The sequence below is a fragment of the Brachyhypopomus gauderio genome, chromosome 2, assembly GCF_052324685.1.
Source record: "Brachyhypopomus gauderio isolate BG-103 chromosome 2, BGAUD_0.2, whole genome shotgun sequence".
Classification (NCBI taxonomy): Eukaryota; Metazoa; Chordata; class Actinopteri; order Gymnotiformes; family Hypopomidae; genus Brachyhypopomus; species Brachyhypopomus gauderio.
In genome coordinates this window covers 39,404,935-39,463,420 of record NC_135212.1, presented here as the reverse complement: position 1 = coordinate 39,463,420, position 58,486 = coordinate 39,404,935, and the positions used below count along the sequence as shown (strand labels likewise).

General features: G+C 46.1%; 2 protein-coding genes across 7 annotated transcripts in view; one reads left to right on the top strand and one right to left on the bottom strand.

Annotated features, from left to right (window-relative positions):
* Window positions 1-2,501, top strand: part of asic2 (acid-sensing (proton-gated) ion channel 2) — a 332,386-nt gene extending 329,885 nt beyond the window's left edge. For all 3 annotated transcript variants that reach the window (XM_076995766.1, XM_076995763.1, XM_076995756.1), the window contains exon 11: window positions 1-2,501. This exon is cut by the window's left edge and continues 235 nt beyond it. The gene's annotated coding sequence lies outside the window, so the exon portion shown is untranslated.
* A 24,634-nt stretch (window positions 2,502-27,135) lies between these two features.
* mpp3a (MAGUK p55 scaffold protein 3a) lies at window positions 27,136-56,456 on the bottom strand. 4 transcript variants are annotated; one of them, XM_076995739.1, is made up of 20 exons: window positions 56,328-56,439; window positions 55,926-56,192; window positions 48,258-48,304; window positions 44,561-44,679; window positions 44,322-44,399; window positions 43,941-44,021; window positions 43,527-43,664; window positions 41,999-42,080; window positions 41,540-41,625; window positions 41,371-41,445; window positions 40,979-41,175; window positions 40,625-40,689; window positions 40,233-40,253; window positions 39,161-39,202; window positions 36,006-36,167; window positions 35,358-35,438; window positions 34,677-34,770; window positions 34,014-34,122; window positions 30,302-30,430; window positions 27,136-29,921 (listed from the first exon to the last, which is right to left on the bottom strand). In XM_076995739.1, the coding sequence occupies exons 3-20, from the start codon at window positions 48,280-48,282 to the stop codon at window positions 29,742-29,744; spliced, it is 1,764 nt and encodes a 587-aa protein (XP_076851854.1). In that variant the 5' UTR covers window positions 48,283-48,304; window positions 55,926-56,192; window positions 56,328-56,439; the 3' UTR covers window positions 27,136-29,741. The 4 variants fall into 4 exon arrangements, with proteins under 4 accessions (XP_076851854.1, XP_076851851.1, XP_076851859.1 ...); XM_076995736.1 differs by lacking the exon at window positions 55,926-56,192 and adding an exon at window positions 53,040-53,115; XM_076995744.1 differs by lacking the exon at window positions 55,926-56,192 and adding an exon at window positions 53,040-53,115 and having other exon boundaries at window positions 43,527-43,595.
* Between the last annotated feature and the right edge of the window lie 2,030 nt (window positions 56,457-58,486).

Below are 58,486 nucleotides of genomic sequence, written 5' to 3'. Positions count from 1 at the left end.
CACTACAGTGGACCTGAGTGCTCCAGCAAACAGCATGAGGACAACAAGCACACACACACTCACACACTCACACATACACACACACACACACACTTACACACTCACACACATACACATGCTTACACACACACACACACGTACACACTCACACACATACAAACCACACACACATACACATGCTTACACACACACACACACACACACACACACACTCACACACACTCACAGACACACTTACACACTCACACACACACTTACACACACACATTCCTGTGGCTCCCTTTGCTCCAAGCCAAAGCTGCAGGAGTAGAGTTGAGATGTTAAAGACGATTCCAAACCAATCCTGCGTTTGTGAATATGCCCTTTCCTCTGGACCTCGGAACGCCATGTCACGCCTCTCCTCTGCTTAATGAAGTCTGCTGCCAGAACACAGAGACCTGTGACCATGGACAACATGACCGACCTCTCCTGACCTCTCTTGACCTCTCCTGACCTCTCCTGACCTCTCCTGCATGTGTGTGTGTTTCCGGCTAAGGCGTTCCCTCTCGCTTTTATCTCACTGAGTGCTATGCTGCTTCTGTCGTGCCGTTTATCTGTTGCCGTGTGTGTTTGTGTGTGATTGGTCAGTTTGATGCCTCTAGGGGTGTGTCTCACCCCCTATACATCAGTCTGGCCCCTTTTCCTCCTTCACTCGTTTTTTAATATGATCCCGTGTGTGTGTGTTTATTTAACAGAATCCAAAAACTACTGGACATCAGACTATCAGCTCTGCCATTGTAACGCCATCTGTAGTGACCTTAACGTATTGCAAGGGGAGTTATCGTATCGTGAGGGGAATTATTATATCATGAGGGGAAGTATCATATCATAATGCGGGTTATTACATCGTGAGGGGAGTTATCTCATCGTGAGGGGAGTTATACCATGAGAGCAGTTTTCTTGAGGAGTGTTATCATGAGGGGAGTAACACATCATAAGGGAAGTTATCATATCATGTGGGAGTTATCACATGCTGAATGGAGTTATCATATCATGTGGGGGTTATCACATGCTGAATGGAGTTATCATATCATGTGGGAGTTATCACATGCTGAATGGAGTTATCATATCATGTGGGGGTTATCACATCCTGAATAGAGTTATCATATCATGTGGGGGTTATCACATGCTGAATGGAGTTATCGTATCATGAGGGGGTTATCACATGCTGAATGGAGTTATCATATCATGTGGGGGTTATCACATGCTGAATGGAGTTATCATATCATGTGGGAGTTATCACATGCTGAATGGAGTTATCATATCATGTGGGGGTTATCACATCCTGAATAGAGTTATCATATCATGTGGGGGTTATCACATGCTGAATGGAGTTATCATATAATGAGGGGAGTTATACCATGAGGGGAGATATCACATCGAGTTGTGTGGTTTGATTTAGTCGACAATAAAATGTGAGGTTTCTTTTCCCTTTAGGTAATTTCTGTATGTTTTTTTCACTTCACCTTTTTTATTCTAATTGGGAAAAGCATTAATATCACACTCTAGACTAGACTGGAGTAAACAGGTCAAACAGAAATTTCCCTGTAGTCATAAATACTTTGTTCTACCCAGCAGAATTAGAAGTCTTACTCAGAATGTTTTAAATTGTAATAGGGTCCAAAATTATTTGCCTCATCATTAACTATATATTTTGCTCATTGCATATATCGAGTAGTATTAAGAAGAGATTAGAAGAGATTATGAAAACAGTGTACAAACTCAAGAACCGAATACATATTCTCTAGTGGCTATTAGAGTCAAATCTAATGGGACGTCAATTACAGTAGTGTACCACTATACCTCTGAGGCCGTCGTCCCAGGGAGACAATGAGACTTCACACCGTTTCCTGCGCACTACTGTATATGTGTGTATTCAGCAGTTCCAGCTCCGCCCACTTCCCTGCCCCAGCCAATCCTGCGCACACCGTCTCTGCTGCTTGTTGTGTTATTGTACGTGAGACATTACAGATAAATTTGCCACATCATTCTTACATTTTTCAGACATACTTTTGAACGTGCAGCTGTTCTATCTTGTCACTGCATCAAATGTTTTTGGATCAATAAATGTTAATCAGTTTAATTGCCAGTTCGTTTTTTTTTTTATCACTGACATATTTATCATCTCATGAAGTGACTCCAAGTCTGTCTGTACAGAATGGATGTTTGCCCAAAGGCCAAATGCATAACATTTTCAGAAAATCCATTGAATACACCAGGACTACACAGCCTATCGGCAAACAAACAGAGTGAAAGCATAAAGCATGCTGTCATGAACCCAGCTGGGACTTCACTGCTCTCTACACACATCTCAGCTCCTTGGAACACACAGCACTGCTACCAGCCACAGGCTTCCTGAACAAACAACGTCACCAGGCGAAACTGACAACTCTGTGATGCCTGCACATGCCCGGGAGGCCTCTCTCTCCACCTATCCACTCCTCCGCTCCTATCCCCTATCCCCGCCCCTATCCCCGCCCCTATTCCCGCCCCTATTCTCGCCCCTATCCCCCACCCCTATCCTCGCCCCTATCCCCGCCCCTATCCCCGCCCCTATCCCCCACCTCTATCCTCGCCCCTATCCCCACCGCCTATCCTCGGCCCTATCCCCGCCCCTATCCCCCACCCCTATCCTCGCCCCTATCCCCGCCCCTATCCCCCACCCCTATCCTCGCCCCTATCCCCCGCCCCTATCCCCCACCCCTATCCTCGCCCCTATCCCCGCCCCTATCCCCCACCTCTATCCTCGCCCCTATCCCCACTGCCTATCCCCACCGCCTATCCTCGCCCCTATCCCCGCCCCTATCCCCCACCCCTATCCTCGCCCCTATCCCCGCCCCTATCCCCCACCCCTATCCTCGCACCCAATCCCCACTGCCTATCCCCACCGCCTATCCCCGCCCCTATCATTGCCCCTATCCCCGCCCCTATCATTGCCCCTATCCCCGCCCCTATCATTGCCCCAATCCCCGCCCCTATCATTGCCCCTATCCCCGCCCCTATCCCCCACTCCTATCCCCGCCCCATCCCCGCCTCTATCCCCGCCCCTATCCCCCACTCCTATCCCCACCCCATCCCCACCCCATCCCCGCCTCTATCCCTGCCCCTATCCCCTATACCCCACCCCTATCCCCACCTATACCCAACTCCCTCCCTCTCTCTCTCTCCCATCTCTCCCTCTCCTCTCTCCCTCTCCTCTCTCCCTCTCCTCTCTATCTCTCTCCCTCCCTCTTTCTCTCCCTCTGCCTCTCTCTCTCTCCTCTTTCATTCTAATACACCTCATGTTCTCTTTCAGCCCACTGAGGTGAGGAACTGTCAGACACTTCTAGAAATGGTATTATTTATATTTTGAATTTATTTTCTTTTCAGCAGTTACTGTGGGAGTCCTTTTCATTAAATGATATGCATCTGTGTTTTTAATGTGATTAAATCAAGATCTTTTTTCTTTCATTGTTTACTGTGTCTTCTCTTTATTTATTTTTAATTCTATTGTCTCTAAGAGAGAGAGGCAGAGAAAGAGAGAGAGAGAGACAAAGAGAGAAAGATAGAGATTTTTGACACCTGGACAAAAGCAGTTTGGATATATGAATGAATGGTCAACTATCCCACCAGCATACAGCTCTACAGATAACCCAATAATGCAGATTAACCTGATCATTCAGATTAACCCAATAATTCAGATTAATCTGATCATTCAGATTAACCGAATAATTTAGATGAATCTGATCATCCAGATTAACCTGATCATTCAGATTAACCCGATAATTCACATCCGAGGACTCACTGTATCATGCTGGTACCGTCATACATGATTCAGGTCATTCATCATGTCATACATGATTCTTAACACATGGATGGGAAATTTGGAACATGCTGAGAAGTTACGTTTAGTACTTCACAACTGTATGTAAAGAAATTTATGAAGATTGCAATGAGTGCTTATATTATTCAGGGTTTTCAGGATGCACAGATCCTCCACAGAGAGTCAGGGAACATCAGGCATGCTGCTCGTGTTCAGTGCTTAATGAGAAGTATCGGGCATAGCCAAGAAATCATCGATAAAGTGGCTGTGTTTACCCAAAAGCACAAGGTCTGTGAAGGCAATTCGATAATAAGTGTTCAACTGTAAGACTAAAGATCCTGGATCATAAAACAGTTCAATAATAAGTGTTCGACTATCAGATTAAATGCTTTCATCTTAATAACGAAGGTGTTTGTATGTTTGTTAGCTTGTCTGCTAATTAGCATCTTGCTATTCACATTTATAGCAATTATTAAGCCTGTAAATTGTTGTTGTTGTTGTTGATGATGATGATGCTGTTTGTGATTAGTTGAAATTAGCATGTTCTAACTTAATACTAATTACAGCGGTCCAGCCCTGTGGTTCTGAAGAGTTTCTCTATGGCAGCTCTTAGTGTATGTGAGCCACATGAAGTCACAAACTGTTAAAAAGGAACTCCAGGCTGGTTGAGGTCAAAGGTCTGTTCAAACCAGATTCAAATCATGATCAGACGCAAACCCTATCCCAGTCCACCCCACTATCCCCAACACACCCCACTATCCCCAACACACTCCACTATCCCAACACACCCCACTATCCCAGTACACCCCACTATCCCCAACACACCCCACTATCCCAGTACACCCCACTACCCCAGTACACCCCACTATCCCAACACACCCCACTATCCCTGTACACCCCACTATCCCCAACACACCCCACTATCCCAATACACCCCACTATCACCAACAAACCCCACTATCCCAATACACCCCACTATCCCCAACAAACCCCACTATCCCAGTACACCCCACTATCCCCAACACACCCCACTATCCCAATACACCCCACTATCCCTAACAAACCCCACTATCCCAGTACACTCCACTATCCCAACACACCCCACTATCCCCAACAAACCCACTATCCCAGTACACCCCACTATCCCCAACACACCCCACTATCCCAATACACCCCACTATCCCCAACAAACCCCACTATCCCAGTACACTCCACTATCCCAACACACCCCACTATCCCAGTACACCCCACTATCCCCAACAAACCCCACTATCCCCAACACACCCCACTATCCCCAACACACCCCACTATTCCAGTCCACCCCACTATCCCAGTACACCCCACTATCCCAGTACACCCCACTACCCCAGTACACCCCACTATCCCAGTCCACCCCACTATCCCCAACACACCTCACTATCTCAGTACACTCCACTATCCCGAACAAACCCCACTATCCCAATACACCCCAATATCCCCAATACACCCCACTATCCCAGTACACCCCACTACCCCAGTCCACCCCACTATCCCCAACACACCCCACAATCCCAGTTCACCCCACTATCCCAACACACCTCACTACCCCAGTATACCCCACTATCCCAACACACCCCACTATCCCAGTACACCCCACTATCCCAACACACCCCACTATCCCAACACACCCCACTATCCCCAACACCCCACTATCCCAGTACACCCCACTATCCCAGTACACCCCACTACCCCAGTACACCCTACTATCCCAGTACACCCCACTACACCCCACTATCCCAGTACACCCCAATATCCCCAACACACCCCACTATCCCAGTACACCCCACTACCCCAGTACACCCTACTATCCCAGTACACCCCACTACCCCAGTACACCCCACTATCACAAGTACACCCCACTACCCCAGTACACCCCACTATCCCAGTACACCCCACTACCCCAGTACACCCTACTATCCCAGTACACCCCACTACCCCAGTACACCCCAATATCCCCAACACACCCCACTACCCCAGTACACCCCATTATCCCAGTAGATGTACAACATTTACAAATTGCAAATAGTAATGCTCATAAATCTGGGGCAGCTGAGAGGGTTTTTGCTTCTTCATTTTATAAGGATGCATGTAGTCTTCAAGGATTTGGCAGAGTGAGTTCAAATGAATTATTCATTTTAAATGTACAGCATGCTTAAATTGCAGATATGAAACATTTCAAGCTACGGCCATGCGTTTTTCATTTATTTAATTTTGTTACTTGTTTTTTTCTTTCAAAGATAAATTTATGTATGAAGCACCAAGCATCTGTAATTGAATGTGTTGTTCCTACTCTTCCATTCAGCATGCTTTCTTGCATCAAAAACCATACAAGTCACAGTAAAACACTTCCAGTAGGAAGAGTGGTTAAAGGAAGCATAGAATACCATTAGGCATTTCTTGTGTCCTGTTAAGTCAGGATGCCGTTACACTTCCCTGTGGGAAATAACTGCATAAGAAATACAAAGGGCCTAGTTTAACCAAAACAAGCAGGCAAGCCCAGTTTAACCAGACTGCCACATACTACTGTGCGTCTTTCATGCAAGTGTCACCAGCACATGTGAAGCCCCTGGGAGTCTGTGACAGAAACGCACTCTGAGGGCTTTTCTTACAGCTGAGAAACCTGGATCATCCAATGACCCTTGACCCAATAACCCTTGCTATCTTCATGACTCATCTTCTGCCTTGTGTATAAACATTGTGAACAATAAATATTAGCCAAATATTAGAGCATTTGTTTTTGCATTTTGCCTGTAAAGAATTGTCTCTCAGGGAATAGCAGACAGGGCACATCTCAATCGGGGACCTTCCAGCCTCAATGAGGACCTTCCAGCCTTAACGAGGACCTTCCAGCCTCAATGAGGACCTTCCAGCCTTAACGAGGGCCTTCCAGTCTTAACAAGGACCTTCCAGCCTCAATGAGGACCTTCCAGCCTTAACGAGGGCCTTCCAGCCTCAATGAGGACCTTCCAGTCTTAACAAGGACCTTCCAGCCTTAACGAGGACCTTCCAGTCTCAACAAGGACCTTCCAGCCTCAATGAGGACCTTCCAGCCTTAACGAGGGCCTTCCAGTCTTAACAAGGACCTTCCAGCCTCAATGAGGACCTTCCAGCCTTAACGAGGGCCTTCCATCCTCAATGAGGACCTTCCAGCCTCAATGAGGACCTTGCAGCCTTAACGAGGACCTTCCAGTCTCAACAAGGACCTTCCAGCCTCAATGAGGACCTTCCAGCCTTAACGAGGGCCTTCCAGTCTCATCAAGGACCTTCCAGCCTCAATGAGGACCTTCCAGTCTTAACAAGGACCTTCCAGCCTTAACGAGGACCTTCCAGCATTCAGAACAGAACTGGAGAGTCATGCAGCCTACATGCTGATGCAGGAAAATCAGTCCTCTACCAGTGTTATGGTTCCAGTAAGTGGTGTGAAATGTATGTGTATGTGTGTGTGTGTGTGTGTGTGTGTGTGTGTGTGTGTGTGTGTGTGTGTGTGTGTGTGTGTGTGTGTGTGTGTGTGTTTAGGGAAATCAATAGGCAAGAGCGAACCTGCACAGGCTGCTTAATTTTCTAAGCAGGTTTTGACAATAGTCCCCCTAAGCTAAATATCAGACATGGCTGTTTATGCTAGCACCCCAGCAGAAGCCACAAAACACCACAGTTCACTTCACTTCATGCTTATTGTCATTAATCAGTAACATCGTAATGGAAAGTGTAGTCAACAGCCTAATGCTACAAACAATGACAGGCGTGGTAGAAACAGCAGACCAGACCGCGCTACACCACGCAAAATGTGCGAAAGGGTGTTTCATTCTTATTCATGGTTACCATGGTGATAATCAGCGCATGGGTGCCTACTTACCTCTGTGCTAAATTCACCTGTGCCATAGGTGACAGCCAATCAACAAGTAAAAGAGACCATACGTTACAAACCCTCACCAGGAGACCAACATTATGCTGAAAACTGCCAGTTATATAAAATGTAATGCATTTGTCACTTTCACCAGACAGGGAGGTTCACAATAGCCTGCTGTATATTGGTAGCACTTTACATTAAGTGTTGACTAACATGAAGTTAACATGAAGAACACATGAAGTAACAATAATTAACTAATGTTAAGTAAACATGTAACAGTTGCATTAGTTAACACAGTTTTTATTTGAAGTGCAGAGTAATGAACACTGAGGGATGCGTTTGATTACATGATGATGAACTGCAGTACTTCATTAATAATAATTAACCAATATTAAGTAAATATGTAACAGTACTTCATTAATAATAATTAACCAATATTAAGTAAACATGTAACAGTACTTCATTAATAATAATTAACCAATATTAAGTAAACATGTAACAGTACTTCATTAATAATAATTAACCAATATTAAGTAAACATGTAACAGCCCCATTAGTTTGTGTTCTTGCCTTTTACTCATGTGACAGTGATTCTCATACACACATAAAAGCTTAATGGGCTGTAATGACACTTAAGCAGTGGTAGCTACTAACTTGTTTTATTTACACACATCCATTGACTGATGTAATGTTTTGTCCACTGTATTTTTAAGCAATAGCACATTTACTTCTGCCTGCTGCTTCTCCCCAGTTCCAGTCAGTCATTGGTGGTTTGTTGCGTGTTGGGGTTTTATTGTGTGATCTCACTGAGGTGGATCGGCTCCGTTTTGGCTCCTTGTTGCTCGCACCTCCCATTTTGGAGCTTTAGTGTTTTAGTTTGGAGCAAAAGCTAAAAAAATAAAAAGCTAAAAAAAAAAAAAGTATGGACGCACTTCAGGTCCTATGCTGATAGATTCTGGATATTACTTATGTATGTAAATCAGTACAATGTAATATATTCCTTTACGCGCACACCGATATGTTACATTCTGATGTATAAACCGGATTCCAAAAAATTTGGGACACTAAACAAATTGTGAATAAAAACTGAATGCAATGATATGGAGGTGCCAACATTTAATATTTTATTCAGAATAGAACACAAATCACATATTTGAAATTTAAACTGAGTGAATGTATAATTTTAAGGGAAAAATATGTTGTTTCAAAATTTCATGGCGTCAACAAATCCCAAAAAAGTTGGGACAAGGCCATTTTTACCACTGTGTGGCATCCCCCCTTCTTCTTACAACACTCAACAGACATCTGGGGACAGAGGAGACCAGTTTCTCAAGTTTAGAAATAGGAATGCCCTCCCATTCATGTCTAATACAGGCCTCTAACTGTTCAATCGTCTTGGGCCTTCTTTGTAGCACCTTGCTCTTTATGATGCGCCAAATGTTCTCTATAGGTGAAAGATCTGGACTGCAGGCTGGTCATTTCAGTAGCCGAATCCTTCTCCTACGTAGCCATGATGTTGTGATTGCTGCAGAATGTGGTCTGGCATTATCTTGTTGAAAAATGCAGGGTCTTCCCTGAAAGAGATGACATCCAGATGGGAGCATATGTTGTTCTAGAACCTGAACATAGTTCTCTGCATTAATGGTGCCTTTCCAGACATGCTGTCACGTGCGGCTACGCCCCCTCTCGTAGCTGTCACTCTGGGTTCCCTCATGTCCGTGTTCCCTGCCTGTTTGTCCCGCCCTGCTCGTTTGTCTTCGTGTTTCCTTGTTTGTTGCCACGCCCCTGTGTCATTGTCATCACCTGTCCCTAGTTTAGTCCTGTGTATAAAAGCCCCTGTGTCTCCCTTGTCCCTTGTCGAGTATTTTTGATTCCTTGTTTGATTGTGTCTGTGTTGATCACTATACCTGACCGTTGATTGTTCCTGCCTTTTTGATCCAGTGTCTGTACTCGTGTCCCCTGTCTTGGTAATGCCTGTTTTTGCGTGTTATTCGGACTGCCCTCCCGTTATCGACCCGGACTGGTTATCTGACGACGAGTATGGAATGTTCTGCAATAAATCTCGCTCCTCTCAGCGGTTGTGTCCGTCTCCTCGCTCCGTGGCGCAAGCCACGTTACAGAATACTCGACCATACAAGGACACAGCGAGAGAGCGAGACTCTGGTAAGTTCAATCGCTGTAATGAGATGTTGGCTGGTTTAATTCGGTTCGACTCTCCGGTATTACAGCGTGAACAAACCAGAGACAGGAATTCCCCTTGCGCTGTGGGTACAGGGGAGTCTCGTCACTATAAAAACAAAGCGAAATCACTTTCGGTTTCCAGCTTTTGCGACGAGCTCCCTGATAAGCGCTATGTGTCTGCCCAACTCCAACCTGTAGCGCGAGATTCGGGTAGACGGAATGAATGTGCAGACGAGCGTTGGCTTGGCTCTCGGTTGGCTTCCAAAAGCCATTGTGAACTCCCGATACCTCCGACGAGGCGGAGTCACAATGAAAGCCACCGAGAAGCAGTTGTGTCTGTATGTTCTTCCAGGCGCAGACCAGACCGGGGAAGGAAGAAGACCACGGCCCCGGTTCAGAGCCCCGCTGCCACAACGCTTGAGGTCGTCACTTACCCTGAGGAGCTCCTCCCTCCTCTGATCCTGCCAGCTTCTCCCCTTAAAACGGCAAAGAATTTTTTGGGGGGGAGTAGTGGACACTCACGGCAGGAGTGGCCGACTCCGCCCCCCGGTGACGTCAGTATGGCGGTTCCGCCCCCCGGTGACGTCAGTATGGCGGTTCCGCCCCCCGGTGACGTCAGTATGGCGGTTCCGCCCCCCGGTGACGTCTGCCCGGTGGTTCCGCCCCTCGAGGACGTCTGCCCGGTGGTTCCGCCCCCCGAGGACGTCAGCCCGGTGGTTCCGCCCCCCGAGGACGTCAGCCCGGTGGTTCCGCCCCCCGAGGACGTCAGCCCGGTGGTTCCGCCCCCCGAGGACGTCAGCCCGGTGGTTCCGCCCCCCGAGGACGTCAGCCCGGCGGACACAGCCCCCGAGGACGTCACTATGGCTGTCACGCCCCCCGAGGGCGTCTCACCCACGCCGGTTCCTGTCTCCGCGACCCAGGAGGGGTCGTCCACGCCGGTTCCTGTCTCCGCGACCCAGGAGGGGTCGTCCACGCCGGTTCCTGTCTCCGCGACCCAGGAGGGGTCGTCCACGCCGGTTCCTGTCTCCGCGACCCAGGAGGGATCGTCCACGCCGGTTCCTGTTCCCGCTGCCTGTCTGCCGGTTCCTGTTCCCGCTGCCTGTCTGCCGGCTCCTGTTCCCGCTGCCTGTCTGCCGGCTCCTGTCCCCGCTGCCTGTCTGCCGGCTCCTGTTCCCGCTGCCTGTCTGCCGGCTCCTGTCCCCGCTGCCCGCCAGCGGGCCCCGCCTGTCCCCGCTGCCCGCCAGCGGGCCCCGCCTGTCCCCGCTGCCCGCCAGCGGACCCCGCCTGTTGCCCCTGAGACTGTGCTGCCCCCTGTTGGGCATGGACTTTGTGTTCCCCCTGCTCCGTCATGTGCCTCCTATGTTCCGTTGCCTGTGTTCCCCTTGCTCCCTGGTCCCATCCCTGGTTTTGTTTTGGTCCCTGTCCCCGTGGTTGTGTCTGTCAGGGTCTGTGTTCCTGTTCCCGTGTCTGGTTCTTGTGGTGTCGTCTCTGTCCCGGTCCCCATGTCGGTCCCCCAAGTCCTGACCCACTTTGTTCCTGTGCCGGTCTCAGTCGTCCACGCCGTGTTTGCCTCTGTCTTTGTCTCTGCCCTGTCCCCTGGCCCCACTCCTGTGTCTGTTCCCAGTCCTGTCCCGTCCGGCCCTGCTCCCGTGCCTCGCCCGGTCCCTGCCTGTGTTGCCATGCCCCAGCCCAGCTCCTGGCCAGTCTCTGTTTCCCCTGTCTCTGTCCTGCCTCAGGCTCCTTGTCCTGCCTTGCCCGGTCTTGTCTGTCCCGTAGCGTCCTGTCCCGTGTCCCCTATCCCTCGCCGTGTACCGTGGTTCCCCGTCCTGTCCGAGTCTGGTTCCTGTCTTGTCTGCCCTTGCGTGCCCCGGAGTGGCACGCTTTGAGGGGGGGTTCTGTCACGTGCGGCTACGCCCCCTCTCGTAGCTGTCACTCTGGGTTCCCTCATGTCCGTGTTCCCTGCCTGTTTGTCCCGCCCTGCTCGTTTGTCTTCGTGTTTCCTTGTTTGTTGCCACGCCCCTGTGTCATTGTCATCACCTGTCCCTAGTTTAGTCCTGTGTATAAAAGCCCCTGTGTCTCCCTTGTCCCTTGTCGAGTATTTTTGATTCTTTGTTTGATTGTGTCTGTGTTGATCACTATACCTGACCGTTGATTGTTCCTGCCTTTTTGATCCAGTGTCTGTACTCGTGTCCCCTGTCTTGGTAATGCCTGTTTTTGCATGTTATTCGGACTGCCCTCCCGTTATCGACCCGGACTGGTTATCTGACGACGAGTATGGAATATCCTGCAATAAATCTCGCTCCTCTCAGCGGTTGTGTCCGTCTCCTCGCTCCGTGGCGCAAGCCACGTTACACATGCAAGCTGCCCATGCTCATGCAACCCCATACAATCAGTGATGCAGGCTTCTGAATGGAGCGTTGATAACTTGGGTTATTCTTGCCCTCTCTGGTCTAGATGACATGGTGTCTATGGAGCTTTTTTAGTGTCACCAGAACCTGAACCTGAAACCATTATTACTTGAAAATAAAGTCTGTGAAATTCATTCAGGTATGCAAGTTAAATTTCAAGTTAAAATTCAGGTTCAGGTCGAAATTCAGGGTCAGGTTGAAATTCAGGGTCAGGTTGAAATTCGGGTCAGGAAATTTCAGGAAAGCATCCGGGATACTTAGGATGAGCAAACAAACTCAGAGCTAGTGGTCCATATTTAACTTCAAATCGTGACTTATCTGACCACAGAACAGTCTTCCATTTTGCCACACTCCATTTTAAATGACCTCTGGTCCAGTGCAAACGTCTGAGCTTGTGGAGCTTGCTTAGAAATGGCCGCCTCTTTGCACTGTAGAGTTTCAGCTGGAAATGGCAGATGGCACAGTGAATTGTGTTCACCGAACGTACTCCCGGACAAAAAAATACCGTAACACTCGTTGAACGGTTTTCCGAACTCCTAAATGTCCAGCGCACGGGTGATCATGAGCTAAACCCAGGACTTGTGGCCGTAAATCAACTGGAACCACGATTTGACAAACAGTTGCCGTTTTCTCCGTGGAACCAGGGGGAGACCACTGCCTCATCAACACGTCATGAGACATGACATAGCAAGGACATTTATCGTCGATAGAATTCGCGTTGTTAATGCTATCAAAACACCCTGCTAACGAAGGATCTGCTCGTTGGGCTACGAGCAGTTGAGCGTGATCAACAGACGGAAGGGGAAAAGAAAGTTTTACAGCTGTAGCACTATGCAAAGACTTGACGTCGCTCTGAACATCTTGTGCTTGCGAAGTAACAGACAGAGGATCGGCTTTCGCCATAAACGAGTCCCCCAACTCAAGTACATCATTAAATTTTTTTCTCTGAGCACGAGTCATCACACACACTGGGAAGATTGTAGCTTCCTCAGGACCAACAGCCTCCACCACTGGAGGACTGTCCACAACTTCGGGAACAGGAAAAACAGCACCAGCTGCCAAATCATTCCCCATGATCAAGGAAACCCCGTTAATCGGCAGCTCCGAACAAATCGCAATCCTAACAGGACCCGTATATAAATCAGTGCATAAAAACACGCTATGCAATTGAAGCCTCCGTACACCCAATTCCACTCCTTGAACTAAGACATCACTTCCACAGTATGTATCAGCAGAAAACGGTAACACGCTATCCAACAATATAGATACGGCTGCTCCAGTGTCTCTGAGCCCAGTTATAGACTGCTTTTTGTCTGACCCATTAAATGAAACAGACCCGGAAAACATGAAGGGCTGGAAAGTAGGCTCGATCTCAGCTCTCTGTTCAGAAGACACAACACTGACAGCACTCACCGTCTTTGCTGCCCTACCAGCTTTTTGTTGCAACTTCGGACAGTTAGCGATGATATGTCCTCTCTCGTGACAGTAAAAACAGTCACGTTTGTCCACCGAGGGTACAGTAGACGTTGCTGGGGAGGGATTCGATGTCTTCCCTGCTCGCACTGGAACACGATTCCGAGACATGGAGGAGTTAAACACAATCTTGTGCGTTAAAACAAATTCATCTGCCAACACAGCAGCGGTAGCCAAACTACCTGCCTTCTGCTCATTTAGGTAGACTACCACCTTCTCATTAACACACTTCTTAAACTCCTCTACCAGGATCAATTCTTTAAGCTGCTCAAACGTAGTGGTGTCGCTAGCTGCACACCACTTCTCAAACAAAACAGACTTCTCCCTTGCGAATTCCACATATGTTTGGTTGTCCTTTTTCTCAAGGTTTCTAAATTTCTGTCTGTATGCTTCGGGAACTAACTCGTATGCCCGTAGGACAGTAGCTTTAACAGTATCATAATCAATGCTCGACTCAGGATCAAGGGAAGAGCATACTTCCTGAGCCGTGCCAACTAGTTTACATTGCACCATGAAAGCCCAGTGGTCTTTTGGCCATTTCAAGGTGGTGGCAACACGTTCAAATAAAGGAAAATAGGCATCTACTTTGGACTCAGTAAAAGTAGGTACCATACCAATTTGCCGACACATATCAAAATCTATTTCAACAGAAGTAGAGCGTACTGGAGTAATGGGTGTAGAGGATGTGCGAGGGGTGCGAGGCACCGGAATCGGCGCATTACTTCGAGAAGGGCTTTGCAAAGATAGTTTCCGAGGGAGAGGTACGGGGCGTTCAGATTCCATACTCAGCCTCTTTAACGCAATCTCTTTATCAGCCTCTATTTGTAATGCCCGTACCCGCAGCAACTCCTTTTCACGTTCCTGCTTCACTATTTCCAACTCCAACTCCTTTAGCTTAATTTCCATGAGGGGATATGCCCTAGGGGAGCAAACCGCTCCAGGATCTATGCGGCGTCCAACCGGTGAGCCCTCGACGGCCTCGGCCCTCGGCGAGCGCACAGTCGGACAAGCTGCAACAGCAAGATCGACGCTCCTTTCTGGCAATATCCCATTCTCAACAAGGCGAGCCTCTAATACCTCCTTAATTTCCCTCTTTGGGGCAGAACGAGGCACCGTTATATCAAAGAAATCGGCAATCTGTAATAAATCCACTTTCCGACACTTATCAAACTGTTCAATGAACGGGTAAACTGTAAACTCCAAAAAGTCAAACTCAGCCATGACGTCAGAATCGCTAGTACCCCAAACAGCCACCACAACAACCACAGCACAACCACCCCCACCCACAAAAAGAAACCCCCAACCAGAAAGAAAAGGACAACAAAAGGAGGACGAGCCCCCAATTCTGTTACATACCCCGTCTAGGTAGGGACTAGTAACAGAGAAAATGATACTGATGAACCGGTATATGATGAACGGTGACGGCCGAATGCCAAAAACACCCACAGAGACAGCCCGAATTGAATAGTTGAAAGATGTTTTATGTGGTATGTAAATATATAGGATGTACTGTATATTGAATGACATGAACAATAACACCAGGTAAACTTCAGGGTGACCCTCACTGAAAACAAAAACGAACAACAAAAGAAAACCCACTTGAAACAAAAACACAATGTCTCTCCTAACTCCCTGACTAATCAAACACACAGAACCAATCCCATAAACCAGAAACAAAACAGCCAGTCACCCTTACTACTGGTGCAATAGGTTATATATACAGATATATACAAATATACAAATGTAGATAGCAACTAGAACGAACCAACAATCGAATTATCAAATCTCAGAACTCTCAGAACAAGCACAAAACCGAGGCGTAGCCTGCTTCATCCATGTCCACATCCCCTTTTATGCTTCCTTTTCCACCTTCCTCCGTCGTCACGGTAAGCCGCATCAGGTGTGGAAGGCGAAAAACGGACGGCCCCTGCAAACAGTCTTAAACTGGTAGACTCACAATAGACACAGGCATAGCAGACAATGACAAAATGCACAACACACAATATGACTGAGGTCATAACACAATGCTTTCTGGAAGTATTCCTGAGCACATTCTGTTTTTCCTTGACAGTGGCGTTCCTGTTTGAGGTGCAGTGACGTTTAAGGGCTCGAAGATCATGAGCAACCAGTAGAGTTTTACGGCCTTGACCCTTACGCACAGAGATTGTTGCAGATTCTCTGAATCTTTTGATGATGTTATGTACGGTTGATGATGATGACTTAAAAGTATTTGCTATTTTACGCTGGGTAACACCATTCTGGTATTGCTATCACACTATCTTTCTGCGCAACAATGGTGGAATTAGTGGTCCTCTTACCATCTTGACTTCAGAGAGACACTGAAACTCTGAGCTCTTTTTATACCCAACCATGTTGATAGTTAATGTTACGTCCAGCTCCGCCCTCTTTCCCAGTCCTGTGTTCGTCTACCCTAGCCCCGCCTAGTTTTCCCGTTTCCTAGGTTTCCCTTTTGTCTGTCACGCCCCATTATATTCTACTCACATGTTTTGTGTTATTCCTTAGTGTTTCCATGTATTTATCCCCCGTCATTTCATTTGTTCCCTGTCGGTCATTGTCCTGGGTGTTAGTGTTTTGTGTCTTCCATGAGGTCTACTCTCTCCTTGTGAGCTCCCTCTAAAGATGTTCTATAGTGTTTAGATCTGGAGACTGGCTAGACCACTCCAGAACTGTTATATGCTTCTTATGGGGCCACTCCTTGGTTATCCTGGCTGTGTGCTTTGGGTCATTGTCATGTTGAAAGACCCAGACATCTTCAATGCTCTGACTGAGGGAAGGAGGTTGTTCCACAAAATCTCTCAATACATGGCCCTGGTCATCCTCTCCTTAATACAGTGCAGTCGTCCTGTCCCATGTGCAGAAAAACACCCCCAAAGCATGATGCTTCTAGCCCCATGCTTCACAGTAGGGACGGTGTTTTTGGGATGGAGCTCATCATTCTTTGTCCCCCAAACATGGCGAGTGGAGTTAAGACCTCAAGTTCTATTTTGGTCTCATCTGACCACAGAACTTTCTCCCATGGCTCCTCTGGATAATTCAAATGGTCATGGACAAACTTAAGACGGGCCTGGACGTGTGCTGATTTAAGCAGGGGAACCTTCTGTGCCATGCATGACTTTAAACTATGACGTCTTAGAGCATTACCCACAGTAACCTTGGAAACAGTGGTGCCAGCTCTCTTCAGGTCCTCTCGTGTAGTTCTGGGTTGATTCCTCACCTTTCTTAGGATCATTGCAATGCCACGAGGTGAGATCTTGCATGGAGCCCCAGTCTGAGAAAGATTCACAGTCACGTGTTTAGCTTCTTCCATTTTCTAATAATTGCTCCAACAGTTGATCTTTTTTCACCAAGCTGTTTGGCAATTGCCCCGTAGCTCTTTCCAGCCCTGTGGAGGTCTACAATATTGTCTCTGGTGTCTTTAGACAGCTCTTTGGTCTTAGCCATGTTAGTAGTTGGAGTCTTACTGATTACTTACTTACTCACTGTGTGGGGTGGACAGGTGTCTTTATGCAACTAACAACCTGCATAGAGTGGAGGTGGACTTTTTAGAGGCGGACTAACAGGTCTATGAGGGCCAGAATTTTTGCTGATTGGCAGGTGTTATTTGTTTTAGATTATGTCTATCACAGCAGACATGCACCTAAGATGAAAATTTCAGATCCCTCCATAATTTCTAAGTGGAAGAACTTGCAAAGTCGCAGGGTATTCAAATACTTATTTTCCTCAGTGTGTGTGTGTGTGTGTGTGTGTGTGTGTCTGTGTGTGTGTCTGTGTGGAGTGTGTATGAGAGATGTATGTATGTATGTATGTATGTATGTGTCTGTCTGTCTGTGTAGTGGGTATGAGAGAGATGTATGTATGTGTGTGTCTGTGTGGTGTATATTTGAAATGTGAAATGAAATGTGTGTGTGTGTTTGCATGACTATGTGGTGTATATTTGCATGGCTGTGTGGTGTGGGTATGAGAGAGATGTATGTGTGTGTGTGTGTGTGCATGTGTGTGTCGGGGAGGGGGGGGAGAAATTCTCACTCTGTTACTGTTTCTCTTACTGGAAACCCCTTGTTTTACTCTGATTTGCACCATCCGAAATAATTAGTCATAGTTCGGGACATATTTAACCTATCTGTTAACCGAAGAGACTGTCAGAGAGACCCTTGCTGATCATTTTGGTGTAATTGTGTGTAGTTTGACCCAATACTGTCAGATTTATGACAAGTTAAACACAGAGGCAAATTGTGAAAAAGGCAATTCTGATTTTGAGAAATTTGCATGGGAGCCAATGGGGCAGTTTTCTGTGCCTAGGGCCAAACAAATGTTCATAACTCTAAAACTAATTGATCAAATGATTAAATATTTAGTCCTGCCAGAAATTACATGTTTTTCTGCCATCTAAAATTTTAATGGAGCTTCTCTGTAAAGGTTTAAGGATTTTCACTCCATGACAACCGCAAAGTTTTTGGAGTATGCCGTCATGGCAACTGGCAGAAGTCATGCCAAGATCAGTGTAAACACAGCACATGAACTCTCAGGGCAGTGTAAACATGGCACCTGAACTCACAAGTCCATGTAAACACAGCACCTGAAGTGTCTGTTTCAGTGCCGTCAGCTTCTGTGAAGCAGAGCAGAGTGGAAGGGTGGAAGGTCAGCTCTGGTGGAAGGTCAGCTCTGGTGGAAGGTCACTTCCTGTTGGAAGGTCAGTTCTGGTGGAAGGTCAGTTCTGGTGGAAGGTCAGTTCTAGTGGAAGGTCAGTTCTGGTGGAAGGTCAGCTCTGGTGGAAGGTCAGTTCTGGTGGAAGGTCAGCTCTGGTGGAAGGTCAGTTCTGGTGGAAGGTCAGCTCTGGTGGAAGGTCAGTTCTGGTGGAAGGTCAGCTCTGGTGGAAGGTCAGCTCTGGTGGAAGGTCAGTTCTGGTGGAAGGTCAGCTCTGGTGCATTGTCAGCTCTGGTGGAAGGTCAGCTCTGGTGCATTGTCAGCTCTGGTGGAAGGTCAGTTCTGGTGGAAGGTCAGCTCTGTTGGAAGGTCAGTTCTGGTGGAAGGTCAGCTCTGGTGCATTGTCAGCTCTGGTGGAAGGTCAGCTCTGGTGCATTGTCAGCTCTGGTGGAAGGTCAGCTCTGGTGCATTGTCAGCTCTGGTGGAAGGTCAGTTCTGGTGGAAGGTGGAATGATGAATCTGGTGAGTGAATGAATGAATACTTATAAAGCACCTTTCAACATACCCAAGTTTGCTTTACAATTACAGTTTTATATCCAATCACACACTGGCGAGAAGTGGCAGCCAGTTGCACACAGTGTACTCTCCACTAGAAACCTCAACACTCACAGTGTACTTTCTACCAGAAACCTCAACACTCACACAGTGTACTCTCTACCAGAAATCTCAACACTCACACAATGTAATTTCTACCAGAAACCTCAACACTCACACAGTGTACTCTCCACCAGAAACCTCAACACTCACACAGTGTACTCTCTACCAGAAACCTTAACACTCACACAGTGTGCACTCCACCAGAAACCTCAACACTCACACAGTGTACTCTCCACCAGAAACCTTAACACTCACACAATGTACTTTCTAACAGAAACCTCAACACTCACACATGGTACTCTCTACCAGAAACCTCAACACTCACACAGTGTGCACTCCACCAAAAACCTTAACACTCACAGTGTACTCTCCACCAGAAACCTCAACACTCACACAGTGTACTCTCTACCAGAAACCTCAACACTCACACAGTGTGCACTCCACCAGAAACCTCAACACTCACACAGTGTACTCTCCACCAGAAACCTTAACACTCACACAATGTACTTTCTAACAGAAACCTCAACACTCACACATGGTACTCTCTACCAGAAACCTCAACACTCACACAGTGTGCACTCCACCAAAAACCTTAACACTCACAGTGTACTCTCCACCAGAAACCTCAACACTCACACAGTGTACTCTCCACCAGAAACCTCAACACTCACACAGTGTGCACTCCACCAGAAACCTCAACACTCACACAGTGTGCACTCCACCAGAAACCTTAACACTCACAGTGTACTCTCCACCAGAAACCTCAACACTCACACAGTGTACTCTCCACCAGAAACCTCAACACTCACACAGTGTACTCTCCACCAGAAACCTCAACACTCACACAGTGTAATCTCTACCAGAAACCTCAACACTCACTCAGTGTGCACTCCACCAGAACCCTCAACACTCACACAGTGTACTCTCCACCAGAAACCTCAACACTCACTCAGTGTGCACTCCACCAGAACCCTCAACACTCACACAGTGTACTCTCCACCAGAAACCTCAACACTCACACAGTGTACTCTCTACCAGAAACCTCAACACTCACACAGTGTACTCTCCACCAGAAACCTCAACACTCACACAGTGTAATCTCTACCAGAAACCTCAACACTCACACAGTGTACTCTCTACCAGAAACCTCAACACTCACACAGTGTGCACTCCACCACAGCAGCATTCTGGAGGATCACCGCTGGCTAGTGGCATTTCTGGTGCCCAGTGTGGGTGGGGCTTTGGGCTTTTAACTCTACTTGCTTGACTGTTCCCGACAGCTTCTATCTTCTCGCCATTAAAAGAGTCCTGACAGTCATCACATACACCTCTTTGGGGCATATTGTTCAGGCCCTGTTCTGCAGAGAAAAACTATATTAAGAAGCAACATGCAGGGGTTCTTATTGGATACTAACGCAGATATATTCAGCACATGAATACAGTGTTGTTCTTATGCAGTTCCGAACATGCATGTTAGAAGTTAATGGATTGGGTATATTAGGTGATGGTAATTCTGGTATGTGTAAATATACAAACATAACCATTGGTCTAAGGTTATATTTACAAATATAACTGTTGGTTTAAGGTTATATATACAAATATAGCATGGTTGTTTTAACGGCTTTGGCTTTGATTCTGTAATATAAACAGCAAGCTTTGAATCCACATATAAACAAAATGGATGTACAAATGACAAATGTAGTTCTTTCATGTAAAAAAGCGCTGTGTCAGAGCTAAATGATCACTTCATATGTTAGCTCTGTCACTGTTCACACAGCAGCGTTTGACATGGAATTACCTGGGCACCTACAAAACTTCAGCATTATAGCATGTTAGCATGTTAGCATGTTACCTCTAAAAATGCAATTGCTGAATGTAATATTTCATATTTACTAACCAGACTAAAATGATTTAGTGACCTGTGTGTACATGTGTGTGTGTGTGTACACGTGCATGTGTGTGTATACACATGTGCACGTGAGTGCAAGTGCTTTCTTCTGTGTATTTACACTACACTCACGTAAAACATCATTTTTACTTGTATTAATTATATATTTACATGTCGAAATTGGATTTCTGATATCAAGAAATAAGGGATAAAAAGCTAAACGATTTTGCCAGAAGCGCTTTGCTGATAGTAGATCAGCACCACGGACAGCATCACAATGTCTAACCAGAACAGGGAAGGCAGCCTGCCCCCTCATTACCAGGTGATGGTCTTCCCATTACATAGAGGGGAAAGCAGGAACGTTCAATACTTACAAACACTCTTTGCAATGTTCAATCACTGTTCTTTAAGTGTTTACAAACACTACTGTTGTTCAAAATGATTTATAGCACTTGCAGCAGTAAAGCAGAGAGTCTTACAGGCTTGATCACATTTCCCTGTGTTATGCTGAAATACGTAATATGCCTTTAAGTCCTGTGTGAATGCATAATGTTGACATGCTAATCTTGGAGTCTTAAATCTAGTGTTCATTCATCAACAACTCCAGTTACTTCTACTTCTGTTATGTCATTAAAGTTTTGGTTTATGAATGTGACATAGTAAAAATGAGACTCATGCGTTAGGACTGACTGGTTGAAGGACTGACTGGATGAAGAATGTTTGAGATTGAATAAAGAAGCTTCAGGAAAGTTGAATACAGAAGAAGATGTGATGAAGATGTGATGAAGATGTGATCCTGTACATCCAATGCACCAGTCGAACGTAAGAGTCAGGTCTCTCTCTCTCCCTCTCTCTCTCTCTCTCTTTCTCTCCCCCCCCTCTCTCTCTCCTGTCTCCTCTCTCTATCACTGCTCTCTGCTGATGACCTTCAAGAGAAGTAGTGTGATGTGAGGGTGTGTTTGGGATGCTGGCAGCTGTGAAAAGCATCACATTTGCATTTGTGAAGCCACTGCAAAACTGTGAGGTACGTGGAGATAAGCGGAGCAGTTCCTCTGCCCTCTAGTGGAAGTGGGATTATTCAGAACCATGCAGACCAAATGGGCTTTACATATATTTAATAAAGAAGCTGCAAGTTCAATTAAGCTAAGAGAGATCAGGGGCCATTACAGCACAAAGAATGAAGACAGAGCCTAGTGAAAAGCCTTACAAAACTGTCTGTGTAGGCAGGTGTGTGTGTGTGTGTGTGTGTGTGTGTGTGTGTGTGTGTTACTTTGATAGGAGTATCCAGATCTTTTCTGGATTTAGCTCCTTGCCTGATACAAGCCCAGCGGGCTGCCTGGGTTCTGCTCGTGGAGCTGCAGCGTTAACACCAGTCCCACACTGCTGTGTTTTGGACTTGCAAGACTTTGCGGGGATTTTGTTGAAAAGAAGGAATGACCAATTATCTTGACTCCACCAGACCTTATCAGAACAGAACATGATGTTCAGACTAACACAGACTTCATTCTCAAAGTCAAACTTAGTCCCATGATGTTTTCACCAGCACCAGGACCCTGAGGTTGAATGGTTGACCTCTGACCTCCAATGCCCATTCACCCCAGTAATTTGCGTATCAGGAAACAGATATGCAGGTAATTTTATTAATGGCTTTATTCAGACTTTACTGCATGTGATTCAGTTTCTTATACGTGCAGCTGAGAGTTTCTATCAAATATCTGGGATTTAATTGTCATTAAGGTGTCATTAAGTTGTTCTGAATCGCTCCCCAGTGGAGGCGTCACACCTGTAGTGTTCATTTTTAGCGAATCATTAGCGCGTTAGATGAAGATGTGTCAAGCATATGATAGACTTCCAGGAGGATTAAAATAGCGGAAAACATTTCGCTGTTGTTTAATCTTAAAAAAAAGTTTTGATCGTGCGTTTTAGCCTGTCAAAGTGTCTGATACTGTAAACATCCCAAGAATGCGGCGGCGTAATGATCTTGCACCATATTCACTGTTTAAAACCAACCCAATCACACTGTCGATAACTCCAAATACTGTTTATGTTGGTCTTAGCAATGGGAGCTGAAAATGAGGGAAGCTCCATAAAATGAGACAGCACAAATGAGCGCGGCTTTGATAGGTTTCCCCACAAAACTCTGCAGAAGGTGGATAAATTAGTTAAATAGAGTCTTGAGTCTGCTCGTGGAGTGTGTTGTGTTATTCTCTTATATCTCTTACATGCTTTTTTGCTCATTCTCGCGTGCGCGCGTGTAAAAATCGGAGAGCCGCGCGCGGGATGTAAAGAGTTGTTTTTAACAAACGTTCCCGTGACATTGCGATTTGGGGCTGGTAACAGAAAGCTGTGTCTCTCTGCGGACACAGCTGCAGTAATGAGATCGATCGTTATCCATTTTAATTGTTTCTTTTTCCTGTAGGGCTCTCTGGAGCTGCTCACAGTGCGAAAGGAGATAATTGCCCGAGAGGGACAAAGAAAGCAAGAGGATCTGTGCGAAAGACACGACGTGGTATCAAACAAGCGCCATTTCATCCCACGCGGTCAGACAAACGTCAGTAATGAGCGCGATCTCAGTCACATGAACGAAATGGCATTCTGCTTCGTGGAGCTGAATTATTGCTCACACGGTTGTTTAAACGGCTTTGGCTTTGATTCTGTAATATAAAGTAGGCTAGAATTAAAATATTAATCCACAAAGCTTCAAAAATATATACTTTCATTGTCATTGAACTTAGGATGAATTTGCCTAATTAGGCTCATCTTCATTTGTAAAATAGCCTATATAAAATTTGTGTAATACATAATATTTGTGTTGTTATTATTATGCACTATGGATCTAAGCGTTTAGGACAATGGAAGGTCATTTCGAATAAACCAAAAAGGCTTTTTAGTAAATGTCGTTTACGTGTCGCCCTCACCTTTATCCAGCACGTGTTTTTATCCTGTGTATGGTGCATGAGGTTTACTCATTTGTGCTGTTTTATTTCTTCGTCCTTGTGAGTCACATTGCAATTAATTTGTCAGTAACCCCCAGAGACGCATATTATGATATGCGCCTTTTAGCAGAAATTGATTTTGTGTGCTTTTAAAATTTCTTCCTGCTAACACTTGATGGCTATAGAAAATAATCAGTGTCATTGAACGATAAGTAGCTTTAAGGGAAAACTTGAAATAGCCATCTCACAAGGTGCTCTCTAAGGTGGCTTCCAGTGATTAAGAAAATCCAGAATATATTTTGAATTTGGAGCGGAATTGTGGAATAGTGCTTTGAACCATGCTGAGGCACACACACACACACACACACACACACACAGAGAGAGAGAGAAAGAGAGAGAGATCACCACACACTGGAATAAATCCTGCCTACATCACCCCAGTCGGCTGATTTTGAGAAACGTCTTCCATCCTTAGGTGACACAGACACAGACCTGCAGCTTACAGCAGTTAAGTTCTCACAACATTAGATGAAGAAAGTCATTTTTGAATGAGGCCAGCCTATACTCCCCAAACACCCTCAAACTATACTCATAAGCAAGGCTAAAACCTGGATATTATTTGAGTTAGGTCAAACCGTTAATATAAAACCTGGATATTATTTGAGTTAGGTCACACAATTGATATGAGTGCCCTGTGACTTGACAGCAGTCAGCCATCCAAAATACATTACCAAAAGAAACATCAGAGAGAAAAGAGCCAGAAAACAGTCAAAAAGAGAACAGCTAAAGAAAGAACAGTGTAGCGATTATATTGATTAATTATGAATTATGAAACAGGGCACCATCCTGATCGCTCATGAATCAAGGTATTGATAACAGGAACAGGCGCAATATTGTTGAATTAGTTTTATTACCGAAGAGTGAATACGGAATCTGCGCAGTGACCTAATACCTCAATTGTATTTGCTACCATGACCAAAATAATCAATACATTTTCAAATTTATTGAATATTTAATATCACACATATGCATTACATGTGGGATGATTTGGCTCAGAAGAGTAGCTAATTCTAACAGGTAAGCTTGCTAATATACATCAAAAGGAAAGCCATAAAACAGTTGATTATTATATAACTATGAATGGACTATGTAGCTAAAGTAAACCTTCCATAACAGTTAAATAGAGAACATTCAAAGAGAGAAGAGCCAAGAAAGAGAGAGCATCCCGAGGGAAAAGAAAGCTCTTCAGCAGGTCATCATACAGAAGACCTCTGGGAAACCACTCCCAGCTCTGGAGGACATCAGCATCAGAAACTGCAGGAACTCTGCATATCTGTTGGAGCTACTCCCATCCAACTGATGATACAAGGCCATCCACCCTCACACCTCCAGAATAAGAAATAGTTTCTTCCCTTGAGCCTTACCTGCCATGAACTTAACTAGTCTTGCACAAACCAGCTGCCTGCCCCTGGCTGGGCTGCCACAACACACACACACACACACACACACACACACACACACACACACACACACACACACACACACACACACACACACACACACACATCTCCCTGGACCATGTACCTTGCATGTTAATCCCTCATCATCATTTCTAAGGATTAACACATTCATCGCACTCTGCTCTTCACACTGTGTGATTCACTATGACTTTGCCCACATTCTACCTAATAATATTGTACTGTATAATTTTTTTGTACATGACTACATATTTGCGCACTCACTCAGCTGTATTTGATTGCATTTCTAATATTTCATCATAACACTCTGTAATGAAGCTACTAACCTCATTTCAGAGTCCTTGTGCAATGGCAACATTCTATTCTATTCTTTTCCTTTCTATTCTATTCTATTCTACTCTATTCTATTTTATACTATTTTACTTGAGTGTCTTAGAATGCAAGAGTTATATAAAAGCTGTAGGCTGCACTCAGATCACACTCTCATTTAGATCACACTACCTCATTTAGATCACACTACCTCATTTAGCAAATTAGTCTGACAGCTAAACATTTTGCTACTGCTTATAGAGTAAAACCATGCAGTCAAACAGCAACATCAAACAAAAAAAAAGATCAAATTTGCAGTTATATGACCTACATATATCACAACTGGAATCTGGGGGGTCTGGAGTTATAGAGTCCCTGTAGGAATTTGAGTTATGAGTCTTTGTTTCACTGTATGCTTTATTGTGTTGGCCAAGGCCACTCCTGAAGGCGCACCAGTTTGAATAAAATCGGAGAGTTTGAATTTGCACGTACATGTGCATTTTACCCATTTTCATGGTCTCCTTCATGTTACATATTTTCATGGTCTCCTTCATGGTCTCCATATTCATGGTCTCCTTCATGGTACCCATATTCATGGTCTCCTTCATGGTCTCCATGATCATGGTCTCCTTCATGGTCTCCATGATCATGGTCTGCTTCATGGTCTCCATGATCATGGTCTCCTTCATGGTCTCCATGATCATGGTCTGCTTCATGGTCTCCATGATCATGGTCTCCTTCATGGTCTCCATGATCATGGTCTCCTTCATGGTCTCCATGATCATGGTCTCCTTCATGGTCTCCATGATCATGGTCTGCTTCATGGTCTCCATGGTTATGGTCTCTTTTTCTTATTTGCTTTTACTTCACTCATCCCCATGGTGACCTCGCAGACGGGGTCATAACTGTATATTTTCATCAGACTGCTAGCAACATGCGGGCAGGGCTAGAAAAAGGCATTTAAAAATAAACAAAAGGAGGAGAACGTTTGGAGTGATACGGTTATGAGTCCCTCAGAACGATGGCCGTTTAATGAAGGCAGTGGAGCACACACACCGCTGCCCTGACCAGGACCAGCAGGCTGTAGTGTTCAGAGGACTGTAATGAGCTTATAGGCATGTCAGTGGGTGACGGACCCAGAAGCCTGTGTACCCTGGGGCACAACATGGAGAAGCTTGTCTACGGCTCTCCCAGAGTAACATCACTACATTCTTACCTAATTGCATTCTGAAAGTCAGAATATGGGTCTACTTTCACTGGACATATTATATATATATATATATATATATATATATATATATATATATATATATATATATATATATATATATATATATATATATATGTATATGTGTGTGTGTGTGTGTGTGTGTGTGTGTGTGCAATGTGTATATGCACATATGTATGTGTAAATCAGTTCTTTTTCTTTTAATTTCTTAATTTCATTCCTGCTATAGCGGCAACTGACTATACACAGAAAACAAGGTCCATTAATATTACAATACAAAATTTGGAAATTCAAAGAAAAACTGATATACACTCAAAACTTGAACTTGATAACAATTGTGGGATGAATCACATACACATACATGTAGGTGAACCTTTTGGAATCCAAGTCACAGTTATAGACAACCTCGATATTGGAAAACTGATAACACAGACATTTGAACTCTCAGTGTCTTCTACTGAGGTCATTGAGGAAACCTCCATAAACCTCCCAGTGCTGGCTAGGAGATGTAAGAGGTAAACATATTGAACCATTCCCACCTGATACTGTGTTGGTCCATTCCCCACTTTAAATGTGTTGGACTGCCCACCCCCCTGTAAACATGTTGGACCATTCCCTCCAGTAAATGTGTCAGTCCTTTCACGCCTGTTAATGTGTTGAAATATTCCCCCCTGCAAACATGCTGGGCTGTCCCCCACTGTAAACATGTTGGACCATTCCCCGTGTAAGTGTGTTGTACCATTCCCCCTGTAAACATGTTGGACTATTCCCCTCTGTAAAAGTGTTGGACTATTCCCCCCTGTAAGCTTGTTGGACCATTCCTCGTGTAAACATGTTGGTCCATTCCCGTATAAGCGTGTTGGACCAGGCCCCTGTAAACGTGTTGGACTATTCCTGTATAAGCGTGTTGGACCGGGCCCGTATAAGCGTGTTGGACCAGGCCCCTGTAAACGAGTTGGACTATTCTGCATGGAAGTGTGCTCTAGTTGATCAGTATTTCCAGCCTGCACTGTAGATGTGTAGTCCCTGTATTCAATAAAAAACACGAGCAACACAACTTATTAATTTAGTCAGACTGAGTTTTGTGTATAATTGTGACTTAGATAATAGACAATATTAGTTGCTAAAATCCAAAGGGTTCAAATGTACATATAACACTTTGTTGTTTGCAGTTCTCATAGTGGACACAGGGGTCACTGGTCACAAGGACAGTATACAGTAAATGTATCTTTTCTACATTTAAATAAACATATATGTTTCCTCATGCACTGTTGGGAGCAGGTCATCTGTGACCTCACACACTTTGATCTTTCCAAAAGATTCTGTGCAGCTCACTAGGTGGGAGGATGTAGCCCAATCGAAACCTTAATGCACACTGTCTAATTGTATAACCAATTAACGGTTTAGTATCTTGTCTGTTTATATTTCTGTACATTGTTGTATTGTGCAGCCTGCTAACCACTTGACAGATGATTACTACACTTCTTTGTAAGACACCTACACATTGCATTATGGGAACACATTGAAAATGATAGTGTACATCGTTTGTAGACAACAGTTTGCTACTCTCGAATCGAACAGCACAGGGAGTCAGACCTAATACATCTTGCCTCATTTATTTATCCTTTGTTTATTTTCAAGTGAAAGTGTGACATATCTCGATAGAGTTCTGATTGGATCCATGAGCAGTGAACATTGGACACGCCCCTTGTGTTCAAGCAGGCATTGCTACTGGTGGGTGGAGAGTGAAGAACACAAGAGTATCGCTCATCGATGGCGCCATCTGCACAAACCCACATCAGTGCAAATGCAGTGACTTTAGTGAACCCAGTTTTGACATATTTACACAGTTGGGTGCATGTTTCACGTGTGAAATCAGTTCTGCGTTTCTTGGGTCAGAAGGAGAAGTGTAGACATGCTACTGACCAGGCAGTGGTGCTTCTACGAGACGATGACATGAACGCACACGTCTCCACCCACAGAAGCCCACATGAGTTGCTGGAAGAACGCTAGCTAATGTGGCCATGCTAACTCGGGTGTTTAAAGTGTACCGTTTTGTTCAGACTTTGAACCTAAAGCTGGACTACTGACATGTCACGCCATATCAAAAACTGCAGGTTGTCTAACAGTTATAAAGAGTGTTAAGAACTGTGTGTGAATGTGTGTTACATAATAAAGCAGTTTAAATCATATTTTTTCACTAGTTCACATGTATAGTCCTTTTTCAGTTGTCCTTGGTTGTTAACAAAAGCAGTAGCCTATTGTTGCCGTGACAACTCATGTGCATAAAGAAGGCCTTAGCATTTTTTAATCTGTACCAATGCAGCCTACAAAACAGGAATAAGTGATAACTTGATATACGTTTAACTTAATCTTCAAAACTGATGGCTTCATAAACACATAAATTAATGAATAAATAAGTACATTGTAATAAAAAAAATTAATTATTTAAATAAACCATCATGTCCATTCACAGAATTTCAGAGGTTGTTGCCATGGTGGATTGGTGGTATAGGTCATCTGTCCATGTGTGCATTTTTGTGCCCTGTAAGTTGTGCTGTTTGATATCCCAAGTCTGTCAGAGTAAATCACAAAATGCGACTGGGTTCTCTGTCGGTTGTGTCCGCAAGGTTGTGAATACCTGTTCACCTGTGTTCTTTTTACCCGTGGTAGACACACCACACAGGAGCCCTGCAGGGGCGGGAGTGAGGCCCACAGGAATGGGGGGGGGGGGGTCAGGCCTCATTTACCCCAGCTGGAGTGGCCCCGCAGGCTGAGGTGGAAGAAGGATTTAGGTCCTGACCCAGCTTACAGGCACCCAGAAGGCTTCCCTCTCCAAACGCTCAAGCATAGCCCGCAGTTCTGCGCAGGCACTCGCGGGGTCCTCTTTAATCAGGACCCGATCGACCAGGTGACCGTACTGTTGCTCAATCTGCTGTGCGGACTGACGCATCTCCTCCAGGTCCTCCTCCTGAGAGAGCACACACACACACACACACACACACACACACACACACACACACACACACACACACACACACACTCACACACACACACACACACACACACACACACACACAATGAAAGAGTAACAGATGGACAGAGAAGGAGAGAGAGAGAGAGCGCTAGACCATTGAGAAGGAGGCTCCAGCCTGCTTTAATTTTGCATATCGATTCTGATTCTCATTATAATTCTGATGCAGATTCTGAATTTATTGACTGGAGTGTTTGGGTAGAGTGATCAGTGGGATGTTTTGCCATCACCAGCAATTCATTAAAGCAAATAATTCATCAGTGAGGAAGAGGAATACACAGACAAGTCCAGAGAGAAGCAAACGTATAGAGTCTCACCGTCATTCGGCCATGCTCTCCCCCTGCTGGCGAAGTGGTAGCACTGCGGCGCCTGCGATTCTCGGGGATCCGCGGTTTCACAAAAATGACATAGGGCTTGAACTCTGGCGTCCTGAGTGTGTGCAATGCCTGCGAGAGAAAGCAACATGTGTTCAGCTACGTGAGCATGCTCCAACACTAGCACCCATCAGGAAACAGCACGGCTGGACTCTCCTTCCACAGCCCTGACCCGTTAGCTGCACATTTTTAATACACATATTTAATATAAATGCACTTGCAAATACTATTTATGTCAACTGTAACTGAATACAGCAAACACAGGTATATATGAATGTATAATGACCTAATGACCTCATCTGTATAAAACAGTCGTACCTAATGACCTCGTCTGTACAGAGCAGTCATAATTAATGACCTCGTCTGTACAGAGGAGTCGTACCTAATGACCTCGTCTGTACAGAGCAGTCGTACCTAATGACCTCGTCTGTACAGAGCAGTCTACAGTAGGGAGATGCATCATCTGTTACACTACCATTACATTATATTACACTACCATTACATTAGATTACATTACCATTACATTATATTACACTACCATTACATTATATTACACTACCATTACATTAGATTACATTACCATTACATTATATTACACTACCATTACATTATATTACACTACCATTACATTAGATTACATTACCATTACATTATATTACACTACCATTACATTAGATTACACTACCAATACATTAGATTACATTACCATTACATTATATTACACTACCATTACATTAGATTACATTACCATTACATTGGATTACATTACCATTACATTGGATTACACTACCATTACATTCGATTACATTACCATTACATTAGATTACACTACCATTACATGACCATTACACTACCATTACATTAGATTACACTACCATTACATGACCATTACATTACCCTTACATTAGATTACACTACCATTACATGCCCATTACATTAGATTACATTACCATTACATTAGATTACACTACCATTACATGACCATTACATTAGATTACATTACCATTACATTAAATTACACTACCATTACATGACCATTACATTAGATTACACTACTATTACATTACCATTACATTAGATTACACTACCATTACATTAGATTACACTACCATTACATGACCATTACATTAGAATACATTACCATTACATTAGATTACACTATCATTTACACTAGACGTCAGATGTCAGATCTGTATTTCTTCCTGCAAATTTGAATTTTGAGAATTGAAAAGTTTTTCATCATTATTAAACTATATCAGATTAGCTAATAGTATACCTAAAATGTTTAAAATAATGTATTTATTTTACTGATCATATTGCTTATTAATAGATTTCAGTCAAATTTTTGACACATCAAATGTTGCTATGATTACTAAAACATAATCAATGTGGTTCCTTATTGTTTGGTAAACATTTTAAAAGCCAAGTTCACTTTAATATTTGTCTATTTTCCATTTAGGTGTTTTTTGTAAAATGCCAGGTCCGTGTTCGTCCTGTTGATCGCAACACTCACTGATGTCTGACTGCTGTCACTCCTGAAGCGTTTGTGGCCACTGCATAAATGAACCATTGAGGAGCAGCAGTTTGCAGAAATGAAGCTCCTGAAAGTGCTGCCTTTCCTTACGAGAGCTAAAGTGTCTTCTGTTTTTGCATATAAACAGGGGTAGTTTGGGCAGAACTATCAGCCTGATGTCACCACCACTGAAACATAATGCAGCTATTACTTTTAGATGTGGCAGAGAAGGCTCACAGCATCAGGATGACTGCTGTGAGTGTTTCCTGGTGTCTAAAAGCCATTTTGTGTCAATGTAAAGGCAGAGGAATGTAATTGTAGTGTCAAGAGTGTAACCAATCATAACTGTGGTTCAGTGTCAGAGTGTAATCTCCACCCCCTGCACATAACTGTGGTTCAATGTCAGAGTGTAACCTCTACCCCCTGCACATAATTATGATTCAGTGTCAGAGTGTAATCTCTACCCCCGGCACATAACTGTGGTTCAGTGTCAGAGTGTAACCTCTACCCCCTGTACATAACTGTGGCTCAGTGTCAGAGTGTAACCTCTACCCCCTGCACATAACTGTGGTTCAGTGTCAGAGTGTAACCTCTACCCCCGGCACATAACTGTGGTTCAGTGTCAGAGTGTAACCTCTACCCCCTGTACATAACTGTGGCTCAGTGTCAGAGTGTAACCTCTACCCCCTGCACATAACTGTGGTTCAGTGTCAGAGTGTAACCTCTACCCCCGGCACATAACTGTGGTTCAGTGTCAGAGTGTAACCTCCACCCCTGCACATAACTGTGGTTCAGTGTCAGAATGTAACCTCCACCCCTGCACATAATTGTGGTTCAGTGTCAGAGTGTAACCTCTACCCCCTGCACATAACTGTGGTTCAGTGTCAGAGTGTAACCTCCACCCCTGCACATAACTGTGATTCAGTGTCAGAGTGTAACCTCTACCCCCTGCACATAACTGTGGTTCAATGTCAGAGTGTAACCTCTACCCCCTGTACATAACTGTGGTTCAGTGTCAGAGGGTAACCTCTACCCCTGCACATAACTGTGGCTCAGTGTCAGAGTGTAACCTCTACCCCCTGCACATAACTGTGGTTCAGTGTCAGAGTGTAACCTCTACCCCCGGCACATAACTGTGGTTCAGTGTCAGAGTGTAACCTCCACCCCTGCACATAATTGTGGTTCAGTGTCAGAGTGTAACCTCTACCCCCTGCACATAACTGTGGTTCAGTGTCAGAGTGTAACCTCCACCCCTGCACATAACTGTGATTCAGTGTCAGAGTGTAACCTCTACCCCCTGCACATAACTGTGGTTCAATGTCAGAGTGTAACCTCTACCCCCTGTACATAACTGTGGTTCAGTGTCAGAGTGTAACCTCTACCCCTGCACATAACTGTGGTTCAGTGTCAGAGGGTAACCTCTACCCCTGCACATAACTGTGGCTCAGTGTCAGAGTGTAACCTCTACCCCCTGCACATAACTGTGGTTCAGTGTCAGAGTGTAACCTCTACCCCCGGCACATAACTGTGGTTCAGTGTCAGAGTGTAACCTCCACCCCTGCACATAACTGTGGTTCAGTGTCAGAATGTAACCTCCACCCCTGCACATAATTGTGGTTCAGTGTCAGAGTGTAACCTCTACCCCCTGCACATAACTGTGGTTCAGTGTCAGAGTGTAACCTCCACCCCTGCACATAACTGTGATTCAGTGTCAGAGTGTAACCTCTACCCCCTGCACATAACTGTGGTTCAATGTCAGAGTGTAACCTCTACCCCCTGTACATAACTGTGGTTCAGTGTCAGAGTGTAACCTCTACCCCTGCACATAACTGTGGCTCAGTGTCAGAGTGTAACCTCTACCCCTGCACATAACTGTGGTTCAGTGTCAGAGTGTAACCTCTACCCCTGCACATAACTGTGGTTCAGTGTCAGAGTGTAACCTCTACCCCTGCACATAACTGTGGCTCAGTGTCAGAGTGTAACCTCTACCCCTGCTCATAACTGTGATTCAATGTCAGAGTGTAATCTCTACCCCCTGAACATAACTGTGGCTCAGTGTCAGAGTGTAACCTCCACCCCCTGCACATAACTGTGGCTCAGTGTCAGAGTGTAACCTCCACCCCATCTCTAGCCCACACGTACCTCAGGCTGCAAATCCACCAGACATGTCTTGTTCTTGGCCAGAACACTGCGGATGGCCTCTATACTGGTGCCATATTGGTTCTCTTTATATTCCCCAAACTCGATAAACCTGCAGGAAGAAGCATGGCTCACTCACACACAGACAGGTTGTGTAAAAACCACACGTGCTCCATCCAGCTCTCTGATGGAGAGAAAAACTATGGATGCATTTGCTTTCTGTTAAAAATGAGGCAGCCCTAAAGGTCTAAGTACATGGCCTTTATAAATATACATGAATCTATTACTAAAAGTCGCCGAATGATTATGACACTGCAGTGACAGTAATGATTTAGCACTAATATGCTTCATTCCAAACCAGATTTGGCTGGAGTAATTCATTGCTCTGTCCAATTGCTGATTTGGGTCATCAAACACTAAAACGCAATCACCTTGTCGTTCCGTTACATTAATAACTGGTTATCCAACCCTAGCAAATGTCTTCATGCATTCGTGAGTCCAAATCGCTGCGTCCATGAAAATCTGGGCTCTGCAGCGGGGCAGAAACGGACAGCTGTAGCGCACGTGTTCCGCACCGGGGCTGTTCAACGGGCCAAGCGGCGCCTGGCAGCGGGGCGGGCGGCCAGATCAGCGTCTCGGTGCCGTCCGCCGCGCATCATCACTCACTTGTGGTTGTGGGCGTCGGCTTCGAAGGCCTGCTTGGTGACAAAGTGGTACTCCACCCCCTCCTTCTCATGGGCTTTCCTGTGCCGGGTGGTGTCTTTGGAGCGGACAGAATGAGATTGACTCACTAAGGGCTTTAGTGATGGCGCTCTTTCTGATGTAGATTATATCTGTTGTGTTGCAGTTACAGAGCATGAATGATGTAATTTGATGGATATGTATGTACATAATGTCAAACTAAAGTGTATGACAAAATATAGAATATGTTACAAAAAACATATATTAAAATTTTGAGTAATACAGTGCTCGTTGAGCAGATTGGAATTAACTCTAATGAATGACCACTGGTAAATTAATTTTAATCTAAGGTCAATCTTAATTTGGATCAGGAGGAAAGGCTCAGAGAAAGAAGGTATTGAAGTATTCTGGGAATATATGTTTCTGTTTTCATTTACAACATTTGCTAGATAATGTTATCCAGAGCAACTTACACACTTGTCAGTCAGACAGAATGTTTATGGATCAGGGAGGTGTATGTGCATATATGTGTGTATGAGTGTGTATGTGCTGCATGCGTGAGTGTGTGTGTGTGTGTGTGTGTGTGTGTGTGTGTGTGTGTGTGTGTGTGTGTGTGTGTGTGTGTGTGTGTGCGTGCGTGCGTGTGTGTGTGTGTGTGTGTCTTACGAGGGACAGCCACAGCGTAGTGTTGAGGGTTTTCTGCTATCACTCTCTGCTTCAGTTCATTGATGCGAGCTCCAAGAGAACCTGCAGCACAAACACGTCTGTGTGAAACTGAACATCTCCTGCACTGCAGCTGTTTGTGTCTGCCTTCACACTACTGTATGTCTCACGTGTTATCACGTGTGTTCATCACGTGTGTTCATCACACGTGTTCATCATATGTGTTCATTACATGTTCAAGTGTGTTCATCATGTGTTCATCACGTGTTCATAACATGTTCATCACATATTTATCACACGTGTCCATCATATGTGTTATAACAATAATTAACAATAATAACATTAATAATAAGAATCTAAACCTGCCTGAAGCACAATCACACAACAACATAACCACATAACCAAACAACCACATAACCACACAACCAAACAACCAAACAACCACACAGCCACACAACCAAACAACCATACAACCACACAACAGTCAGTATAGTTGCTGAAAACATGGTTCTCAGACCATTTAGACACACAAAACAATGTTCAAGAATGTATTTTTATACCATTATATGCTACCCTCTGTGAGGAAGGGATCAAACCAAGATGATTAGTAAACAGCTTTTCTCCAGTTAGGAACGTGTCTGGCTGTCTTACCAATGAGCACCACTAGTCGAGGTCTTTCACTGGGCCGCTGCTGGTACCGTGTCACTTCTTCATAGGTCAGGAAGTCTGGCTCACTGGGGTCAGACGCATTGGCCTCTCCCGACGATCCCTGTCGAACCTTTCGGCTCAAACGAAAACTCCTTCGCAAACCAGCTGATACCAGAAGAAGGGGTCAGAAGGTTACAAAATTGCAAACCTGCTTCTTCTATCACATAATTGAAATGTCAGAAAGCAGGATGTTCAAACAAATGGCTGTTCAAATGCCTCTGTGTGATGCCTTTCAAAGACTGGGCCACGTTACTGATAGAATTTTGATCACGACCCAGGTGTGCCGTAAGAATTGCAAAAATAATAAGCACCCCATAAGAGGAACATAATGAAACAAAACAAAGATGAACCAAGCCTTATACTTTATATGGGTCAGTGCAAGCACTGAGAAGACCCTCCCCCAAATATCTCACGTTTGCTTAATGAGCTTTACAATAGATGTTGCTTCCACAACTGCATGGTAGGTTTGCAATGAGGGAAATGAATCCCTGTATGGCCATAAGTCTAGCACTGAGCCGTCTCAGTGATGGCAGATGAACTGTCTCAAGAGTGCAGTCTGCGTGGGGAAGTGGGAGGGGCTTTAAGAGGGTTTAGTGGTGTATCCTGGGAGTGAACAGGGACTGTACCTGAATAGAAGTCCCAGGAAAACACTTGGCCACAGGAGGGCGCCATCGCTTTAGACTTCGGAGAGACTACAATGTGTATTAGACCACTAAACACTCACACACAGGCTCTCTGCCCCCAGCTACTGACCATAGGTCCACCCTCGTGACCTTAGGACATCTCTCTAACTCCGCCCCTGTACCTTGGGTCATCTCTCTCTAATCCTACCCCCTCTCTCCTCTAGTTAAGGTCAGTTTGACTGACCCCAATCCACCACAAATACGTAAACTTGTTTAGCAGATTCATTCTAATCTGTTTTCCCAAATGACTTGTCCTGATCTTTGCCCTACACCGTAGCCTCACTTTTTAATATATGACCCTGAGTCAGCTCATTCAGCACAGTATAGAGTTCTTTTCCATGGATGGCATTGTGCACCTGACCCCAGATCAGTGGTAAAGGGCAGTGTTCCTGTCACACACACCAGCTATCACACGCTTAAACCAGCGAGATAGCAGACAGCCGTGCGAACTGGGGTGTCATGAAGGGGATACGGCAGGGGCATCAGCCTTTGCGGTGAGGTCAGAGGGTAAGGGTCAGAGGCCAAGACACAGAGCAGAGGCAAGGTGTTAGGGTAAAGGGTGAAGAATAGTGGGGAGAGCTTTGACCCAGACAAAGTCTTACGTTTAGACTGGGGATGCGGGAGCGTGCTGGTGAGGATGGAGCACACTGCAGGGTACAACACACACTGTGGAGAGACTCAGGTGCTGCTAAAGTGTCTGTGTGTTCAGTTTAGCCCGGAACAATACTCTGCAGGGAACTGGATCTTAAAGACTAGAGTAGACACCTGTGATCCAGAACACGCTCATGGACATCACAAATCAGTGGTGCGGCTGTTATACAGTCCTAGTTACCAGTCACAGCTCTAAAACCACCACAGGGTTCTACGGACACTTCTTCCATTGGCCAGTAGAGGGTGTTACGAGCGCTTTGACAGCTCCTTCACTATTACAGGGAAGAACCAGGAGGGTATGTGGTGTCAAGGTGACACAGAGACAAATCTGTAATTAATCTATTATGGAGATGGTTTCTGCGTATGCATGTGTGTCTCTTTGACTACTTATCACCATCGGCGACAGGTGGATCACGTACACAGTGACAGTATGAGGCAGAGTGAGACAGACACACTCACTCTGAAACACCCTCCACACAACCGTCACTCTCATTCACACATTAATGACATGATCACACTCTGTGTAATGAGCCTCTAATGACACGTTTATCATTACAAAGATGCCTTAGTGTCACCACACCACCCACCACACCACCCACAACACCACCCATACCACACCACCCACAACACCACCCATACCACACCACCCACCACACCACCCACAACACCACCCATACCACACCACCCACCACACCACCCACAACACCACCCATACCACACCACCCACCACACCACCCATACCACACCACCCACAACACCACCCATACCACACCACCTATACCACACCACCCACCACACCACCCAAAACACCACCCATACCACACCACCCACAACATCACCCACCACACCACCCATACCACACCACCTACCACACCACCCACAACACCACCCATACCACACCACCAATACCACACCACCCACCACACCACCCATACCACACTACCCACCACACCACCCATACCACACTACCCACCACACCACCCATACCACACCACCCACAACACCACCCACCACACCATCCAAAACACCACCCATACTACACCACCCACCACACCACCCACCACATCACCCATACCACACCACCCACCACACCACCCAAAACACCCCCCATACCACACCACCCACCCCACCACCCATACCACACCACCCACAACACCACCCAAAACACCACCCATACCACACAACCCATACCACACCACCCACCACACCACCCATACCACACCACCCAAAACACCACCCATACCACACCACCCACCACACCACCCACCACACCACCCACAACACCACCCATACCACACCACCCAAAACACCACCCATACCACACCACCCATACCACACCACCCACCACACCACCCATACTATACCACTTTTCGCTGTTTTTCTCTGTTTCGCTCCCTCTTTCTTTCTCTCCATCTCTCTCTTTCTCTCTCTTCCTCTCTCTGTCTCTCTCTCTGTCTCTCTCCATCCCTCTCTTTCTCTCCCTCTCTCTCCTTCTATCTCCCTCTCTCTCCCCCTCTCTCTCTCTCTCCGTCTCTCTCTCTCTCCCCCTCTCTCTCTCTTTCTCTGCACCAGTCTAGAATTGGTATTATGAAGTCACATGACCTTACACTGCCCCCTTCATCTTCTTGTGTTTGTTATGACTATCCTCTCTTCATGTGGCTCCGCCTCCTTGGTTCCACTGTACCTCGCCATTGGGCGGCACGGTGGCAGGGGCGGGGTGGAGTGGCAGGTGTGTGGAAGTGAAGCAGGCATGCAGGTGCTCACCTATGTAGTGTCCATTGAAATAGCCCTCACAGTCACAGTCGTCTGTAGGAAATCGAGCAGGGAAAGGGTATGAGCCGAGGAAGAAGAGAGGAGGAAGAGTGCAGAGGGGAGGGGGTGGGGCCAGCCCTGGGACCACAGGGGGAGGGGAGGGGGTGGGGATGGGGCTAGCCCTGGGTTCACAGGGGGAGGGGAGGGGGGTGGGGATGGGTGTGGGGCTAGCCCTGGGTTCACAGGGGGAGGGGTGGGGGTGGGGATGGGGGTGGGGCTAGCCCTGGGACCACAGGGGGAGGGGAGGGGGTAGGGGTGGGGCCAGCCCTGGGACCACAGGGGGAGGGGAGGGGGTGGGGATGGGTGTGGGGCTAGCCCTGGGACCACAGAGGGAGGGGAGGGGGTGGGGGTGGGGGTGGGGGTGGGGCTAGCCCTGGGACCACAGGGGGAGGAGAGGTCTCAATGCCTGGCACAACCTGGCACAACCTGGCACAGATGGGCATGGACTGGATTGGACTGGCACAGACTGGATTGGACTGGTGCAGACTGGTGCATTCGAGGTCATCCATCGGGGCAAATGCTGCCAGGTGCCAGGTCAGTGTGGGCATGTGCCACTGGTTGTCATGTTGCTATGGTAACTTTCTACATGACCTAACAGTGAATGGAGGACTAAACATGTTTGTGGTTCTGTTGGTGCTGTGCGGCCCTGTTAAAAACACAGCTGTGTGTCGTTCCCATGGAAATGGCACAGTCACAGAAGGACCTGATATGTCATTAAGAGAAGCAATAGAGATTCAGCAGAGAGGGATGATGAAGAAAAGACTCCAGCTCAATCTGTGTGTGTGTGTGTGTGTGTGTGTGTGTGTGTGTGTGTGTGTGTGTGTGTGTGTGTGTGTGTGTCCATGCTGTACAAAGAATCTACAGGCCAGACTGACTTAACGGCAGAGAGATTAAAGCTGGATTAAGGGCCAGACTGCTCTCACTGTGATCATGAGCACATGTGTGTGTCTGTGTGTATGTGTGTGTGTGTGTCTGTGTGTGTGTGTGTGTGTGTGTGTGTGTGTGAGTGTATGTGTATTCCTACCTTTGTCACATCCCTGGTCATCTAGGGTAAGCAGTAGAAAAATAAATAACACAGCTCAAATTGAAAACGTTTAGGGCCAAAATAGAGTAATGTGTGTTTGAGTTATGTGTGTATGTATGTGTGTGTGTGTGTGTGTGTGTGTGTGTGTCTGTGTGTGTGTGTGTGTGTCTGTGTGTGTGTGTGTGTGTGTGTGTATCTGTATGTGTGCGTATCTTTTTGTGTGTATCTGTATGTGTGTGTGTGTATCTGTGTATCTGTGTGTGTGTGTGTGTGTATCTGTGTGTGTGTGTGTGTGTGTGTGTGTGTGTGTGTGTGTGTGTGTGTGTGTGTGTGTGTGTATCTGTGTGTGTGTGTGTGTGTGTGTGTGTGTGTGTGTGTGTCTGTGTACTCACAGACAAGCGTTTTGAGAGCTTTTGTATTCTGCAGAGTTCCCATTTTAAGTCTGTATGCCAACCGCCTGAAAAAAACAGCAAAGGGGAATAAAACAAAATCCTAATGAATTCTATGAGAGGGCAAGTGGCTGAGTGAGGAGGGGGGGGGGGGGGGGGGTTAGGGTGAATTAGGGAGGGTGAGAGGAGTGAGGGGTGAGAGAGGGTGAGAGGACTGAGTGTGGTTAACAAGCTCTACATGTTAACTGGTATAACACATGCATATAACACATGTACTTAATACTTGTATATTTGTACACTAATCAGATTTCTAAGACAGGCGGGATGGTTTATCTGATCATAGCGCGTTCCTCTCACCGCTCCTGGAACTGTTTGGAGGGAATGAGTCCAGCGCGCAGGTGCCCGTCTGATACTCGTTTTGCCTGCCACCACGTTGCATCATCTTGACTCACCACCTGCAGGACGTCCCCGCATTTAAACGGAAGTCCTGCCTCCTGACAGGGCGTGGCTTTGTCTTCCAGTGGGATGTAGTCAAACAGCGCCCTCATAAAGACCTACAAACAACACATCCGCTCAGACGGATTTGATTGACAGCTGGACGGAGAAAGTCATGACTGCTTCTGCTTAAAGCTCCGAACATTCCAAACATTCCGAACATTCCAAACATTCCGACGCTGGATCACTACATGCTGGTGGCAAGTTTGATCCTAAATTCAGGAGTTTTGCTGGATTGTTCCTGTATCACCCACCTTGCTCTCTTTCAGTTTGTCTTCCTCTTTGACAGCTGGGATGATCTTCAAACTGATGGAGCCCTGAGACTGAGACTGAGACACACAGGAGAAAAGGGCAAATGAGGAAGATCACTCTATGATATAACCATGAGGAAGAGGAGGACCAGGATGACGAAGAGTGCGATACCAGCAGCTGGCTGATTTCGTCTGGTCTCTTGTGTATTATGGAGATGCCGTTCACCTCTCTCAGTTCATCGCCGACATGCACCAGACCTGTACACACACAACACACAACACAGTGCATAAGAAATTCACAACCCCTGCATAAGACATCCATAACCCCTGCATAAGACATTCATAACTCCTGCATAAGACATCCACAAGCCCTGCATAAGACATTCACAAGCCCTGCATAAGACATCCATAACCCCTGCATAAGACATTCATAACTCCTGCATAAGACATTCACAAGCCCTGCATAAGACACTCATAACTACACCACAGAGTCAATGTTGCTTTGAAATTGAGATCCCGGAGCCTGGTTTGTGATTGGTCGGTTGCTGTTCTCTGTCCTCTCACTGGCTTGTGATTGGGCAGTGGGTGGGTGGTACAGTACAGCACGGTCCAGTCAGGCACAGTCACTCACCACTTCTGTCTGCTGCACCCCCCTTCATAACACGGGCAACAATGACGGCTCCTGTGGCCTCATCACGACGAATAGTGGCCCCCTGATAGGACACACACATGCGCGCATACACATTCACACATAAACACACACACACACACACACACACATTCACACACACACACACACACACACACACACACACACACACACACACACACACACACATTCACACACACACACACATACACATTCACACATAAACACACACACACACACACACACACATTCACACACAAACACACACACACACACACACATAAACACACACATACACATACACATTCACACACAAACACACACACACACACACACACATTCACACATAAACACACACACACACACACATTCACACACAAACACACACACACACATTCACACATAAACACACACACATACACACACACACACACATTCACACACACACACATACACACACACACACACATTCACACACAAACACACACACACACATTCACACATAAACACACACACACACACACACACACATTCACACACAAACACACACACACACATTCACACATAAACACACACACACACACACATTCACACACAAACACACACACACACATTCACACATAAACACACACACATACACATTCACACACACACACACAAACACACACACACACATTCACACATAAACACACACACATACACATTCACACACACACACACACACACATACACATTCACACACACACACACATACACATTCACACACAAACACACACACACACATTCACACATAAACACACACACATACACATACACATTCACACACAAACACACACACACATTCACACATAAACACACACACACACACACACACACATTCACACACAAACACACACACACACATTCACACATAAACACACACACATACACATACACATTCACACACAAACACACACACACATTCACACATAAACACACACACACACACACACACACATTCACACACAAACACACACACACACATTCACACATAAACACACACACATACACATACACATTCACACACAAACACACACACACATTCACACATAAACACACACACACACAAACGGTCTGTCATGTATACAGAAAGAGACAATATATGTTGCAGACAGACACAAAGAGAGGACCACAGAGAAAGGAGCACAAAGGTGACAATAAGATTGGTCTTCACATCTTCAAATCAGACCTTCATATCAGACCTTCATATCAGATCTTTATATCAGATGTCCCTGATTAGCTGTTTGTGAAATAGTGATGCTTATTTAATACCTTAGGAATTCAAAGCCCAACAGCTCTTTTTAAAGTATCAGACGTAAAGACTTAAATTTCCAGGCTAGCTTTTCCTTTTTTTGTTTTTCTAAGGTCCCTCTGTGTATCTGATTCCACAACTTCATCCCCGTCTTTCTGCCCTGTCCTGGCATGATGTCCTCTCTGGTGTCCTCTCTGGTGTCCTCTCTCTGTCTCTCACCAGAGGTTCTTTGTTCTTGACCAGGCGTACAATCTTGACTGACTCTTCATCAAGCTCATCATCAGAGTCCTGGGGAAGAGGAGGCAGCACGGGGTCAAAGTTCTTCTGGGCCACAGTGTCATGAACCGACAGAACTGCCTAGAGATTGAGAGAGAGACAAAGATAAAGAGAGAGAGACAGAGAAGAGAGAGACAGGGACAGAGAGAGAAATACAGAGAGAGACAGTTTTCATTTTTCTAATAAAGATCAGTTAATTAAAATAAATTCCAAATTGTATCAGTTCAAAATAATTTTAAAACAGCTAGCTGCTACAACAATAAAAAATATCCCCAACATTTGCTCTTAACCAGGAAGGTTTCTGTGTCCAGTGGTCTGTGATTGGTGGTTACTATGGAGACTGGGAGGCGTGTGTACCCGTAAGTGAGGTGAGGTGAGCAGTTGGAGCAGCTCTTTCTCCTCCACACTCATTGGTCCACTCTGCAACTCTTCAGCAACCTGCAGCCAATTACAAAAAAGGAGGACAGACAGGAAACATTACTGAACCCCTCTCTCTCTCTCTCTCTCTCTCTCTCTCTCTCTCTCTCTCTCTCTCTCTCTCTCTCTCTCACTCACTCACTCACTCACTCTTACGAGACCATAAAAATCAGCCTGCATACACCACAGTAGGTCATTCTCACTCCCTCTGTTGGACTTTGGACGTTATTGCAGTCTGACAAGAACAGATGTGACGGTCTAAGTTAAGTGTTAATCTTGTCCATGCTGGGTATGAAGGGTGATGGTTGCAGTCGCACTTACATCCTCCGCCAGAGAGGAGGCGCTGTGGAGCACAGGTGTGGGACTCTGTCTCTCATACTGACGCAGCTTTTCATGTATCTGAAAAATTCAAGTCAGCAGAGAAATAGTGCACTGTATTTGGCCTGATAGTCACACACACACATACACACACAGACACACGCAGACACACACACACACACACACATACATACACACACACACGCACGCACACACACACACACACACACACACACACACACCTTCATGAGGTAAGACAGGCTCTTTTCACTGAAGACGTCTTTGAGGAAGATCATGTCTTCTTTGTGATTGGCATCTGGATGAAGCTGAGATGTCAGCAGAGCCAACGTTTCATGCAGCCCTGGAGAGAAGATGAGTGTGTGGAACACAGCACACGTGAGAGAGTGTGTGGAACACAGCACATGCCCTGGTGGACAGGTGGGTGTAGAGGTACAGGTGGGTGTAGATGTACATGTGGGTGTAGATGTACATGTGGGTGTAGAGGTACAGGTGGGTGTAGATGTACAGGTGGGTGTAGAGGTACAGGTGGGTGTAGAGGTACAGGTGGGTGTAGATGTACATGTGGGTGTAGAGGTACATGTGGGTGTAGATGTACATGTGGGTGTAGAGGTACAGGTGGGTGTAGAGGTACATGTGGGTGTAGAGGTACAGGTGGGTGTAGATGTACATGTGGGTGTAGAGGTACAGGTGGGTGTAGAGGTACATGTGGGTGTAGATGTACATGTGGGTGTAGAGGTACAGGTGGGTGTAGAGGTACATGTGGGTGTAGAGGTACAGGTGGGTGTAGAGGTACATGTGGGTGTAGATGTACAGGTGGGTGTAGAGGTACAGGTGGGTGTAGATGTACAGGTGGGTGTAGAGGTACATGTGGGTGTAGATGTACAGGTGGGTGTAGATGTACATGTGGGTGTAGAGGTACAGGTGGGTGTAGAGGTACATGTGGGTGTAGAGGTACAGGTGGGTGTAGATGTACATGTGGGTGTAGAGGTACAGGTGGGTGTAGAGGTACATGTGGGTGTAGATGTACATGTGGGTGTAGAGGTACAGGTGGGTGTAGAGGTACATGTGGGTGTAGAGGTACAGGTGGGTGTAGAGGTACATGTGGGTGTAGATGTACATGTGGGTGTAGAGGTACATGTGGGTGTAGAGGTACAGGTGGGTGTAGAGGTACAGGTGGGTGTAGAGGTACAGGTGGGTGTAGAGGTACATGTGGGTGTAGAGATACATGTGGGTGCAGAGGTACAGGTGGGTGTAGATGTACATGTGGGTGTAGAGGTACAGGTGGGTGTAGAGGTACATGTGGGTGTAGATGTACAGGTGGGTGTAGAGGTACAGGTGGGTGTAGATGTACAGGTGGGTGTAGAGGTACAGGTGGGTGTAGAGGTACAGGTGGGTGTAGATGTACATGTGGGTGTAGAGGTACAGGTGGGTGTAGAGGTACAGGTGGGTGTAGATGTACATGTGGGTGTAGAGGTACAGGTGGGTGTAGAGGTACATGTGGGTGTAGATGTACATGTGGGTGTAGAGGTACAGGTGGGTGTAGAGGTACAGGTGGGTGTAGATGTACAGGTGGGTGTAGAGGTACATGTGGGTGTAGATGTACAGGTGGGTGTAGATGGTGCATGTGGGTGTAGATGTACATGTGGGTGTAGAGGTACAGGTGGGTGTAGATGTACATGTGGGTGTAGAGGTACAGGTGGGTGTAGAGGTACATGTGGGTGTAGAGGTACAGGTGGGTGTAGATGTACATGTGGGTGTAGAGGTACAGGTGGGTGTAGAGGTACATGTGGGTGTAGAGGTACAGGTGGGTGTAGATGTACAGGTGGGTGTAGAGGTACAGGTGGGTGTAGATGTACAGGTGGGTGTAGAGGTACAGGTGGGTGTAGAGGTACAGGTGGGTGTAGATGTACATGTGGGTGTAGAGGTACAGGTGGGTGTAGAGGTACAGGTGGGTGTAGATGTACATGTGGGTGTAGAGGTACAGGTGGGTGTAGAGGTACAGGTGGGTGTAGATGTACATGTGGGTGTAGAGGTACAGGTGGGTGTAGAGGTACAGGTGGGTGTAGATGTACATGTGGGTGTAGAGGTACAGGTGGGTGTAGAGGTACATGTGGGTGTAGATGTACATGTGGGTGTAGAGGTACAGGTGGGTGTAGAGGTACAGGTGGGTGTAGAGGTACATGTGGGTGTAGATGTACAGGTGGGTGTAGAGGTACAGGTGGGTGTAGATGTACAGGTGGGTGTAGAGGTACAGGTGGGTGTAGAGGTACAGGTGGGTGTAGATGTACATGTGGGTGTAGAGGTACAGGTGGGTGTAGAGGTACATGTGGGTGTAGATGTACAGGTGGGTGTAGAGGTACAGGTGGGTGTAGAGGTACAGGTGGGTGTAGATGTACAGGTGGGTGTAGAGGTACAGGTGGGTGTAGATGTACATGTGGGTGTAGATGTACAGGTGGGTGTAGAGGTACAGGTGGGTGTAGAGGTACAGGTGGGTGTAGATGTACATGTGGGTGTAGAGGTACAGGTGGGTGTAGAGGTACAGGTGGGTGTAGATGTACATGTGGGTGTAGAGGTACAGGTGGGTGTAGAGGTACATGTGGGTGTAGATGTACATGTGGGTGTAGAGGTACAGGTGGGTGTAGAGGTACAGGTGGGTGTAGATGTACAGGTGGGTGTAGAGGTACATGTGGGTGTAGATGTACAGGTGGGTGTAGATGGTGCATGTGGGTGTAGATGTACATGTGGGTGTAGAGGTACAGGTGGGTGTAGATGTACATGTGGGTGTAGAGGTACAGGTGGGTGTAGAGGTACATGTGGGTGTAGAGGTACAGGTGGGTGTAGATGTACATGTGGGTGTAGAGGTACAGGTGGGTGTAGAGGTACATGTGGGTGTAGAGGTACAGGTGGGTGTAGAGGTACATGTGGGTGTAGATGTACAGGTGGGTGTAGAGGTACAGGTGGGTGTAGAGGTACAGGTGGGTGTAGATGTACATGTGGGTGTAGAGGTACAGGTGGGTGTAGAGGTACAGGTGGGTGTAGATGTACATGTGGGTGTAGAGGTACAGGTGGGTGTAGAGGTACATGTGGGTGTAGATGTACATGTGGGTGTAGAGGTACAGGTGGGTGTAGAGGTACAGGTGGGTGTAGATGTACAGGTGGGTGTAGATGTACAGGTGGGTGTAGATGTACATGTGGGTGTAGAGGTACAGGTGGGTGTAGAGGTACAGGTGGGTGTAGAGGTACATGTGGGTGTAGAGGTACAGGTGGGTGTAGATGTACATGTGGGTGTAGAGGTACAGGTGGGTGTAGAGGTACATGTGGGTGTAGAGGTACAGGTGGGTGTAGATGTACATGTGGGTGTAGAGGTACAGGTGGGTGTAGAGGTACATGTGGGTGTAGATGTACATGTGGGTGTAGAGGTACAGGTGGGTGTAGAGGTACATGTGGGTGTAGAGGTACAGGTGGGTGTAGAGGTACATGTGGGTGTAGAGGTACAGGTGGGTGTAGAGGTACATGTGGGTGTAGAGGTACAGGTGGGTGTAGATGTACATGTGGGTGTAGAGGTACAGGTGGGTGTAGAGGTACATGTGGGTGTAGATGTACATGTGGGTGTAGAGGTACAGGTGGGTGTAGAGGTACATGTGGGTGTAGAGGTACAGGTGGGTGTAGAGGTACATGTGGGTGTAGATGTACATGTGGGTGTAGAGGTACATGTGGGTGTAGAGGTACAGGTGGGTGTAGAGGTACAGGTGGGTGTAGAGGTACAGGTGGGTGTAGAGGTACATGTGGGTGTAGAGATACATGTGGGTGCAGAGGTACAGGTGGGTGTAGAGGTACATGTGGGTGTAAATGTACAGGTGGGTGTAGAGGTACATGTGGGTGTAGATGTACAGGTGGGTGTAGCAGGTGGGTGTTTACCTGCACCTGCTGAGAGGACGGGCATGGCTTCTTCAAATTGTTCAGTTCTGTCACCATAATCAGATAGATAGATAGATAGATAGATAGATAGATAGATAGATAGATAGATAGATAGATAGATAGATAGATAGATAGAAAGAGGGAGAGAGAGAGAGAGAGAGAGAGAGAGAGAGAGAATAAGTAATATTCATTTTAAAGGGTTAAATTAGTTGGAAAACTAAATCCATACTTCAGCTGTTTGAACTGACTGAAGATCGAAGTTTGCATGCTGCGTTTAGAAGCAATTAGCAAGAAAAACACACACAGCAAGAGCAAACAACACTGTGTGCTCAACCACCCTTCTCCACACGAGAGAACGCTGAGACACTGAGACACAGAGACGGAGTATAATGTACTCCGTCTTATATTATCGATACACATATTAATAATATAACTAGGGTAGCGTTCTTTCACTTGCGCAACATTGCCAAAATTAGAAACATATTAAATATTAGTGATGCAGAAAAACTAATCCATGCATTCATATCCTCTCGTTTAGATTATTGCAACAGTCTCCTAGCTGGATGTTCTGGTAAATCGATAAACAAACTCCAGCTGGTTCAGAACGCAGCAGCACGAGTTTTAACAAAAACTAAAAAGTTTGATCACATTAGTCCCGTACTATCGTCATTACACTGGCTGCCAATTAGATTCCGTATTGACTATAAAATACTTTTATTAACATATAAAACGCTGCATGGCTTAGCTCCAGACTATCTTAGTGAACTTATTGAACAATATAACCCAGCGCGTTCACTTCGCTCGCAGGACGCAGGGTTATTAACTGTTCCTAGGATCAAAAAGATCACAGCAGGTGGAAGAGCCTTTTCTTTTAAAGCTCCACAATTGTGGAATAATCTTCCTGCCTCTATTCGGGACTCAGACACAGTCTCAATGTTTAAAACTCGATTAAAGACTCATCTGTTTAGTTTGGCCTTTGATTAATCTGTTACATATTTACTACATCTCGTATCTTTTCTCCGAGGTTCACCTGGAGAGTAACATTGCAGTCGGAGCCTACAATACCAGCATCGCTGCTCCGACACGGAATGAAAGCCTGGCGTTCATCAACAGACATTTACAGTGACAATATCATAACCCAGAACTTTCATTTTTACCTTTACTTAGTCTGATTGTGTGATTTGTGTGTGACTTGTGTATTTGTCTGTATTTTGTGTAATCTGTGTGTTAACGGGCCGCCCAATGGAGGATGGGTTCCCTTTTGAGTCTTGGTTCTCCCGAGGTTTCTTCCTATTCCCCACTATCTTAGGGAGTTTTTCCTCGCCACTGTCGCCCTTGGCTTGCTCATTAGGGTTCTGGACCCGTAGTATTGTTAACCTTTTAAATCCTGTAAGGCGCTTTGTGACAACATGTGTTGTGAAAAGCGCTATACAAATAAACTTTGATTGATTGATTGAGTATAAGTAGAGTCTCCTTTCACCTCTCTCAAATGAGCAACTGCATGTTTCTGTGGGTATCTGAGTTTCTCTGAGTAACAGACCAGCAGACAGACACTCCTAATTTCTCAGGTGTTTCAGCTGCGTCCACTGTTAGCAGGTGTTTGAAGCAAAGTTCACGGCCACACAACCTCCCCAGACAAACACTGGTAGAAGGAAGGCTCTTTTAAACCTACCACTTTGTGAACCTCCCAGTGGATGCCAAAAGAATGCTACGTAGCGTAATCCAGGGTCATCAATGAAAAGTGTGTGTGTGTGTGTGTGTGTGTGTGTGTGTGTGTGTGTGTGTGTGTGTGTGTGTGAGAGAGAGAGAGAGAGAGAGAGAGAGAGAGAGAGAACATCAGACAGGACTTTAAATGATTTGGCTAGCTGCTCTCTGTAGAGGCGACACTGGCGGAGCAGAAACTGAGGAACAAACAGTAATGATCTCAACGTTTTTAACACCATCATCATGTCCTGTTTCTGCCATCCATAAGCCACAAACATCATAAATACTGAAAGTGCAAAACAAATGTCTGAGACCAGATAAATATATCTGATAAATATGTAAATATATCTCGTCCCCACTATAAAAACTAAAAACTAAAAAACTCCAGACACATTTGACTCTTCAGTGCTTCTCAACTTCCTATGAAAAGTCAAATGCAGCGATCACATGGTTTATGGGAACATTCCAGTTAAATGATGAAACTGTGGACTTGGAAATCAGTAGAAGGTCATTAGTGCTTTAGTTTAAGGAGACTTTTTGTTTCAAGTCTCTGTGTCATCTCAAAGCCTGCTGGTCCAGAAGCTGGTCCCCGAGCCTGCTCCACCTCACAGGGCCCCTGCTCCACCTCACAGAGCCCCTGCTCCACCTCACAGAGCCCCTGCTCCACCTCACAGAGCCCCTGCTCCACCTCACAGGGCCCCTGCTCCACCTCACAGAGCCCCTGCTCCACCTCACAGGGCCCCTGCTCCACCTCACAGAGCCCCTGCTCCATCTCACAGGGCCCCTGCTCCACCTCACAGAGCCCCTGCTCCACATCACAGGGCCCCTGCTCCACCTCACAGAGCTCCTGCTCCACCTCACAGAGCCCCTGCTCCACCTCACAGGGCCCCTGCTCCACCTCACAGAGCCCCTGCTCCATCTCACAGAGCCCCTGCTCCACCTCACAGAGCCCCTGCTCCACCTCACAGGGCCCCTGCTCCACCTCACAGAGCCCCTGCTCCACCTCACAGAGCCCCTGCTCCACCTCACAGAGCCCCTGCTCCATTTCACAGAGCCCCTGCTCCACCTCACAGAGCCCCTGCTCCATTTCACAGAGCCCCTGCTCCACCTCACAGAGCCCCTGCTCCACCTCACAGGGCCCCTGCTCCACCTCACAGGGCCCCTGCTCCACCTCACAGAGCCCCTGCTCCACCTCACAGGGCCCCTGCTCCATTTCACAGAGCCCCTGCTCCACCTCACAGGGCCCCTGCTCCATCTCACAGAGCCCCTGCTCCACCTCACAGAGCCCCTGCTCCACCTCACAGAGCCCCTGCTCCACCTCACAGAGCCCCTGCTCCATTTCACAGAGCCCCTGCTCCACCTCACAGAGCCCCTGCTCCACCTCACAGAGCCCCTGCTCCATCTCACAGAGCCCCTGCTCCATCTCACAGAGCCCCTGCTCCATCTCACAGAGCCCCTGCTCCACCTCACAGAGCCCCTGCTCCATCTCACAGAGGCCCTGCTCCACCTCACAGAGGCCCTGCTCCACCTCACAGAGCCCCTGCTCCACCTCACAGAGCAGACTGGTCTGACAGCAGTGCTGCTAAAACACATTTGCCAAATGTTGGGATCCCAGTACAAAACACTGCACAGGCACAGAAAACAAGCAAAACGTTTTCCAGAGGAACCAGAGGAAGCTCAAGGTATGAGATGCCAAATCACATGTGGTACCTGATACTACACTAGACTGCAGTCTCTGTCCAGACTGTCCAGCTCATTCTCTACTCCACCTCCCACACGTCCCTGTGACACAGCATTCATGGCAGTAGGGAGGCACACCTCCACAAGCAGGCGTAGTAAAGGCCCCAGAATGGAGGGCATGGGAGGGCTGTAGACCTGTAGACCAAAGCTGCCCCAGGTGGAGGGTGGTGCAGCATGAATATTAATGGTGGAGGAGGAGAGAGGGTGGAGGATGTGGAAATGATAGTGTCTCATCTCTTATGTGTGCACAGAGGGAGAGAGGGAGGGGGGGAAGGAGGGAGAGAGAGAGAGAGAGAGAGAGAGAGAGAGAGAGAGAGAACGAGTGAGCAGTAATATTTGTGTTGTGTCAATAGCCTGGAGAGATAGTGAACAGAGACATCAACACACTCATATGTTTACTGGACACAGTTGACGTATGGCTGAAAACAAAGATATCACTGACCTGCACATATTAGCTCTGGACATTTCAATTCATTGTAGTTTTCAAGAATCCTTCACTGAGATGCTGAAGATTTTGCTTCTTTATGGGACTGACTAACTTTTCTTTCAGTTAGAGGCATTAACATTGTCCCAGCCACCTGAGGCAAAGCCCCCTGTTTTCTCCCCCAGGATAATGACATCATCACCGGTGCCAGAGCACTAGCTGTGATGTCATCGCTCTGTGGAGATCAGCCTGAGAGCTTTAGAGGCAGAAGGCGTTGCTACCTGACACATTTTACCAAAGCACAAATACATTTCAGCCATACGTTGTCTCGTGTGTTTATTAACACACTTTTTCATAGTTTAATAAACATTGGCTTAATATCTGATCTGATCTTTTAACTAGTAGCTAAATCTCATAGAGAGCGTTAAAATATTTTATACATGTGTAGCTGTTTTTCACAACAAACATGTTAAAACTTCACTCATGTAGAACTGTATCAAATACACATATTCACTTCATATGTGATCATTCAGAACACAGACACATAAATACACAACAAAGCAGCCTCTTGCATTTATAGGGTTATGGCAGACACCCATGTCCGGTAGTCATTGCTGTGTGTGTGTGTGTGTGTGTGTGTGTGTGTGTGTGAGAGAGAGAGAGAGAGAGAGAGAGAGAGAGAGAGAGAGAGATTCAGTTCCATTCTCCTCTTACTCAAACCTGGGGGTGAATGTGGTGTTGATACTGTAGTCCTACCATGTCTTACACGTCACACCACAGTTTCAGTCTCAGTGGTAGAATAAAAGTCCATTCACATTTTTAAGTGAAAGTCCATTAGAATTATTGCAATAAAATAAGTCCATTGGAATAAATTCATTCAATAATTAAAGAATGAATGTGAAGGCTGTACTCACAGGTGAGAACCCTGTGCTAACGTCTCCATCTCAGTGACACAATGACCTCAGGTCACATGACCACACCCTGCAGTTACTGTAAGTAGTTAAGTAGCAGAATAGAACAGGTATCATTAAGAAGTCCTGAAGACATCATCACACATGCTATTACTACAGATAGCACACTTTGTGGCAGACATTTGCATATACTAATCACACACACACGCACACGCACACGCACACGCACACACGCACGCACCTTCCTCCTCACCAGCAAGGTTCAAATTTGTATGGAAATTGCAGGTCAGTTTCTCACTGGGCGTGCAACATACGCAGTGCACTCACTCTCACTGGGCGTGCAACATACGCACCGCACTCTCTCTCACTGGGCGTGCGACATACACACCACACTCTCTCTCACTGGGTGTGCGACATATGCACTGCACTCTTTCTCACTGGGCGTGCAACATATGCACTGCACTCTCTCTCACTGGGTGTGCAACATATTCACTGCTCACTGCTCTCTCTCTCTCAGGCACGTGCCACGTCCTGTCTGTGAGAGACCAGCTGCATTATGGCTGTGTCTCTATTATTTATTATTAGACCTTTATTTATACAGGTTGTCCTATTGAGACTTGGCGTCTCATTTACAAGAGAGACCTATGTTATGTTTATGTCTATGTTTCCATGTCTCTGTGACATTGTGTCTCTATGTCTCCATTTTTTTTTAAACGGCATTTGGCAGACGCCCTTATCCAGAGCGACTTACATTATTATCTCATTTTTATACAAGTGAGGGTTAAGGGCCTTGCTCAGCGACACCTCAGTCATGGCCTCAGGTCTGGGAATCGAACCCACGACCCTCTGGTCACAAGACCAGTTCCCTAACCACCAGGCCATGACTGTCTCCATGTTTCTGTGTCACTATGTCTCCATGTCTCTGTGCCACTGTGTCTCTATGTCTCCAAATTTCTGTGTCACTGTGTCTCCATGTCTCTGTGCCAATGTGTCTCTATGTCTCCATGTCTCTGTGCCACTGTGTCTCTGTGCCACTGACCCTAACCCTAACCCCTAACTCTTTGCTTAGGTAGTCAACAGTAGAACAAGCAGCTTCCATTGCAAGAAAAGAAAGAAAACTTGTTGAGATTCCTTATTGGGTCTCCTTCCACATGCTGGTTATGCAAAGCACAACTGACATGTGCTGCATGTGATCTGGTTTTACACAATATACCAATCACACTCTGCTCCAACAGGGCTCCACTGTTTACCTCAGAAACCTGAAAACGTTAAAGTGTGTTAGTAACAAGGTGTGCCCACTCCCCAAGACCAACCCTAACACCAAACCTAACACCAATCCTAACCCCAACCATAACACCAACACCATCACAACCCCAACACCAACCCCAAACATAACACCAACACCATCACAACCCCAACACCAACCCCAAACATAACACCAACACCATCACAACCCTAACACCAACCCTATCACCAACCATAACACCAACCATAACACCAACACTAACCCCAACACCAACCATAACCCCAACTCTAAAACCAACCATAACCCCAACCCCAAAACCAACCATAACACCAATTCCAACACCAATCATAACACCAATCATATCCCCAACACCAACCCCAACCCAAACACCAAACGTAACACCACCAATAACCCCAACCCCAACATCAACCCAAACCATAACCGCAACACCAGTGAAAGATGGGCTCAGAGCACACACCCCAGTTTTACAGGACTGACTCTGGGTCAGATGGGCTCAGAGCACACACCCCAATTATTACAGGACTGACTCTGGGTCAGATGGGCTCAGAGCACACACCCCAATTTTACAGGACTGACTCTGGGTCAGATGGGCTCAGAGCACACACCCCAATTATTACAGGACTGACTCTGGGTCAGATGGGCTCAGAGCACACACCCCAATTTTACAGGACTGACTCTGGGTCAGATGGGCTCAGAGCACACACCCCAATTTTACAAGACTGACTCTGGGTCAGATTGGCTCAGAGCACACACTCCAGTTTTACAGGACTGACTCTGGGTCAGTGAATCTTACAGTACTACAGTGAGGACAGGACTATACAGGACTACACTGGGTACAGGACTATACAGGACTACAGTGAGGACAGGACTATACAGGACTACACTGGGTACAGGACCATACAGGACTACAGTGAGGACAGGACTATACAGGACTACACTGGGTACAGGACCATACAGGACTACAGTGAGGACAGGACTATACAGGACTACACTGGGTACAGGACTATACAGGACTACACTGGGTACAGGACTATACAGGACTACAGTGAGGACAGGACTATACAGGACTACACTGAGTACAGGACTATACACTGAGTACAGGACTATACAGGACTACACTGAGGACAGGACTACACCAATTATAGCCAGAGATAAAAGCCTGCTGAAATGTGAAACTGTGATGTACAATCTCTCTTGACAAATCTGGAAGAATCATCCAGCAAATGTGTGTGTGTGTGTGTGTGTGTGTGTGCCATTGAGAGCTGCACTGAATCAAATCTAGCCAGGAGTGTCTAACAGCGCGTGAGGTTTATACTGCAGGCATTAGACAACAAGCCCTATGGTGGCGTAACTGTTTGAACTGTCCTATTAACATCGGGAGACAGTGGAATTCTTGCAATGTCCAAGATGAGTTCAATCACAGATTTGTTTGCGTACTTTCATACAGGGCTACTGAAATTGGACTTGGATTGAGTAGTGAGTACAACTGATGTTAGTATACACCCACCCACTCACACACACGCATGCACACAAACACACACACACTGTACCCAACACCTTCTGTTTCTCTCTCCCACTGACATGTGGTCACAGACACTCAAACACGGGAGCGTGCGTCTCACAGCTGCTGGTTTATTCTGCTGGTTCTTCTGCGTCCCAGTAAAGAGCTCCTTTGTCTCCACAACACACTCTCCGTCTGGGCAGATGTCAGATGTGGAGTGCAGCTTGCCTAGGTTTCACCATGTCATTCCTCCCAACGTCCCTCTCTCTCTCCTTCTCTCTCTCCTCCTCTCTCCTCATCTCCCTCCTCCTCTCTCTCCTCCTCTCTCGCTCTATCTGCAGACAATCTGCAGTGAGACTGTGTAGCTTATTCACACATATGTCACCATCTAGGAAGCAGAGAAAATAATGCACTTCTAGATGTGCTAATCGCAGGCAGAACACACGCGTGCAGAGCTCTCAAAGACACACACACACACACACACACACACACACACACAATGAAGCCGTGTGACATGGCCTACCTTTATTCCGCAGGCTTCCTGTCTCTGTCCTTCCCTGTTGTTCCCACACCGTCTCCTCGCTGCTCCTTTCACTCCCCAGATGCTGCTCTCTCTCTCTCTCTCTCTCTCTCTCTCTCTCTCTCTCTCTCTCTCTCTCTCTCTCTCTCTCTCTCTCTCTCTCTCTGTCTCTCTGTCTCTCTCCCTCCCTCCAGTCCTGCCCTGCACATAAACCCCCTCCTCTTTCTCTCCTCCCTCCCCCACCCGTTGATTCATAACACAACTCTCTCTCTCTCTCTCTGTCTGTCTGTCTGTCTCTCTCTCTCTCTCTCTCTCTCTCTCTCTCTCTCTCTCTCTCTCTCTGTCTCTCTTTCTCTCTCTCTCTCTGACTAGTTATTACAGTAGCAGGTGGGTGTAGTAACAGATGGAGGAGTGGTATGTCGTTAAGCAGTGACAATGCTTCCATGTCTATCCATCTCTCTCTCTCTCTCTCTCTCTCTCTCTCTCTCTCTCTCTCTCTCTCTCTCTCTTTCTCTTCAATGCTTCTGAAGGCCTGTCCTGCTCAACTCCTCTGAATCGAACAGTGATAGAGCAGAAGGAAGGAGAGGGAGGAAGAAGCCACTCCCCCTTCACCCATCCCCCACTCCAGCCCTGCACAACCCTCACTGCCTCAGGCTGTGTGTGTGTGTGTGTGTGTGTGTGTGTGTGTGTGTGTGTGTGTGTGTGTGTGTGTGTCTGCACCTTTGTCTGCCATTGTGTATTGCCTGAGTGAAATACATGGTCTATTGTTATGGTAATTACATGAGCCTAGCATGTTTCTTTTTTCTTGGGATATGTTCCCTGAACGTGTTCACAGAAATATGAACTGTGACATAGTCATGAAGGAGTAAACAGGTCATTACAATGTTACAATTATGTGGGATAATTAATTTAAGAAATTATGAAGAAGGACACAGAAATGAAGTTGGACACAAAAATGAAGATGGACACAGAAAATACAAAAAAATGTAAATACAAATACTCTTTTCGGTTTATGCGTGCACATATGTGTGTGTGTGTGTGTGTGTGTTAGTATAAGTGTCAGGAGCTCGTTGACATTTAAGCATGGTATTCAAAGTGTGAGTCATCTCTCTGTGGAAGCCCAGCTTTGTACAACCAGGTCATTAAGAGGATTTTGTCTAATGGATTCAGAGGTGGCATCTGTTAAATCTGATCAGTCTCTGGGGAAATACAGCCTTCCTACCAAAACACACACATACATACTCACACAGGCCCACAAAGGGAGGAGAGAGAGAGAGAGAGAGAGAGAGAGAGAGAGAGAGAGAGAGAGAGAGAGAGAGCATTATTTGCACATGTCTATTTTCAAAACATGACTTGGATTGATTGATTTCTTTTTAAGGTGGCCATTATCCAATAAAGGATGTAGGAAGGCCATTTTCCAAAAGGGACAAACAGTCTGTAACTCAACATCTAATGATGATATTTATCAGCAAGTAGCCATTCCTCCATCATAAACCTTACACTTGTTAGATAAACTGTTAGACAGACTATTAAATAGATTGTTAGACAGTCCATTAGACAGACTGTTAGACAGACTGTTACACACAGACTGTTAGATAGACAATTAGACAGATTGTTAGACAGACTGTTAGATAGACCATTAGACAGATTGTTAGACAGACTGTTAGATAGACAGATCATACTATATAGACCTTCATATGAAGCGGCAAGACCTGACAAAACTGAAATGTCTCCTTTCTGCCCAGAGTGGTGATAGTGAACATTAGACCAGAGGTGAAGATTCCAATAATGTCCACAAAATAGACAAAAGTATTGGGACACAGATCTTAGTCATTGATCTCAGGTGTTTCGTTCAATGAGGGGCTGGAGGTTAGGGAAACGGTCTTGTGAGCAGTGTATTGTCAATACTTCAAAAAGAAGTCACACACTAATACTTTGTAGCACTTTTGATTATAGTGATCATTCATTATGGTTGTTTTGACAACATCATGCAACATGACAGCATTTATTTCCATCAAACATTGTATTATAATTTTATTTATGTATTTATTATGGCAGAGATCTTGTATTGATGATGGGATGGTCAACCACTTTATGAAGAACTCTCCAGCACATCTCAGTGGGTTAGAGGTCAGGACTCTGGGTTAGGGTTAGGCCACCTC

Excerpts from the sequence above, each read along its gene's own strand:
- mpp3a (XM_076995736.1), bottom strand. The coding sequence starts at position 53,068 with ATGGAGACGTTAGCACAGGGTTCTCACCT. Across the intron at positions 41,446-41,539 it reads ACGAAATCAGCCAGCTGCTG|TCTCAGTCTCAGGGCTCCAT; the intron begins GTATCGCACTCT and ends TGTGTGTCTCAG. Across the intron at positions 29,922-30,301 it reads GAGAGCATGGCCGAATGACG|GAGGAGGACCTGGAGGAGAT; the intron begins GTGAGACTCTAT and ends GTGCTCTCTCAG.